Here is a 72089-nt window from a genome sequence, read left to right as displayed (position 1 = left end):
TACATTTAGAATAGATAAAAATTGTGCGATTAATTGCAATTAAATATTTTAATCAATTGTCAGCCCTAGTCCTTACCCTTGTTTTTTTAAGCATACCTATTCCCTTTAATTCATACTTGCTCTCTCTAATTTCAAACAAACTCTGAATACAGTTCGGAAGGAAATGGTTTAGTGCTTTGTACATTATCACTGCAGTTTTGAGATCAACTAAATCAAAAACTTTTAAAGCATGTAACTCAATAAATAGTGCGTTGGTTGGTTCAACCTGATCGATTGTGATGTCATCGAGTATAAAGTCTGGATCTGCTCCATGGACGATGAATGGGAGACCCACAGAATGTTTGACAACACTACAATAGAATAAAAGTCATTTGGGTATAAAAAAGCAAACAGTTGTGAAACAGAAAATGTTCCCATATAATCAGAAACATTCCCCTGGGTGCTCTTAGTCTCATCTAGAACATCTCTCCCCATTCATTGTCTATGGAGCAGCTCCACACTTTATACCCTATGACATCACAAGTTTGAGTTTTAACTGCATAAATAAATAAATTAATAAATATAATATATATATATATATAATAATATATAATAAATTGCATCATAAATGTCTTGAAATGATTTTCCAAAAGACCTGAATAGTTGCCTAGTGTAGTATCCCTCTGCTGTATTGTGTATCACTGTTTCCTCCTGCAGACCTCCTCTCATGTAGTTCTGCATAGGCACAGTCAGCCTGACACCCAGCAGCCTCTGGGAGTTGACAAATGGAAAAAGCCCCGAAGATGAATGAAGCACAATTACCCGAGGTAACAAATGTTCCTAATGATTTATGCCCGGCTCGGGTTGCTTTATTTTCGCCTGGGTACAACTCTCCAGGAGGACAGTGGTGGTGGTGCGAACCCCGGGGCTGCTCTGTGCTGATGCTCAGACAGCGAGCTGCAGACATTGACTAATGGGCTATGTGAGACCACCGCCATTGATATTTACCTCATTTCTCCTGGCCCGAGCACTGTCTCAACAACGTCAAGGCTAGCCATCATTCTTTGTTTCTTTTTCAAGCCTAGGTATGGGCGATGCCAGGGGGGCCCCCCTCGCTCACTCCTCCTGAAGGCCCACCCATCGGTGCCCCAGGGCAGAGGAGAGAGAGGGAGAAGGTGAGAGGGAGATGGTGAGAGGGCAGAAGGTCAGACTGAAAGCTTCAGGCATTGTGGAGAAACACACACTTCTCTGTGTTTTCACTTGTCTGCTTGATGAACTATCATACTCACTACATGGCTGAGGGAAAAAAAAGGACACATGGTCTTTTATTCTACAGTCTTAGGTGTGAGGGGAATAAATTGCAGTCACCCTCAAATATGGTTCAGCTGAGTTCTTTCAACACCTGAGATCTGGGTTGACTTCAGGGCATTACCAATGTTTGTTCCAGATCTAGTACCTCTTTTTTACTCTTATTACCCATGTGTATGTTACATTGTAGCATAACCTGAATAGAGCATGAATACCTGAAACAAGGTATGTTCATACAATTGTTCGTATGATAACTTCCGAAAAGTTATTCCTAATTATTCCTGCATTTTCCTACGAATGTCCAGCAATACGTGTCAATTTCCATTTGTTACATGCATGCATCTTTTCAAAATAAACTTCTGTCTTCACAGGAAACAACTTGGTTAGGTTTAGGCAAAAAAAACTACTTGGTTAGGTTTAGGAAAAGATCATGGTTTGGGTTAAAATAACTCCGGAAGTGGCGTAACTTAAGTACGTGACTAATAAATCAACGTTGACTTCTGGTTACGAACACCGGTCTCCTGGGCAAAAGTCTGGAGTTCTTTGACCCACCCATCCACCTCAACTTCCTCACTACTAACTTCTACTACTCACCTTTCAGTGTGGTGTTTGCATGTTCCCCCTGTGTTTGGGTGGGTTTCCTCTGATTCCTCCCACCACCAAAACATGTATCCCCCCCGGGCGCTGTGAATGGGGAGGTTGCGTCAGGAAGGGCATCCGGCATAAAACCTATTCCAAATCAAATATGGGGATCATAATAATCAGATATCAGATGATCTGTTGTGGTGACCCCTAACGGGAGCAGCCAGAAGACGAACAACAACATACAAATTTATGTCGTGGGATATATGCGAATAACATTGCATTACTTTTCGTAGGTATAGCTAAGAACAGTGTATGAGAACAGCCTGACTGGAATCAGTACCGTTCAGGATTGATTTTGTAGCAGTATCTGAATAAATCAGAAAAATGTTAAATGTAGAAGCTAAATTTAGATTCAGCAATTCAGCAATTCAGAATAAACTAGAATGGCACTCGGAGAGCGTAGACCTCCGCCCCCCTCTCCGTTCAGCTTGCGCCATCATCCACGTGTATTTTTGTTTGTGTTGAGATCAGCTGTACGTAGCGGAGCATCGTAAAACACCTATTCAAACTGGACAGAAACAAAATAAACTCACCTAAACCGTAGTCGTTTCTCTTTCCAACAATCACCAAGTGTGCTTTGGTCGAACTCAACTGTAATTTCACCAAATTCAATGTGAAGAAACGCCGAATCTACAGTTGTCCTCCCCTCCCCCCGCTCTCTCTCTGTCCCTCTCTCTGAAGGAAGGAGGCGGGGTCATGCGTCATCAATGCGTCATCAGCTACACTGCGCATTTGTTATACCCTGTGGTTTTAATGCTCAGGCTGATCGGAATTCTTAAAAATATTCCTGAATCCGGACCATGATCCGGATCGCCACCAACATTCATTGTGCCACACCCCACCCCTCTAAAAAATTTCATTCAAATCCATCGCAGACTTTTGGAGTAATCCTCCAAACGCCAAACAAACAAACCAACGCCGGTGAAAACATAACCTCCTTCCTAGGCCTCCGGCCTTGACGGAGGTAACTAGAAAATCTTGTTTATTACATATAAGGTAAGACTGGCGGCTTTATAGGCGAGCCTTTTTAAAAGGTCTCATCCACATACTGTAATTTTTTTGTTGGTTTTAGTTTGGTCTGTCTCTCATTGTTCTGTGTTTCATATTGTAATTATTCTTTGGTTTGTTCAATGTTTTATTTGTGTATGAAGCACTTTGTAACGGTGTGTTTTAAAAGGTGCTCTACAAATAAAGTTTTACTTACTTAATTACAGTTTCTGTTGTTGACATAGGCAATGTTTATTAGTTTATTTAAAGGATCCCCATTAGCTGATATCATGCAAATCAGCAATCTTCCAGGTCCACACCTGACATACAATACATAACACATTACATGATAAACATTAATTGCATTAATATACATAAAACACCATTCATGTACAATTCAGAGCCAGTCAGCACTGTACATACAATTAATAAATAAGTGAATTAAGTAAAATACCAATTAAAAATCCATATATAGGTAATGTTTAAAATAATTGTACAGTATACATGTACAGTATACATAGAAACACAATATGAAAAATTAGTTATACCTCAGACTATTCAGTCTGTCATCTGTGTGCCAATAAATGCTTCTGCATATTCTTTTTAAAGGATGACTTATTTTTTATTAGGTAGATATTGACAACGTTTTAATGTGATGTTACTGCCAAAAACTCACAATGTAACCTTTAATGTTACCACATGTTCTGATATTTATTCTAAACCAAGGTGCCAGGGGTTTTATGCATATCATCACCTTAAAAGTTTTCCTATAATAAAATTCTGAAATTATATTGTCTACAATCCAATTCAGCTCCCTGAAGATTTCCTCACTTTTTACTTTCGTGTGAGAATACTTGGACTCACGCAAATGAAGCATCTTCTTTCTCCGTCTATTTCACACACTCATACACAGTTTGTTGGCAATCAGGAAAAGGCAACTACTCTCCTCGGAGCCCTAAGGCCACGCGGAAGTTCTCAACAAACTTTTTATTTATGAGTTATTACCACTTTGATATCTTGGCACAATGCGTGTGAGTATTCTGAGATTTGAAACACTAGTTGTGCCAAGACTATAAATCTATTCTCTGATTACAAACCTCTGGCCCAGGTGGTCTCTCTCATACTCCCGACACTGAATTAACTACCACCATCATGAAAAATATGACCCAACAATCCCTATTTACAGTGGAACTCCCTTTCTCTCCCTCTCTCCCTCGCTGGATAACAAATGGTCCGACAGATGTATTCATCAAGATCAGATTAATTGCGAAATAAAGCATTTTTTTTGTTTCAAATAAGCTTTACACATTCGGAGAAGCTCTTCACAGGAGGTACTAATTTGTCTGTTCAATGAAATTAATCACCTAAATTGAAAAATGGCTCCACTGAGACTTAAGCGTCAACAGAGGCGTGGCAAAATGATGAAGCTGATTATTCAATTGAAACTGAAGCAGCTGTTATTATGATAAATCATGCAGGAAACCTAAAGAAGCCCAGTTCAGTGGTTCACTGTTAATGAATATTACCCAATTCTAACCCTTGTGTGATTTATGTATTGTTCGGGAATCATAAGAGACGCAACCTTTAAAATGTTGAATATATTTGAACATGGATTGGGTTTCTCACTGTATATTGCTTTGTGTTCTTTACTGTACAGTACTTCAGGTTAAAAGTGCTACATGTAGCATTTTAACATCAATCACACACATTCATTTGAGACATAAGTACTGTGAGCAAATTGGCGGACTGTAACGACCTACTCTTAATTTTACCGTGAGTGACATGCAGCGTCGGGTAAATGACTGTATGACTGATGTACGTCCACCAGAAGAAAGCGTGTCAGTGTCACGTGACATTTGTCATGTGTTGTGTAGTGACGGAAGTCTAACCTCAGAGCTAGTTATGTAGTGTATAAAATGAGAAATATGGCGTGTAATTAGTATCAAATCCCACACGTGCATAGAACAGAATCCGCGAGTGGAAAAGCATCCTTGCGAGGGAGCATTTCTGCTCGGCGTGCACAAATGCAGTCCCGCAAGCAGCTGCTCAGCTCGCTCGCTCGTCAAGTTGACTTTTGAGACTTTGGAGGCGGGGATGAAATAGACAGTGGCTGATGTGTCCGCTCTTTGATTGGTCACTTTCATCACCTATAGTCTCTGACGGCGAAGGCAGAACATGAATAATTCATGAACACGTGACACCATGTTTGTCCAATCATAGAGCACAGAACACGTGACCATCCACTCCTCCAAATATCACAATGTTGTATCTGCGAAGCAATTGAGTATTAGCATTAGATTATAGCATTTGAAAAGTAAAAGCCAATTGGCTGGCTCCAAAAGAGCGGGCACATCAGCCACTGTCTAGTCCATCCCCGCCTCCAAAGTCTCAAAAGTCAACTTGACGAGCGAGCGAGTTGAGCCGTTGCGAGCGCGTAGAGAGGGTCGAGCGAGCGCTCATCATAGCCCCGCGCTCGCGGGACTGCATTTGTGCACGCGGAGCAGAAATGCTCCCTTGCAAGGATGCTTTTCCGCTCACGGATACTGTTCTGTGTGCGGTTTTGATACTAATTAAACGCCATAGAGAAAAAACACTTATGGTGGGTGGGAGATGAATGGGACCAACAAAAACAGGACTTTCCAGCGTTCGAGACAGGTGTTTTGTTTTGCAAGTTACATGTCACATGTTTTTAGCGCAGTGGTAGTCAACCGACAGCTGTAGTCTTTGCGGTGTGTACATGTGCAAATTTTTGGCAAAGACACAAGCGACCTTTATCGCCACTAGTTCTCTGATGTCAGATTGGTGTGTCTGGGCCTCTAAATTTGATCTAACTTACATCAGTTTATTGGCCCACTTCAACATATTATCAGTCCTACAGCTAATAATCTTGGTATCATCTTTGACCGGAATATGACTTTTGACCATCATGTCACTAAACTTGTCCAGACCTGCTTTCTCCAGTTAAGAAACATTGCAAAAATCAGATGCATCTTGTCCTCCATGGATCATGAACTATTAATTCACACTTTCATATTCTCCCGTCTAGACTATTGCAATTCCCTCTACACCTGCCTCAGTCAATCTGCTTTAAATCGCCTAGAGGTGGTTCAAAATGCAGCGGCCAGGTTATTAACCAGAACTAGCCGTCGGTCTCACATCACCCCTTTTCTGGCATCCCTCCATTGGCTCCCTGTAAAATTCAGAATCAACTTTAAGATCTTGCTAATTACATTTAAGGCACTGCATGACCTCGTCCCCAGTTACATTTCTGATCTGTTAGTTCCATATACGACCTGTCGAACACTTCGATCCTCTAATCTCGGCCTTTTATCCAGCCCTCGCTCAAACTGCAAAACAAAAGGTGATCGGGCCTTTTCTCTCTTAGCCCTAACTCTCTGGAATCACCTCCCACCCCCCAATCTATTAGAGCTGCTGAATCTCTGGACTGTTTTAAGCAGCTTCTAAAAACCCATCTCTGTAGGCAGGCCTTTCTATAGGCCTCATCCACATGTGTGTTTGCTTGTTTTTGTTTGATCTGTTTCTCATTGTTTTCTGTGTCATATTGTAATTTTTCCTTGTTTTTTTCATTGTTTGATGTTTCTTCTTGTGTGTGAAGCACTTTGTAACTGTGTGTTTTAAAAGGTGCTATATAAATAAAGCTTTGCTTACTTACTTACTTACTTACTTTATTCAACCAGGAAGTCCCTTGAGATACATTACCTCTTTTACAAGAGAGGCCTGGCCAACACGGCAGGTAAAGTAATCAACACACACTGTAGTCACATTATATAAATGGATCGATATGATATGATATGATATGATGGGTCTACAGTACATCCATGTATCATTGCCCATGTAGTACCTATTAATCCATCCAAGTGCCACAAATCACTTTGAGATAACCTGGAGCAAAAAGTAGTCCCATATGCTCACATGCATGTACAGACACATGCAAACATATTTCTAAAATGTTATACAGATGCTTCATATAGAAATACACAGCACTTGCAGACATAGTCCCACTAACACACTCACACACACTGTGTCCCAGTGGTATGTTTCATTCACAGGGCCTGGGAGGTGCTGAATTATTAAGGGGACTGATGGGAGGACATGGAAATGCGGGTCGAGCCTCACCGGCCCTTTCATCTGTGGCCCTGTTCATCCTCACTCCCCCCCTGCCAGTCGTCTAGGGAGATGCCTGTCACAAATTCCCCGCCCCGCATGTCAGAGACACTCGTTTCCCCGTGCAGCCCCAGGACGGCCTTATAGACACGGCCCAATGGTACACTCACTTCGCAGGAGCTAACGTTGACATCTGCACCTCAGAGACAAAAGGTAAAACATGGGAGTGCACTGGTACACGCTGGGTAACGTGGCTCATTTCTCAGCATGCACCTAGTGTGGTGAGTTAAGGTTTCCCAAACAGGTTTGGAAACTTTTTTTCTGCTGTTATTAAAGATATCAGATTGCACAACAATCAACGGTGGCAGCTATAACAGGATGCATCATCTCAACTTTCCTTTTGTTGCTACACAGGTTTAAATCATTGTTTAAAGCTGTCATATCTATTCAAAGTGCTTGTTGGGATACTTATTTATGACAGACGTGTTTCCAGCAAATCCCCCTCTTCCTCTTTCCTCCTCTGCTCTCTCTCATCTCCTCTCTCAGCCTCCTCAGTTCCCCTCTCAGTCCTGTAATTTACTGGGGATCGAGCGGAGTGAAAGTTAGATGTGACCTCTCCAACCACATGAAAGTAGTATACTTCAAGTTTATATTATGAAGTATACTTCAGCAAGTTCAAGTACATATTTCCCAATATGAATGTACTAGTAGTATACTTGTAAATGTACTACTTTAATACTTCTTAGGACTAAATTGTCCCACTTTTTAGTTTATAAAAGTATACTTTAAGTATAAAAATAGTACAGTTTGAGTACACAACTATACACAAGTTTGATTTTGTACTGCAACTTTACTTTAACGATAGTTTACTGTTTTATACTTGTAGCCCACTTTTTAGTTTATAAAAGTATATTCACAGTAAACCACTAGTTTAATAATTTGTATACTGCAAGCAAGTATTGGCTACTTGTATATATTTGTAGCCCACTTTTAAGCAGAGATGGGGACTCGAGTCTGCGACTTGGACTCGAGTCACACACAGTGACTTGAGACTTGACTTGGACTTGCAAAAAATGACTTGTGAGCATCTCTGCTTTGTAGTTCATGAAAGTATAATTTGTAAACTTGAATTTATAGTACTTAGCTAATGGTTTATGTATTACATAAAGACACTTGCCCCTTTTGCTATTTGACTTGATGACTTGTGATGACATTAAAAAAATTAAACAGAATGTGTTGTTCTTGCATGCCTCCATGGTGAACGGATAATCCAAAAACTTAGAAAATTCTTGATGAATTATAGTAATTTCATATCAAAACATCCTTTTACAAACTCTCACACACTTTAATAGGCTACTCCATCACAAAGTAAGCACAAGTACAAGCCAAGTATACCTTTCTGTAGGCCTATAAGGCAAGAATACTTAATTATACTTTTCTTAAGTATATCTCGATCAAAAGATTAAGTACAAGTTGGCCTGTAAGCCAAATCTACTGCCAAATCGACTTTTCACTTTACTTAAGTATACTTTTGTTAAGTATATCTCTGATAAGTACATAAAAAGTAAACTGAAAGTTTACTCTCTTATCCTACGTTTTTAAGAAGTATACTCTTTTTGGTAAGGGCATGAAGCGCTTCAAGTGCATGCTATTTCTGTGGCTGATATCTGTAGGCAAATTTGTGTTTGCATCGACAATGCAAGGTTTCAAGCTGAGAAGCAGCTATTGTCTAGCTGCATAGATAAATATTGACCATGCAGCGCCTAGAGGAGTTTGCCGTTTGGCTTTGCAGGACACTGCACGTCATTGTTAAATGATTTCATGCGGTAGACATCAGGTAATCTCATGATGCAACTTTTAATATTTTGGTGACTTTTATAAATTTTTTATTCTTGGGTTTTTGTCACGTGGGCTGGAAATAATACCAGTGTTCTCTCGTTCCATTTTTTTGTGCACTACCAGGAACACTCCTTGCCGAAAAACATCTCTCGCCCTGAGGGAAACTGTCTCAGTTCCTGTGCAAATAAATAACCGCACATGCAGTCAAGACAAAACAGCAATTATCCAGGACAGAGAGAGAGAGAGAGAGAGAGAGAGAGAGAGAGAGAGAGAGAGAGAGAGAGAGAGAGAGAGAGAGAGAGAGAGAGAGAGCTAATGTAGTTCACACACCAATAGTTTCATGTTCACCACTGTTCTGTCTTTACATGTTCCCTGCCTCTGTTTTTGTGGCACAGTCGGTGGTTTGCCCCTGCCGATAAATGTGCACGGATTTGCGCTGTAAACTCCTCCGTGCAGTTTGCCGTGTTGTGCATAAATACTGTTTAACACTTTGATGATCAGAAGGTCTTTATGGACTGATCCCTCAGTGAGAGACTGTTATTATCCCAAAAGACAACAAGAGTTCATTTTGAGTTCTGTTGACACTAAAGTCTGAGCTGCAAACCATGTCTGTGCGGTTGTTTCAGGCTCTGTCCTATACTAAGTAGTTTGTGGAGTGCAAATGCGGGCATGTTTCTCTACAAATATGAGTCTGTGTATAAACTAAGTCTTAAGCCCGGCTGACAGCACAATTTGATTTTTGCAGATGCCTCACATGAAAGCCTCTCCACCCAGTTTTAAGTAATAGGAGATTACGGGTAATCTCCTGGTAATGGCAGGTTGGCATTCCAATACAACAGGAGTGTCTGAGGCGCTGTGGGAGATGTTGTTTCTGAACTAAAAGCCTCTTGATCCTTCCTCAACATATTAATTTGTTCATTGATCAGTGCAGAAAGGACCTTCACTAACTCAACAAGATCGGGGTGAAAAGGTTTGTGTTGTTTTGCGTCCTCTGTGTGTTTGTACATGTGAAGATGTATGGGTGTGCATGTTTGCACAGATGTGTCTAACAAGCATGCAAATACATACAGTATATACACACCTCCATGTACATGCCACTGAGGCTCATGGGTACTGTAGTTTTAATGGCAAATTGACATTCCAAACTGAGGGAAGATTGTATTTTCTTTGTTTAAGGCTATTGACATAGGGGATGTTCAGAGGTAGATAAATAATCGACAGTAGATGTCACATAGAAGTGGTGTGCATCATCTGAAAGCTGGGAACCTGAATATTAATTTGGGACACAGCTCAGCACTGTGTGTCAAGTTGTTGTAGTCATTAATAAGACGATATACATTTGTGATGGTCATTCCCATGCTCTATTATGGCTCATAAATTGTTGCAGCAATTTTTGGGTTGATACTATTTGTTACACAGATTTCGTGCTAAATTTAACAATTTTTACCACTCAAGAATTGATTAAATTGTTCACTAATCCCTCCAAAATACCACATTAAGACACCAAGACCTTGAGGAACACCATAGAAAAAGCCATGCTCTGATTTGGGATCCAGAACTTTTGATATTTGGAGATTTCTGCAGGAATTGCATTTTCGGCGATTGAATGGCGAGCACTTCTGTTCTGGAAACTACTCAGAAACCCCCTTATTGTCAATCTAGCTAGGGAAAGCCATACATCCTCTGAATGCTCTAGGTCTGCAGTTTTTGGCTGTAAAGTTTCATGAGGCTGTGATTATCCTAGAGGTCACCACAGGTCATTTTATACAGTGAGGTCAATTTTTAAAAAATGGTCTCATTACAATGAAATTGCTACTATGGGGACTAACGTCAAGGTCAAGGGGCCTTTCTAAAAATCGGCATGCCAGTTTCCTTGCCAAAATTGAGCGTAACTTCGTAGCGTTATTTAGCGTTCTTCCCGACAAGCTAGTATGACATTGTTGGTACCAATGGATTCCTTAGGCTTTCTCATATGATACCAGTAGTATAACTCTAGTTTGAAAACTCAGCACATTAATAGAACAGCAAACATCAACTAGCTATGTGAAGATATAGAGGAGTAATGTCTACCTGAGCAGAGAATGAAGTTGCTCTCTCTCTCTGTGTGTGTTGTAATTCGAGCTTCTCCTTGCTTTCTTAACATAGCCGGGCCATCCGTGAATGCTTTTAGCGCAAGTTTGTGCATGTGAGCGTGCCCCACTGGCTAGCTCACTGCCGACGCTCTACACTGCTGTCATACGGTGATCATACGACGGTTCAGCCCGGTCGCACGAAAAATTGCATGAATGACACAATAATTCGTAAGCCATTTAGCATGCAATAAGAACGCCGTTGTTGCTTTTGGCATGTCATTTGTACGACATGTAGTCTGTACTGACCACAATGTAAACACATCTATGTAAATAAGCTACACTCAGAGTAAGTGACGTAGAACAAAAAGTGAGAAAAAACGTTTATGGCAGGCGGGAGCGAAGGTGGATTGGCCTGGTTGAACTTTTGTAAGTAATGTTAGTGACGTTTGTGACGTGTTATGTTACGTTGTTTCCGTACGTATTGTACTTAGCTTACGTAAATATCTTAAGCCTAACCATGCCCTTTTTCCTAATGCTAACGGAATTGTTTTGTTGCCTAAACCCTAAAACTGCGGACGTTACATTAGTTTTGTAGCGTGGCGTACAAATGACACACGAAAAGCCTAAAATGCATCCTCATGACACGCGGAATGTCCTTGTAATGTCATGCTATTTATACGCCTTCCCATGAGATTGGGTTGGGTGGTTACAGCTACGGCATCGGCGTGGAAGCTTTGCGTCAACCCTCCGGTACCCCATCAGCTAAACACTGTTAGCTCTGTCAGCACTGTTGCTGTTGTTTGCGCTGCTAGCACCATTAGCATCGTTAGCTGCGAGCCACCGGCCCAGCCGTCACCATGTTGAGAGCTGTGCGGAGTCAATACATATACCCTGAATATCGAATTTAACACCTTTAAGCACAGAGGCTCTCCTGTCAGCAGCCATTCCTGTGAAACAACCAATTAGCATTTTTTCTCACCCTGCTATGTAATTTCCACTTCCTGCAACAGGTGGGGGACATGTTTTTAAAGTCCAATGTAGTGATTTGATTTAAATGGCATATTGCTGGAAAGACTGTAATAATAACCTCTCTCATCTGTTTTGGTAATTCAGAGGCATAGTGGCTTTTGATGATGTGGAAGGTAACTAGTAAAAATGTGTTGTGCATGAAGTAGGCAGTCTGTTTTCCACCTCATTTCCTCTCTGCCATCTCGGAGCCTGGTCTGTCGGCTATCTTTCACCGTAAAGCCTTCAGCGGCGACCTCGGAGGAAATAAATAAAACAGTAACAGTGTGATTAATCCTGCTGCGCCCTCTGAGAAACATTATTGAGCTGCTCTCTTCCGTGCCCGATAATGTTTTTCTGGAGGGAAATCTGAGCTTTCCTCTGGCGTCCTCTGTGGTCTCAGTGAGTGTTTGCGATGTGTGCTTTTATACTCGTGCCGGTGTGTAAGCTCTTGCCAGTCCGGGCAGATGTGAAGGATGGATTTGCTCGCTCCGCTGCCAGATCACAGTTGTCTTTTCAAGGCCTTTGACCCCGAGATAAATGGCCGCCTGCTGCAAATGTAGCTCTTTTTAATTTGATTACAGTGCAACGTTACTGCTTGCGCTCAGCAAATAAACCTGTATGAAGAAGATGGAGTGCATACCAACCCGAGTGACCTGTACACTACAAAAAATATGTAAAATCGCTGGTTGTTTATAGAAGGTTTTTGGAGGGATTATAGTTTTTCAGAAAGATGGACAATACAAAAGACAATTTTATTTGTTTCCAGATAAAATGAAACTTGATTCAGTAGTCAAGTGAAATAGTAGTCAAATATTATTACAAAAAATATATTTTTATTAAACGGTCCTGACAGTAGTGCATGAGACAGATAATCTGAAAGAAATCATGTGCCTCTGTGTCCTCCGGTGTCCCACAGTGCTCCTAATGGCATCTGCAAGATTTCCCAGAATGGAGGAAAACAAACAATCAGAGCCGAGCTGGAGCCTTGCCGTCTCTGAGCAGCTGTCAATCACTCGCAAACTCCGATCGAACGGTCAAACTAGGCAGCAATGATCAAATATGAATCAATATTCTGTTACTGTAATGCCTATTTCTCTTATAAAATGTTTTCAGAAACATCTTGTAGTGTACTGTTTAGCTGTAAAAGGAGAAAGTTTGTGACCATGTTGAGATCAGTTGAGGAAATACCAAGCACCGCCCTCCCGGAGCAAAGTTTATAATTTTACAGCCAAACAGTACACTACAAGATGTTTCTGAAAGTATGTTACACAAGAAGTATTACAGTAACATAATATTAATTAATATTTAATCAGCGCTGCCTAGTTGATCATTTGATTGGAGTTCCCGAGTGATTGACAGCTGCCGCCGTTGAATGAACAGCCAATAGGAACGCTCTCTCTCTGAAATGACCTGTGATTGGTAAAAGTCTCCTGTCACGGGCTAGATATTCTAAAGCTTGAAAACAGAGCCATGAGGAGGTGTAGTAGTTTAGTTTTCTCTCAGAAAAACTTGAATTACAATATGCTCTCTATATGCTGAAAGGTTATTTTGCGATTTTTGCACAATGATGCCAAAAATATTCTGCCTACTGCTGCTTTAAGTGGAGAAATTTAAAAAACAGTTGGACACTAAACACACTTGTGAAAATGGACATTTTTTGCAGTGGTTTATTTTATATTGCTCGCTCTGTTAGCATAGACCGACTCAAACGCTCCCAGATGAATGACCCCTGTGTGCGGGCTCTTCACAGGAAAACGATGATAAAGTTCTCACATTAAAACATCGGCAACGTGTTTGTTCTGCCTTAGCATTTCTTACGGGCCAGCCAAGAGCAGCAATGGAGGGGGTTTCCAATGCTATTCAGTAAATAGTTGGCAGTCTTCGCGTGATTCACCTGCAAGGTCATAAAGCAGCATGTCCAATCATTGTTGCTGATTGGCTGCCTGCCTGCTCTTCATTGTTGGAGCGCTCATACTGAGCAGTAGGCTGCAGTGATTTGCTGTTTGGAGAAGATTTAGACCTGTCACACACATGCACACTCCCACACATGCACACAGTGGTTTTAAGGCAGTGGGGGTTATAGGATTATGAAGAGGAGAAGTGAAAATTCCTGTTTGGGAGATCTGCTGAGGCTTAAATTTCCCCCGTCGCACATGTCACGGCGAAAAAAAAAAACTCCCAGGAGGAGGTGGAGATCGAAGCGTCAATCCCGCACTAGGCTCAGGGTAAACACAGAGCTATTCAATGACCCAAATAGTGCTCTCCGGGTTGCTTTTAGCCCAGCTTGTGTTTCTTGCTTGTGTCGCTCTGAATTGTAACGTTGCCACGCAACTATTTATCAGACGCTCGCAGTAACAACATAACAGAGTATTTTTCATGACATAAAAGCCGGTGGATCATATGCTGTCACGTCCATGGTTGACTTCAACTAAGCTGCAAAACCCCAACTTATTATCAATCAAATGCGTCTTTAAAGTCGATGGAGACCTAATGCTAATCTCAGTTTATAACAGAAGTCACGTACTATAGGATGAAAGCCGAAGCTAGCTAATAATAGCTAATAACAATAAAAGTCAAAATAGAACAAACTGTATATAATATAGAAATACGGAATCATAAAAACACAAGAGCAGCAAGGGATTTGAACCACAATAAATATAAAAACTGAATTGACAGGCACACAATAATTTATGTTTTTAATTCTCACTCATACCATTCTTGCATTTAGAATTGACACACTTAATAGATCCCACTTCTCAACATTTTGTTATTACTTATTTATACTGTGGTTATATGTTATATATTGCATGTCTTAATGCAAATGTGTACATATTTCTTATATTCTCATTTTTTATTTGTATTTTTATTATTTACTAATATTTCTCAACATATATTGTGTTATAATTAGGGCTGTCAATCAATTAAAATAGTCAATCGCGATTAATCACAAATGAATCACACTTTCTTTTTTCAAAATGTACATTAAAGGGAGATTTGTCAAGTATTTAATACTCTTATCAACATGTGAGTGGACAAATATGCTTGCTTTATGCAAATGTATGTATATATTTATTATTGAATATCAATTAACAACACAAAACAATGACAAATATTGTCCAGAAACCCTCACAGGTACTGCATTTAGCATACAAAATATGCTCAAATCATAACATGGCAAACTGCAGCCCAACAGGCAACAACAGCTGTCAGTGTGCTGACTTGACTATGACTTGCCCCAAACTGTATGTGATTATCATAAAGTGGGCATGTCTGTAAAGGGGAGACTCGTGGGTACCCATAGAACCCATTTTCATTCACATATCTGGAGGTCAAGGGACCCTTTTGAAAATGGCCATGAAAATTTAGCGTACGTTTGGAGCTCTATTTTGCTAATATGACATGGTTGGTACCAATGGATTCCTTAGATTTTCCAGTTACATATGATGCCAGTATCTTCACTCTAGCTTTAACCTAGCTACTAGGTTGTTAGCTAATCTAATTAGTGGCGTTTAAAAAAAAATTGTGTTAACATGTTACTTTAACAGCCCTAGTTATTATTTAGTAGCATTATGTACATAATTTACAAACTCTTTTATTTTATTTTCTAACATTTATTTATGTTTATATAAGAGCAACTGTGACGCCCTAATATCACCGTGGGGATCAATAAAGTATTTCTGATTCTGATTGTTGGTCTTCATATATGCGATATAGAACACGGGTGTACCAGAATGAACAGGCGGTACGTACATGCAGAGACAGAAACTGAGTGATTTCTGTCTACCTCCATCCTTCCATGTCGGTGAGATAAACCACTAAAACAGTGTCCCGCTTTTCCGAGAAAAGCTTCACGTTTTGTTTGGAGAGCGCAGCCGCTACAAGGGAACATGCATTACAAAGCAGGAGCACTTGAGTGACTAAGCTGGATGTCATCGTCTGAGAGAGAGAGAGAGAGAGAGACACTGCAGGGGCCTGTAACAACAGAGGGAACAACACTCAACTCACCACCGACTGTCAGCCGCACCGTCATCTGAAATGGCTGCGTGTGTCGACACCTCCAAGAATCACTGTTCCTACTTCAGTGTGTGTGTGCGTGTGTGTGTGTGTGTGTGAAATGAGCGTCGTCACCTGAGCGTACAGCAGTGGCAGCAGTGAGGGATCTGAAGGGTATAAATCACAATGTTTTGCAGAGGTGTGCGTGTGCTTGCATGCATGTATGTCATCATCTACGATTCTTTTATGTCTGTGTGTGTATAACAGATGTGTGTGTGTGTGTGTGAGTTGCATGAATGTGTTCTTACTCAACCATAAAGATTCTGCAGTGTCTTTAAGATGTGTAAGTGTGTTTGTACATGGTATGAATTTGTGTGTTGCATAAATTATTAGCAGTGTGCAATGGATGGTGCTTACAATGTAAAAATAATACTTTAACAACCTTGTTCCCTTTAAAGAGGTTGTTAAAATGATCTTATCCCGTACTATCTGGCAGTATCATGAATATACTGTGTATCAGCTTGTTCCACATCTTTACTGATGCTGTACAGTAGGCCTATGTTATTTACACTGAGTAACCCTAAACTCTGCTTTTCATGGTTCCATTCCATTAAATGCTGACATTATAGAAGCTTTTATAAATACTTCCCAAAATCTGCCGATCATATTTGGTCCCTTTAGAATTTTTTTGGATCTCCACTAGAATTCAGTAGTATAGTTATTTGGGGTTTGAACAAACTTTGGCTGCACAGCATGCACAGGAATTAGGGCTGTCAATCGAATCAATGAATACTCTTATCAACACAGGAGTGGGCAAATATGCTTATTTTATGCAAATGTATGTATATATTTACTATTGGAAATCGATTAACAACACAAAACAATGACAGATATAGAAACGGCATGTGATTATCATAAAGTGTATGTCTGTAAAGGGGAGACTCGTGGGTACCCATAGAACCTATTTTCATTCACATATCTTGAGGTCAGAGGTCAAGGGACCTCTTTGAAAATGGCCTTGCCAGTTTGTCCTCGCCAAAATTTAGTGTAAGTTTGGAGTGTTATTTAGCTTCTTTCTCGACAAGCAAGTATGACATGGTCGGTACCAATGGATTCCGTAGGTTTTTGAGCCCATTACAACCTAAAAATCACAAGAAAGAAAGAAATTAGTGGAGTTAAAACGAAATTTGCGTTACTATCGCATTATCTTTGACAGCTTTAGATTTTATAAAAATAATTCCCCAAAATCAGCCCACTATATTTGGTACCTTTAGAAACTTTGAAACCTCCACTAGAATTTAGTAGTTTAGTTGTTAGGGTTTTGAGCACATTTTGTAAAGAAACAGTTTGATATTTTGGGAAATTTGCTTATTCGCTTTCTTGCTGAAAATCCGATGAGAAGCTAAAGAACACTCATATTGGTGCATTAAATACGATGCTACCGCTAGGATATGGTTAGCCTAGCTTAGCATAAAGACTGGAAGCAGGGGAAACACCACATCACCTTTAATCCTGACTAATTAACTCTCGGAAACAAAGTGTGTATCTCCTAAAATGTTGAACTAGACCTTTAAGGGGACTGTAATGAGTTTCCCTCCTTGTTCCCGCATTCATTGTAGACATCAGTGTCTCACTCTTGCTTTCTCTGTGTCTCTCTTTCAGCTTTGTTTTAACCACAGGTTGCCTCTCCTGGTTCCTGCCAAGGGAACATTGCTGTCATCAAGAGAGAAGAGGACTCACTCCTGCTGCTCCTATTCCCACACTACAATCTGGCTCCAAAAACTCAGCACAACCATGCTTACAATAAAGACCAATTGAAGAAAAAAAAAAAGCACAAGTTGTGCATGAAAAAAATTAATTGATTTGCAGCTTTAGTAGCCTGAAAAAAATAGTTCTGCCATATTGTTGTTCTAGTAGTAACTGACTTCTAGCAGCAGATTCTGTCCAGCAATTTTCCAGACAAAAAGTGAAAATGACACCAACTGGCACTCCTGTTGACCTCTTCACATGAAAGAAAAATACACAGAACTTAATGTACTCCACACCCCATTTAACGCTACCGAAGCTTCCAAAAAATTCAACCACCCATTTGATTCTGCAGCTAGCGCTGGGCAGTGGAGGTGATGCTGAGATCAGTCTTTGGCGTGCTGTGCCCCTCTAGGTCGATCAGAGTTTAGCCAAGCAACGGGGGGGCAGAACAGCCCAGAATGTTCTGCACACCGGGAGTTTTCTCAGGTGAGTTGAGGGCATGGATGAACTCCGTCTTCAGCCAGTGGAGGTTCTGGAATTGGTGGGAGTGGTGATGGTGTTGGTGGGAATGAGGTCATGGCACAGGGACTCCAGCGTTCCCCCTCGGCTCTGCCGGGCCCTGAGGCTCCCTCACATCTGTGTGCTGTCTGACCCAGCGGCAGGCAGCTGCTCCCTTTCATTATACCCCCTAATGGATGGATCCGTTTCCCTCTGACCTCATCCTGCCTCCACAACAACATCCCTCCATCGCTCCGTTCCGATACCCCCTTCGTCTACGCACAGACCCCCTTTTTCTTCCACGTCTGAAGCGCTGAGCAGGCACAACTTGGCCTGCAGTGGAAACAAGGCTTTAGATTACAGCCCACAAATTACAGTGGACTTATATATACGGTGTATCAGTGATATACTTATATGCGAGTACAAGGGAGGAAGACAAGGTATTAGGTAAGAGGGGGTTAACCACTTTGTGTTTAAGAATTAAATAAATTAGTATTATAAAAATGACGATTAAATACTGTAACGTAGATTTGACATCAAATGTAAGATCCAAATGACGAGAAGAACCTAGATGAGCTTTTTTGTCCAAACACATTATTAGGCAAAGAATAGTGCAGCAAGCAAAAACAAATGCCTCTTCGATAACGAAATGTGTATAGAGGGAGATTCAATGAAAATAAACTAATTAACAGAATAACAAAATAAAGCATGCAGGTGTTATTGTTATGCAAGCACAAACTCTTGCACAAATAGCGCTAAGATCTGCTCTGAGGCATGTTACTAAGTGGAAAGATGTTCTTTAAAAATTTTAAACATCAATAAGTAGGTGTAGTATTATATGATATGATTTTATTGAGAACTAATATATTGTAAATGATTATTTATTATCTGGTATGATTATACCTGGTATTATTATTTAAAACTATTGTCTTTTATTACCTTTTTATTATTTTAAAATAACTACTGTCTCACACTCAACCTGTGGATTTAAGCACGTTCATGCATGAGTGTATGTATGATCCATGTTTTATGCGAGTATGTACATTGTGAATGTTGTGTGATGCAGTGGCCTATAGAGCCCAAGACAAATTTCCCTGTGGGACAATACAGTATATCTTATCTTATCTTAATATTCACTCCAGCTTGGTTTCAGAATGCTCAAAATCACCCTCAATCAGAAAAGCAAAAGACAGCAAAAGAGCCTGAAGAGCTAGTTAGACTGTTATCAGCTCATTAAATGTTATCAGAGGTTATAAGCCTCACTGATGTGGGTCAGAAGGGGCCTGCTACACCCGCTAGTAGGTTATATCATAGATTCACATGGGCGATCACCAAAAGAAGACGACAGCAACCTGTAACAGCCGTAGTAATTATGACAGAAGCGAAAGTGGAAACTCCAGATGAGGTGGAGGTTGGGAATGATGGATGGGACTCAAAACACAGTACTCTCACCCAGGAGGCTGCGGTTTGCATACCGTGTGAAACAACAACACGTAGTTGTCTTTGTGTTCACAAGTTTTACTTCAACAGCCAAAAACCAAACAGGTTTCTCCAAAACTAAACTAAGTGGTTTTGTTGTCAAAACCTAGAGAAGCTGTTTTGTATGTGTTCCGAACATAACATTTCATTCAGTTTGGAGCCACATCTATGAGGCTAATAATGACTGATATTGCACATCTATTGAGCTGATAACAGTCAAATCGGTTGCAAGACCTGAGAGTTTTTGGCTGAATATGATAAAATGAGGTCTGCATTAAGTCAAGGAAGGATCAGAATGCCCTTGGTGAGCAAATCCTCACCTCTCTTAAGCCCTAAAGAAAGGGCGTCATCACACTCTGATTGGCCAAGAGGGGAAATGCACCAAGCTGCCTTCAACTCTTAATTAAGAGCCAGTCCCCCACACCCGGCACAACAGGTGATCTGAGTAACCCTCCAATCTACTCAGGGGAGTTGTGTAATACAGCTAAAATGAATTTTGAACTTGAGCACATACAGATATTTGTTTTGCTTTATAATAAAAGTAAAACACGTGCAAAATTTGTGCACGCCTGCTATAATTAATATCGAACACTTGGAGAAAAACTGGCTTTCCATTAACTACAATGTAAACCCCTCCGCGTCAATATTAAACGCTCAGGAAAAGTGCCGTGGTGAGTTAGTTTAAAGCGTGAAAGAGACACACAAGGCGGGGGAGGGGAGGTGGACGGGTCCAACAAACACAAGGCTTTCATTTATGTGCCCTAAGACTATATTTAGTATGATAAGGAAAATGCCACATTTGATTCTGAAATTCTTGAAATTTGGCACAGACATACTTTGAGCAACTATCTAACAGGACAAGTTTGACATTTTTAAATCACATAAAAAAGCACACTTTTATTAATGGTCAAACTCAGGATTTTTGAAAAAAACAATAGGAAAAACACTTACATTGTGATTATTAAATGTTTTCCATATGAAATAGTCTTTTTACACTGAATATGTGTGCATATCATTGATATTCTACTTGTTATGAGTTCATAGATACCAAATATTTGATTGTGCTTCATCCATAGTATTTCCATAATTTTTCCTTGTTAAAAGCGAGTTTCACTGAAAGACATTTCGCCTTCATGACTTCATTCTTTTGAGATCTCTCCACAGGTATCCGTAGCTGTGAGTGTTTTCACCTAGATGTGCGTGTGTGCGATCATCAGCATTTATCTTGTGTCCAGACTATTGAAAGGGGAAAGAAAAGGCTGGAGAAGAAAAAAAAGAGCTCTTCAGAGCTCTCCACCTGTGTTTGCCGCTGAGTAAACAGGAGCTGTTGTCATGAGTGGAAGACAGCTTGCGGTTTGCTCTTTGGAATTGAATTTCAAGTTCTCGCGGCTCTTTTGATTTCGCCGCAGAAGGCGAAGCGAGCTATCAACACGCCCTCCCATCGCCGCGTCTCCCGAGGCGTGATGGATAGAATCAGTAATGCCTCGGTCTACCCCAGATATTTGTCTTTATCATTAGCACAGGCCCGCTGCGTTTGAAGCGTTGTCTGAGAGGCAGACTTGGACCATTTATAGGAGGGGAGGCTTTTTTTTGTTGGCAAGCTCATCTCTTCTCATCATGTCTCCTCTCAACTCATCTCATATACTCGCTGAGACGCAGACTGAGGAATTGCTCTTTTATCGCACTGCTTCTGTGTTTATTACCGAGCGGCTCCGATCCATCACTCCCATTGGTTAGCCGCAGCACAGCAGACCTGTCAATCAGCAAGTGGGGCTGGTTGGGCACGCCTGATGATCAATGGCTTGAAGCGTAGACCAAGAGAGAGGGAAAATGGGAGAACAAGGAAGATGAAGAGAGAAGCAGAGGATTGAAAGAAAGAGAGAAAGTGAATCGGAGTCCACGATAATCTCCTCTGCAGATGGAGGGAAGCAAAAAAAAGAGAAAAAGGGAGGTATTATGGGCCCTGTGATGATCCATGGGAGATCTTGAATGCATTTCAGTGATGCAATTCCTGGGATACTTGAGTGCGTGCGGAGGGTGGGGGTGCGGGGCGGACAGAAAAAGTCCAAAATAAAAGCACAGCAGCAAAACATTTGGTTGCCAGGCAACAGGGCTTCAAGCAACGGTAGTATTGAGTTATGAAGAATGGTGGTGCATGACTCGACTTCCCCGATCCGGTTTCAGGACGGTGTGAGGGCGGGGCGGCGGCGGGGGGGGGGACGGGGGGGGGGGGGGGGACGACGACAAAGACAGAGAAATGTCTCCACCTGTCCTGATTTGTCAGAGCCAGTGAACAATGACAGTGGCTGCTATGACTTTGTTTCTAGGGGCCCGACCCTGGCTTATCATCAGGGGCCCTCAGACTAGGCTAAGGTTTAGGGGTCTCTTGTTAGTTTTAGGGTCCATCCTAGTCATTTACACAGCATGTAATCTAAAGACGAGCTCATTATGTTGTGTTATCACATGTCTGTGAGGTGTTTCAGAGGCTGCCAGGCTTAAGACAGAAAGTTAGACTGAAAGTGGGGAAAGAGAAGACGTGTGTGAGGGTCAGTGGTGGAAGAAGTACTCTGATTACTTTATATCATATAAGAGTACCAATACCACTTTTTAAAATTGCATTGCACGTAAAAGTCACACATTCAAAATCCTGCTTAAAGGAGCTGTATGTTTTTACACGTATAAACATATTTTAATTGTTTTTTATTGCCAATGTGTGAACAGGTTATAACCTAACTTTATAAATGAGACCTTCTGCGACTTCCTGGGTTTCCTCTATCAGCCTGTAGACTGATTTTAATGTGAAGAACCCGGTCCTGTTTTTCTGGGAAAATCCAATGGATGAGATGTCATGCACGCTCGGGAGTTAGGTTTAGGAAAAGATTGACTTGGTTAGGTTTAGGCAACAACAACAAAATTAGGTTTAGGCAAAAATTCAACTTGGTTAGGTTTAGGCAATAAAACTACTTAGGTTTAGGAAAAAATCAACTTGGTTAGGTTTAGGCAATAAAACTACTTACGTTTAGGAAAAGATTGACTTGGTTAGGTTTAAACAACAAAACTACTTGTTTAGGTTTAGTCAATAAAACTACTTGGGTTTAGGAAAAGATTGACTTGGTTAGGTTTAAACAACAAAACTACTTGTTTAGGTTTAGTCAATAAAACTACTTGGGTTTAGGAAAAGATTGACTTGATTAGGTATAGGCAACAAAACTACATAGTCAGGTTTAGCAAAAGATGATTTGGGTTAAAATAACTCCAGAAGTGGCGTAACTTAAGTACGGAAGTTATCAGCGTAGTAAACCAGCGCTGACCTCTGGTTTCACACGGGTACAAACACCGGTCTGGGCAAAAGTACAGTGTTTTTGACCCTTTTAACCCTATTCTGTTGTTTAGGTATGATAATGAGATTGTTAATACTGATGCATCAATGTGCAAGCAGCATTTTACTGTTGTAGCTGGTGGAGGTGGAAATAGTTTTAACTACTTTACTACTACACTTAGGTATTTTAGTCCAGTGGTTCCCAACCTGACAGTCGGGCCCCTCCAAAGGATCACGTGATAAATCGGAGGGGTCGCGCAAAGATTAATGCGCCAGAAAAGAGAAAAAAAGAATTTCTGCTACACAAATTCATGTTCATTTTTTTTACTTTTCTCTAAATTTAGCATTTTTTGTGACACATTTGATAATTGTACCTCTTACGGCCTCAAACGGTTACATGAAACTATCTAAGTTTTTAGGGGAAGTGTCTCTTTGGTGGATCTGCTATTTTCAGTCCTCATTACTCTTATATTTCACTCTCCTTCATTCATTTCTCCCGCTACTGTCGTCCTACTCAGTATGTGTGTATGTGGCCCGCAGAGCTGCATCTGTCCGTCAGTCAATTTGTCAAACCCGCCGGCTCCCTAACACACAGGCAGACAGCAGACAAGGCCAAAGTTAATCCTTATGGTTTTGACAGTTCATCCCCTCCAACCCCTGTGTCACTGCGAGCTTCATCTTCCAACTCCCATCCACCCCGGTTCCCCTCACTTACACTTCATTTGATATTAAAAGATTTGATTTTACATCATAGAAGCTTGTTCCATTGTGTATTCCATCATATCAAACACTCCCCTAAACCAAGTCTGAGCTACGGTATCAGATACCGAGTGCTAACCCTCCACACGCCTTCACTGTGGCTGCTGCGGTTCAAGCCGAAGGCCATCTGGTTTAAACCAGGTAACACTTGAGGCTGGGAGCGGCCAGAGGACCCCTCGGATGTACAGCTGAAAACCTCTTCCCCAGATAGCCGTCCAAATAAGAGGTTGAGCCCTCGAAACACAGTGTATGCTCTTATGCTGATTACAGTGAGCATGCATACCAGATGGGAAGTACACATGTTGTACTGTACAGTGCAGCGAGTCTGCATGGTATTTTCCCTCTTTCTAAGCAGTGGAATTTAGCTGTAACATGTGCTTTTTCCTTCCGCTATGCCTCTAAATGCCAGTGTCTTGTACTGAGAAAGAACCAAATGTTTGCTGCTTGTTGGTATGTTGCTCAGCAGTGCTGAATAATTATAATAATGAGGTTTGAACTACACCTGTGTTTGCTGGGTGTTTGCTTAAACTTGTATGTTTACTTATGTATTTGGTGAACAAAGTGTAGGCCTGTATGTTTGTGTGTGCCTTTGGGTATTTGTTAATGTACTGTATGTGCAGTCTACGTGTACCTGTGTTTGGATTGTTTGTCCTTAAGGCTAGATTTTTTAAAGCCTGAAAACAGAGCCATGAGGAGGTGCAGAAGTCTAGTTATCTCTCAGAACACTTGAATTACAATATGCTGAAAGGCTATTATGGAATTTTATCCCAAAAACATACTGCCTACTGCCACTTTAAAGAGAGATATTCATATTTTGTATTGTACTGCAAACATTATTATATCAATTTATTTACATACCACTTATATTGTACGTATTTTCCTACATTAATACAAAAAGGAAACATGTTCATAAATACTTTGATTACACAACCAAAGAACAATTGCAACTAGGGCTGTCAAAGTTAACGCGAAAATAACGTGTTAACGCAAATTTGTTTTAACGCCACTAATTTCTTTAACTTATTAATGCAACTTGCTATGTTTTTAGGTTGTAGCGGGCTCAGTTTTACAGCTAGAGTGAAGATCCTGGCATCTTAAACTAAAAAAACCTGAGGAATCCATTGGTACCAACCATGTCATATGGCTTATCGCGAAGGAGGCTAAATAACTTTCCAAACTTGGTCGAGGAAAAACTGGCATAGCCCCTTGACCTCTGATCTCAAGATATGTGAATGAAAATGGGTTCTATGGGTACCCATAAGTATGATAATCACATGCAGTTTGGTGCAAGTCATTGTCAAGTCAGCACACTGACACACTGACAGCTGTTGTTGCCTCTTGGAGTGCAGTTTGCCATGTTATGATTCGATCATATTTTTTATGCTAAATGCAGTACCTGTGAGGGTTTCTGGACAATATTTCTCATTTTTTTGTGTTGTTAATTGATTTCCAATAATAAATATATACATACATTTGCATAAAGCAGCATATTTGTCCACTCCCATGTTTATAAGAGTATTAAATACTTGATAAATCTCCCTTTACGGTACATTTTGAACAGATAAGAAATGTATGATTAATTTGCGATTAATCACGATTAACTATGGACAATCATGCATTTAATCACGATTTAATATTTTAATCAATTTTCAGCCCTAATTGCAAGTAATGATTACTTTTCATTATCCATTAGATTATATTGTTCAGTAATGTTTTATTTTATGAGTCTGTAATTTCCTCGTAATTCCATTCTAGTTTCCTAGAGAGAACTATGTAATTAGGTACTAAGCAAAGGTAAGATAGAGACAAAGGTCTTAGATGCATATTTGAGTTTAGCTATTTGTGAAGTTGTTGATTGTCAGAGGACTTTCCTGAGAGGAATAGTTTTCATGCTTAGAGGTGCTGGTAGGCATTCCAGTCTTATTGCTGAGCTAAGCTAACCAGCAATTCATTGAAAATTCCCTGTCCCCCAAGGTGATCTTCAAAATGTGTTTTGGATCTTTGGTCAGACAAAACAAATATATCTAATAATACAAAATGGTGAGGAGGAGCACATTTTCGCAGATAAGTTAGATCCAGTGAATGTTTGGTATTTATGTTTGATAATTAATTAGCTAAAGGATTAATTTATAATCAAAATTGGTGTCAGTTAATAAAGTTTTTGATTAATTGATTGTTTAAGCACTATTTCACTCTATGATATGGACTTAGTGGAGCAAAATGCATCAGATGCATTGTATTATTATATTAGCGGTTAACCGCAGTGAATGGCAAGCATCCAGTTTCTGGTAAAAGTCAAATATTGTCTTAATGTAACGAAGCACTGGAGTGTTTGTGCATAATGCAGAGCAAATATTAATTCTTTTCCAACCCCCTCAGGTGACGAATCATTACAACAAGGATTCCTACTGTTAGTCAGTAAAAATGCTGCTATTTGAAGTTGAATTTTACTAGCTGCCATACTGACAGTTAGAATAGTAGCAACATAATTATACCGACACTTGGCACAAGAGCAACAGAACAGGACCTCAAAATATATGCAAAAGAGCACTGTGGAAGATGTAGTAGACAGTTGAATTTACATTTCCCATGCAAATATACCTCTGGAAAGTGGTCCCCAGTGGTAGTATTGCATACAGGATATCATAATATAAGGGACTGTACGAAAATTATTAGGGATAGAGAGGGGCAGGGTATTGCACATTTTGCTCAAGTGAGGGTTGTATAAATATAGAGAGCAGGGAGGGTCTTTTATTTATTTATTTACCTCAGATTCAAGGGGTCCTATTATGCTTCTGTGCTTTTTCCCTTTCCTTTAGTGTGTTATATAGTTTTTTTGTGCATCATTTAAAATGTCTGCCAAGTTAAAAAGCCCAAAGTCCAGGCCAAAGGGAGTTACTTCTCCCCCCCCACAGAAACACTGCTCCTGAACTGCCTGAAACTGCCTTTTCTTCTGTAACGTGATGATGTCACCAAGTAATACATTTGCATAATACACTCTAAGAAAAGTCTGTAAAAATACAGGCAAATGTACCGTGTTAATATGAAGGCATTTTCTGTATACATTTTTCACTGGTATTTTACCCGTATTTTTAAATGATGCATTGCATTGTGGGAACAAAAACCTCTGCTACTAGTGTGAAAAGTGTAAAAGGCAGAGGGGCAGAGGCCATCACACGTCAACTTTTGCTGGAGTTTGGGATTTGGAGTAACCTTCACTTCTGTGGTAAAAAGGTCAACTATTAATGGCTGACTAAAATGATTTATGTTAACTGACTTCACGTTAGCTCAGTATTGTTACAGTTGGAAAGAGTTGTTCAGCTTTTGTATACGATACGTTAGGTTAACCCGTGTTTACTGTTACCGTTAGCTGATACACCGGGAATATTTGCTGACTCGTTCGGGGACTCTAGCACCAGTTTGGTATTGTAATTTAAGCTTACCAATGCTTATATTTTAGACTTAAATGGATGTCAGATGGAATTAGCCTCAGTTTTAGCTCCAGGCGGCCCGTTAAGACCAGTAGGTAACGTACTGCTAGCGTACCGCAATGCTAGTGTCTGTTTTCCCTCCAAAATGGAGAGGTTTGGCCTGCTAGTTGGCTAACTGGATAACGTCTGTTAACGAGTTAACAGGGTACCGAAATGTTCTTTACGTTTTACCATTAACGTTACTGAGACGTTAGTGGACGGCAGACACAGTTCGCCTATCAGTGCTAGCTCCCGTTTTAGCCTCAGCTACAAATGTTTTTATCCCTCCAAGCTCTTGGCCTGCTAGTTAGCTAACCAGCTAATGGCATACCTGCGTAGGCGCTAGTTCGACACGCCCTCAAACAAATTTAGTTAGAGCGGAGCTGGAGTGGAGTCCAAAGAGTTTGGTTTGGTTTACCAATCACAACAGAGGGCCAGCTGACCAATCAGAACAGACTGGGCTTTTCAGGAGGGGATGGTGGGGTGGGGGGCAGGAGCTCATTCAAAGCGTTCCAGAGGGTGAAAAGAGGTGCTGCAGCACAGCCGATATGAGAACAGTAAAGCGTTTTTTGAACATTAAAGGATGTCATGATTGTGCGTCTCAATGGTGCACATTTTCTATTACAATAGTATAATTAAATTGATACAATCTTAAATTCTTCATGATTTATTATTTTGTTCTTTTGGAGGGTCAATGATTTTTTAGAAAGTGAAAGCGCCCCCTTACCCACCCAGTCATTTTTTACAGTCCGTAAAAATATTGTCTCTATTTCATGTCCCTTTTCTGTGTCTTTTGAATGTCACATTCAATCACAGCGTGCACTCAGGCAGCATGGCGTACAGGAAACTGTTTCATAGCAGAAATGAGGTTTCGGAGACAACTCACAGTTCCTTCCTTCTTGGAGTTTGTGGGTGCCTGGATGATGTCAGTGTTATGCGGCAGACTTAACACTGGCTGTGCTGACAGCATGGGGCCGTGTCTGATAAGACAAGCCTGCTGCTCACCCGGGCGGCCCTGTGCAGCTCCCCTGACACCTGCTGCAGCTCTTACTCTGGGCTGGTGTCAAACGCCTTACATAGATATTATCTGGCCAACACTTCCTGCTATAAATGCAGACATGTTGCCTGTGGCATGGACCCACCTGAGCTGTGCTTATGAGTGTACTTATTGAAGACGGATTTATAGTCTGATTTATAATATATCATAAAATATGGAGTTTATAATTCATTCACTATATTATTAATATATTTGTCCCTACATAACAATAGCAATGTCATGAGTAACTCCCTGAATCTCATCATTTGTTCTTATCTACCTCACAGAAGCTTCACATTTCAGAGTTCCCTTCTCAAGTTCTCGCTATCAGTGCTTCATCTTGAAAGACTACCTGTCAAAAGCCTCGATTTCATCCATGGCTGACTTTGTCAGCTCGCAGCAAGAAGACAGATTAATCTACTGTTTATTTAGCTTGCCAGGACAATCTGTCTCGAGCTCAGCAGAGAGTGATATTGGATCCTCTCGGCCGTACACATACCAGTAATGTCACACTGAAACTTACTTGTCAGGTGCCTTTGTGTCCTGTTCCATTCATTCTGAGTGACTAGAGTGACTGGTAGGAGAAGCTTCAACACCTTGTTTAGCAACATTACAAGCAGCCAAGCGGGTCAAGGGTCAAAGGCACAGGATACTGACAAATTGAAGAAACGCCGGTGAGAATATTAATTCAAGAGAATAAAAAAGTACTTAACACTTTGACGGCCTGCTGGCGTATGAGCCTAAGGAATCCTTTGGTACCAACCATGTCTATGAAGAAATACTGGCATGGCAATATTCAAAGGGGTCCCTTGACCTCTGACCTCAAGATATGTGAATGAAAATGGGTTCTATGGGTACCCACGAGTCTCCCCTTTACAGACATGCCCACTTTATCATAATCACATGCAGTTTTTTTACCCAGATAGGTGCCTTTATCTTAGACACAGGAGAGAGATGACAGGATATAAGGAGAGCGAGAGAGAGAGAGAGATGGGGAATGACATGCAGTTCACGGTCAGCTCTCTACACCTACAAGCTACCAGACCTCCCCACCCAGGAGCACTGCAAACTTGTTGGCTGTAATTCAATAATACACAAGTGCAGACTACTGTAGAAATATCTCCTAGCACTAGATAGCTGCCAGCAGGGTCTATAAATACACACAGATACTTTTCTTCATTGGTAGCTTGAATTTGAGCCAGCGTTTGTGCACATCATAACTAGGTTAACCAGGTTATAGACACACGCTCTGTTTACGAGACCTATGATTAAGGTTTTTTCTCTGATGTTAAAAGGATTACAGTGGCACGGAAACATCTTGCTCCGTCCGGTTTGTCGGTTCTGTGTCAAAGGGCTTTGCGTACAGTTTGATGTCAACAAACGGCATGGTGGCAAACTGCAACGTTTGCACACGTGACCACGATGATTATTTGTTTCCTCTCTTAGATTAACCCACTGTTGCTCACTGGAGGATGTGGCAAGTGACTTGTTTCTCCAACACAATGCAGATTCAACTCAGCTGTAAACAGTGAGTAACCAGAAAGAGACCTCAACCAAAGCATGGTCAGTACCTGGCCTATACTCCGTGCATGTAAATGTTGCCAGCAGAATGTGCTGAGCTTCTCTCTTAAAGGAAAACTGCTGTTTTCAAGAAGCTGGCCTTCGGCTGCCAACATTAACAAAGAGCGACGCCATGTTCCCTCGCAGCAGCCCTCCTCACTCCAGTGCACAGCAGGGTTGTCAGAGAGCAGGAGGCTCAGGGTGCTGTCACTTTGAATGACTCCATGAATAGGCCCAAGCCTTTTAGAGCACACTGCTTGGCTGTAAGCTGTTTTGACATGGGCCCTAATACCTCTCTTGCACTTGGCCAAAAGGGTTTGGGGTTCAGAACCCTGTTCACGAGGAGGAAAGCTGCAGCGTTTGGCAGCTCGCAGCCTGCAGAGACAACAGCGGTGCTTTTCTGCCTGGCTGAGAGGGGATGACTGTGGCATGTGGCTCACACAGGGGCTGGATGGATGTCAGTCACTGCTGCTCATCTCCCATCTCCCCCCTCTGACCATCTGTTTGTCTGTCTGTCACTCTGTCTGTCTGTCTGGTTCCCTGGTGGGCTGTAGAGAATAAGGTGACAAATAAGCATTACATTCATTCATCTGGTGTATCTTTTACTTTATGATTACTGAAATTGATATAAATACATAGACGCGCCTTATCCCCCGGCGGCGTATTCTCATACAACAGTTCGTATGATATTTTAGGAAAAAGTTATTCTCTCTTTTTCCTTTAGTTTTCCTACGAATGTCCAGCAACATGTGTCAATTCCCGCTTGTTACACGCGTACAGTCTTTTCAAAATAAACTTCCGTCTTCACAGGAAACAACTTCCTTAGGTTTAGGCAACAAGACTACTTAGTTAGGTTTAGGAAAAGATTGTATTGGTTAGTATTAGGCAATACAACTACTTAGTTAGATTTAGGCAACAAAACGACTTAGTTAGGTTTCGGAAAAGATCGTATTGTTTAGGATTAGGCAACCAAACTACTTAGTTAGGTTTAGGCAACATAACCATTTATTTAGGTATAGGAAAAGATCGTCTTGGTTAGGATTAGGCAACAAAACTACTTAGTTAAGGTAAAGCAACAAAACTGCTTAGTTAGGCTTTGGAAAAGATCGGGGTGTGGCTTAAAATAACTCCGGAAGTGGTGTTACTTAAGTACGGAAGTTACGTGACAAATAAATTAAAGCTGACTTCTGGTTTCACACGGCACACGAATGCCGATCTCCTGGGCGAAAGTCTGTTTTTTCTTGACCCACCCATCCACCCCGACCTCCTCTCTACATGGCGTTCGTCGCTATTCATATTTCCTGGTTCATGATTACGTGAATTACACATAATTTGATTTCATGAGATATATACAAATCGCAGTGCGTTACTTTTCGTAGGTATAGCTACGAACAGTGTATGAGACCAGCCTGCCCCTGAACACACACCTACTGTATTCTGAACTCTTGTCTAAAGCAGTGTGTATGAAGCATGTAAAGTACAACTGAACAGAGGGATCCTGTTACAGCCCTTCAAACCTCGTTGATTTTAAGGCTCATTTAATGGTGAGCTCCTCTAAAAGCAGGAGCTTTAACTTGGCCAATCATAATATTATCTATTGGTTCTGGAACGTCATATTGTGCTTTTGAACTGTCAAAACTTTTCCTCTACCTGCAAGCATAAAAGGTGTATGTGGGCATAAATATGGCCAGGCTGATGGAAAATCAACATCATTTTTAAAAAATATAGAAAATGGGTCAATGACAGAGCCATTATGAGTTGATCCCCTTTGGGTCCTTGGTGACGGAAAATGCATGCACTCGTGGTAATATGCCATGATAAAGTTTGGATAAACACATCCCCCAAATAGCATGTGCTGAATATAAAAGTTGAAAAGTCATAAAACAGCGCGGCAGGTTGAGGCAGCAGATAGCCCTGGAGGTAAAGAGGCTGATGTAGTGGAGGATAAAACCCAGCCTACATATACATTTATTGTGCCCATATTTTTTATTGGCGGAATAGTTTAGTCTGACATGCTTTTTTTATGATTTCAATTCAGAGAACACTGAATCAACATGACAATAATATCAAAGTGTTTTTTTCCCATATTTTGGAATATGTCAATGGTCATCATCGCATGCATTTTGTTTTTATTTTAAATCATTTTCAAACAAAATTTTCATTCGTTATAGACTTTTTGCAAATATTCTGCCACGATTTGTCATTTATGTAAATTGTGTCATTTAAAGCTGTAAAATTTGGCTCACCTCAGGGTGGTCTCATACACTGTTCATAGCTATACGTATGTAAGTAATGCACTGTAATTTGTGTATATCCCACAAAAAAATCAATGTGTGTATTTCATATAATCATGAAATATAAGAGCGGCGAACGCCATGTAGAGAGGAGGTCGGGGTGAGTGGATGAGTGGGTCAAAAAATATATTAAATATTTTCTACTGCAATGACCCGCTGATAATAGTAGATACAATCTGCAGATACCATTACCATTAAATTTTTCCTAGCAAGACACTAAAGCCCAGTTTAAGGATTTGAAATCTTTGGAGAAATGCTATGGAGCTTTGTGCATGTGTTGAGAATGGATGTGAAGTGAGTCAAACTGTAAAGTCTTATTTGAATATACAAATAATCTTAAATAAATAAGGGCGCATGGCTAAACCCTCAGCAGTGATAAAGTGGACTAAGCTCACTGGAAGCTATAAGCTAACACAAACACATGGCGAGAGATAAGGCTGGTTTGATCCAGTGTGTGCGCTGCAGACCAAAGGCCCTGTGATGCTGTCTCTGTGTTGATAAAAGCCAGGACCACAATAAGGCCGCTGCAATCAGCTACCACAGTGAGTTATTCTCTCTGTCAAACGTGTTTCTGAAGACTTGCTTGTTTGTTTATCGGTGGCTTGTCTCTTTGGAAACCTGAGATCTGATCCTACGCTTACAGTAAACCCAGGGACAAAGTGGGAAAAGTTTCCTCTGTTTGATTCTTTGTCTCAATATCACAGGTGAAGATCAAGAGAGGAAATATACTCTCATTATACATGTTATGTAACAGGACTTCCCAATAAGAGACTGTACTGACTGTATATTCTTTGTGTATGTGGTTTGCTTATATGTACATGTGGAAGATGTTTTATATCTATGTGATTTTGCAACACAGTCTCACGGCAATTTAATCTATTTGATTGGTGACGCTCAGCACGACTTTCAACAACGTATTTGTATGCGTCTTCCTACGAACATCCAGCAACACGTGATGCACGTGTCAATTTCTGCCCCAGTCTTTTCAAAATAAAACTACTTAGTTAGGTTTAGGAAAAGATCACGGTTTGGGTTTAAATAACACCAGAAGTGCCGTAACTTAAAGTGGCAGTAGGCAGTATATTTTTGGCATCATTGGGCAAAAATTCCATAATAACCTTTCAGCATATTGTAATTCAAGTGTTCTGAGAGATAACTAGACTTCTGCAGCTCGTCATGGCTCTGTTTTCAGACTTTCAAAAATATAGAATGTCATGTGACCGGAACTTGGCGTTCTTTCACCAGATTTCACAATGGCGACGGCGTCAAAAACTTTCTCATTTTACAGCTAAATCGTGCACTACAAGATGATTCTGAAAACATTTGAGGAGAGAAATAGGCATTAACGTAATTAACTAGTGCTGCCTAGTTCGACCGTTTGGTCAGAGAACGAGATTGGCAGCCGGCTCTCATAGATGGCAGCTGGACAGCAGACCTCAGATCAGCTCTTACTGCTTGTTTTCCTCCGGTATGTGAAATCTTGCAGATGCCGTTAGGAGCACTGGAGGACACAGAGGCACACAATTTTTTTCAGGTTACCTGTTTCATGTACTACTGTCAGGATACAGCGACCATTTTATAAAAATAACTTTTTTTAATCATATTTGCTCCGATCTCGTCTACTTCAGCTTTAACTACGGAAGTTACGTGACAAATATATAATACATTTTCACTTGTGGTTTAACACAGGACACGAACACCGGTCTCCTGGGTGATAGTCTTGTGTTTTTTTAACCCACGAATCCACCCCGACCTTTTCTTTGCAAGGCGTTTGCTGCTCTCTATACTTCCTGGTTTACAATAACGTGGATTACATACGAAATCGATTTTGTGCCGACCATCACAATTTTTTTCTTAAATTTGTGTCTATGTACACGAATCAATACATTCAATTTCACGACTATTTCACAAACTGCTGTGCGACTGGGCTGTCATATATGTTACGTAACAGGGTATCCTTTCATGCATTTTCATTCTGAACTTCCCAATGAGAGACTGCACTGACTGTATATTGTTTATGTATGAGGTTTGCTTATATGTACATACGGGAGATGTTTTATGTTTATGTGATTTTGTCTGCACTGAGATAGAATTCCTAAACTTTTTTTTTTTCCAATGCACATGCCCAGATTGTCTTAAAGGGGTTTTAAACAGTCTGATTTTCATATTCTTTGTATCTAAACTGGACGCAAACTAAGCTATGCTGACTCACCGCTTCAAACTCAAACACACAAATGATCAGCCAAACATTTTCTCTGCCTTTCCAAGAAAGCAGAAAATAACAGCTCTCCTTTCAGGAGATCAGAAGGCTCAGCTATGCATTACTGCCATCTAATGGTCAGGGAGCTATAAAACATTGACTTTGCACACTTCCACCGCAGTGTATATGGAAGTGTGTCAGTTGTTACATAACCTATAGCCCTGCAAAATAATTTGATTATATTTTTTTACATGAGGCATATGTCCATATTTGTTTTATTTACTACAAAATCTTTGCTGTTTAAAATAAATGAGGAGCAAAATCCCAAGCCCACTGCTCCTACACAGTGCAACAGAGGTGGTCTCTTTCTGAGGACATTCTCTTTCACGTGCATGTGTGTGTTCCTCGTCCTTTTCTGCTAAGACACCTGCCCAATCTTTGTTGAGCAACAATTAAAATCATGAACTGATTCAACCTTATCTGATCGCGCCACCCCACCTCTTTTGTACCTGTGGCTTAAAGCGCTCAAGTGCTTTTGTGGCTTAATTACATGTATCAAACATCAAATAATGGCCACAGCTGGCTCGTGGCTGTGTGTGCAGTGCAATAACTCATAAACACCGCATTATCACAAAAGCAAAAGCACAATGGGAATGGCAAGGAGTATCGCTTTTCACAAGCACTGGTCAAACAGAGCTCCGAATGTAAGGAAATACTGACTGAGTGGCGGTGGGGGAGATAAACACACACTTAAAAGCGGCACGTTGATACACTGTATCCGCCGTCAGAACAATTCACCTGCCGCCGTCTCTCAGCACCGCCATTCACAGCCCCGTCGTCCCTTTTCTGCCGGCGCAAATTGACATGTCATCACTTGACTATATTGATCAAACCTCAGGTGCAAAGTGGAGGCCCCCCCAACTGGACACCTCACTCTTTTTTTTCCTTTCTACCATTTTAAAGCCTCCCCGTTTCTTCAATGATGTGACGCCTCTTTGGAGTTCGGCGTGGGTAAACACGAGGCTGAAAGCTGCTTTAGAAAACACTACAAAACTTGCTTTAACTGTAGCTAGCTGGCTTTCAGTGCCGTACAAACACAGAGCTATAATGTGATCCTGGCTAACCCCGGTGCCCACGGTGGTCACACTAGTGTTGTCTGCTGACAGCTCCTGTTAAGACTCTATTGTGTGGACATAGCCGTGGAAGACAAGAGGGGAGGTAGTTAAAAGCACAAAGGGGGGACATGGGTACACACTCCTTTCTTCCTCTCTCTCTCATCACAGCTGCCTTTTCTTGTGGCTGCTGCCCTGTCCATCTTCCTCTATATGAATGGGGATCCCCAGGCCTAACCCCTCAGCTCCTGAGGACGAAGGGGTGGTGGGGAGTCTGGAGAGAGGACGGAGGGGTGGGGGTCGGGGGGGGCACCAAACTCCTGGACCGCCAAAGACAGGTGCAGGCCAAGATATGAGAGGCTCATAATGGTGCTGACAGATAAGTTGCTCTCAGAGACTCTGGATGGAGCTCAGTGGCTTCCTTTAGTCGCTCCCGTCCCACTCTTCCTCTTCTGGTCGTTTGTCTCCGAGCAAAACGTGTTGTTGTGCCTTATCGCTTTGCACACGTTCAAAGCCAAGGAAAGAAAAATAACCATGTAGCTTTTTTTCTTCCTGGTGATTCACCTAGAGATGCACCGATATCGATACCGGATCGGATATCGGGCCGATACTGACTCACATAGCTGGATCAGGTTTTATTTTAATAATAAATAACAATTCACTAAATTTATATCTATGTATTTACTTTACAAAGTTAAGAAAGAAATGTTTAAGCCTGATGTTGCCTATCACATGAAAGAATGATCTCAGTCACTTCCGCACAGTGAGGCATATACAGCTTATTAGTTAAACACTGGCATCGGATCGGTACTCGGTATCGCTATCGATATCGGGACAGAAAAAGTCTGATCAGTGCATCCCCTCATTAGGACTTACAAATATACATTATTAAAATAAAAAAAAGTTATGCCAAAAAAAACCCACTTTTCTTCAGAAAAGTGAGTTAGTGCTGATAACTTACTTTGTGTCCAGGTAGACACACATTCACCCAGGGCTCGATGCAAAGACACATCCATGCAAATTCAAAATGTTTCAACTTAAGTGAAACATTTACATGTATCCTTGAACTGAATGAACACACACAATCTGTGCATCTGTTGCTAGCTAGCTTACAGCTAATGTCATGTCATATATAGTGAGAAAGTTCTGCTAACTTGTGGAATTCACTCCATGTGTACTCTTTATAAGACTCCTCTATGCAATACATAATCATGATCAATTATATCAATTATATATCTAACTCTAACTGATGAGTTGACTTAATGTCCAGCTGATCATTCACATAAGTCTTCAAATTGAGTTGTTTAGAATCATTTTTTACCTTATTATCATATACATGATGGAGGCTTGTTGTGTCTCTTTTTGTACTTAAAACGATATAAACCATGTTGAAGTATCAACTTTAACTAGTCCCCGTACTCTTTCTCTACATATCAGTTAAATGGTCGGTGCCAAGCGATACTGGTCTTGGTGGGACCACATAGTTATGAACCATAAAGCACCAAGCAGCAGGGATGGGGGATACCAAACTTTTTAAATTTGATTCCGATACTTTTTGTTACAATTTTACTGATACTGATACTGATCATTTCTTAAATTAAATGTGATTTTTCAAAATCATGGTTATTTTTTAGAAAAAAAGAAAAGTAAAGATCATTACACTCAAAAGCAAAACACATGTCACATACCGGCCATTAATAAGACATTTATAACAAAAGCAAATATAAATGCAATTAAATAATTATACTATCATAAAATAATAAGCCTTCTTATGTTGTTTTTAAATGTTTGAAGAGGTTACTTGTGTTGCCGTGCACTACGTTCTGATGTCACATGGTTTCCACAGGCATGTGACACGGGCCAGCTAAATATGTGAAAATGGCTTTTTTGGCACAAACATTATACAAAAGTAGTGAAAACTTTTGGAAGTGATGCAGCCACCCACGTTTGTATTTATATGACTTTATTATTAGTTGGGCAGTGGTGGCTTAAAAGTTAGATGAGCGAGCTCGGGACCGGAGGGACGCCGGTTCAATCCCCCCGACCGGCAGGATAAAAATGGGTGTGGAAAGTGAAAACATGCCCCTCCCTCATTAGCACCTCTGAGGTGCCCTCGAGCAAGGCACTTAACCCCAATTGCACCAGTGGAGCTGCTCAGTGGCCAGCAGATCAGACTGTGGTTGGACTGGGCAGCTTCCAGGTGTGAATGTGTAACTGTGTGAATGTTAGAGAGAAGAGCATTGCTCTCAGAGTAGCTCCCCTGAAAAAATAAAGGTAAAAAAATTATAGATATTTTTTTAAAGTAATCAATACCAAATGAGTAGTTTGCGAGTATCGAAGTATCGATACCACAGTATCGAATTACCAATTAGAACTTAAAGGTACATAGACACAAATGTAAATTTAAACTGCTGACAGTGTAAAGTTATAAGTCGGTCCAACTGGGAGTAAGAAAACAGAAGTGGGAATTCTAAGTTTGACACTTTACAAATTTACAAATTTGTTGCCGTAGAATTTCCCAACTTTTAATTTTTTTTTTACAGTGCATGGGAGCCGTTTGTATCATGAAGGGTACAACCTTTGTACTTTGTACCAAATTCTGTTCACCAAAATGCTTCACGTCCTGTTTTGGGAGACTTAATCAGGCTTTCCATATTAAAAAATGCTAAAGGTCACTGAGGTCACAGAGACAAAGGCCTTTATGAGGGAGGGGGGGTGGAAGCCCTGTGTGCCAGGGATGACAGATGCCGAGACGTGATTGGCCTGTTCCTGCACGGATGGGATTCGCTGTCAACAGGTCCCAATTAGTCCAATCAGAGTGGAAGGAAATGGCACAGAAAGGATACTTTGTTAGTGCCACTGTTTGTGAAGCTGCAGGCAAAAACAAAACACAATCGCTGGTTCTTTTCTTCCCACCACGCTGGGCCGCGCCGCATTCTATGGGGGCAAATTAACGTTGGATTTTAGACTTGTTGCGGCGTCGCTTTGTTGACACATGCTGCAGCGTGGGGACTACATTGCCTTTAATGTTGCCGTTGATGTAAATATTGCCTTCTGCTTTGCTATTGTGTTTCTGAATAGTATTCAATGACCAGAGCTGCTTCCTGACACAAATGTGTCATCGAGAGCCTTTCAGATTGTGCACGAACACAGCAACACTCTCTCCACCCGGCTGCAGTTTATAGGAAAAGTTATTCATCGGAGAAAGAACGGAGTCAGGGCAGCTGAGAAGAAGTACGCACCGCAGAAAACGGAAGCTGAGTCATATTTGGAAAATAAAACCATGGACTGAAGTTGTGAGAGTTTTTTTAAGCACTGCGGGAAGTCATGTGGAAAATGGTATGAATATAGATAAAGTGTTGATCGTTTGTCTTTGTTGGATTAAAATAAAACGTTCTGATCTTTTGAACAATAATAATGTGATCATTTAAGCTGGGATCAGCTGTATTTTTAGGAGCTGGAAAGAATACAGAGATTTGTATCACCATGCTGAATGCTATGCAGATAACAGAATATGTATTCATATAATTAAATACACTCAAAAACAAGACATCTAATATCACATTCATTTACCCATCCCGGGACCTTGACCTAACTAACTAATCAGCCAGGGTTTAGTGAGTGATGGGACATTGACCCTTGACCTGAGGAAGTCATTTAGATGGAGAGGCACTGAAGGTCTGATTCATGGTCAGAATATCAGTGGAGGCTTGATACCAGGGACGGCAGAGGTGAGGACAGACAGGTAATTGGGGAGGTGGAGCGGGGATGTCTTCTTTCTCTGGACATGCCACTCCCTCGTGTCTTGGGCTGTCTCAGGATCAGTGTATAATAGTGCAATTTAACTCCTGTGCATCCCTTTAAAAATGTTTCTCTAATATCCTTAGAGGACAAAAATGTCCTCGTCAAAGAACTGTGATTATTAACAACATTGTTTTTAATGCATTTTTATTTTCTTTGTAATGTCTGCTGTAAAAATACTATATATTAATATTTGGGCTGTCAGTCGTTTCAAATATTTAATTGCAATTAATCGCATGATTGTCCATAGTTAATCGTGATTAATCACAAATGAATCACATATTTTTTATCTGTTCAAAATGTACCTTAAACGGAGATTTGTCAAGTATTTAATACTCTTATCAACATGGGAGTGGGCAAATGTGCTTTCTTTATACAAATGTATATATTTATTATTGGACAGCTGTCAGTGTGTCAGTGTGCTGACTTGACTATGACTTGCCCCAAACTGCATGTGATTATCATAAAGTGGGCATGTCTGTAAAGGGGAGACTCGTGGGTACCCATAGAACCCATTTTCAGGTCAAGGGACCCCTTTGAAAATGGCCATGCCAGGTTTTCCTCACCAAAATGTTGCGCATGTTTGGAGCATTATTTAGCCTCCTTTACAACAAGCTAGTATGACAAGGTTGGTACCAATGGATTCCTTAGGTTTCGTAGTTTCATATTTTTACTCTAGCTTTAAACTGAGCCCGCTACAACCTAAAAATCACGAGTTGCTTTAATGCGTTAAAGAAATTAGTGGCGTTAAAACAAATTTGGGTTAACCTGTTATTATTGTGTTAATTTTGACAGCCCTAATTAATATTATTTCCACTGTAACAGAGTTAAACTTTTTAACCAACAGCAGTCCTGATCATAACTACCAAATATGAAAAATAAATTATAAAAAAAAAGACAATAAATTAATAATTTTCTATACTAAATGCTAGGGGGATTTTTTTTTACAGTCTGGGATATGTCAATGATTAGCTACAATAATGACTTTGGTGCATTGCATCAAACACTGCAGTGCTCTATAATACAGCAGCATGTATTTGCCCCACAGGGCAAACATGAGAAAATGGCTCAGTCTGGTGGAACATAGTAAAAACTACCATTTTGAAGCCCGGGCTCTAGATTGAAAGCCTGATAAAATAAAAGGCATGATGTTATGCTGTAATGGCCGAGGGATCGGAAATTGCGGTTTTAATGGGTTTCAATGGGGACATTTTTGTCTGAGGAGTGTCTGTATTTTGGCTGCACAGTTTATTATAGACTTTTAGGAGCTGAGGTTGCACTTCCCAAATTTTAAAAAATAACTAAATAAAAAATATAAACTCATACCTTTGCCAAAATGTATGCCATGTATTAAACACTGCCTGCAGCTTTAGATTAATTCTGATGACATTATGCTGAGCTTTGCTAAAAAAAAACTCTGAAATGCCACAATGACTCATTCTAAAAAAAACAGATTAAGTAGACAATTTGGCCAATGTGACATTTAAGAAAAATAATACATTTTCACATCTCTTGAAGTGATCTCATGGCGTTTCACACAAAAAAGAAATGTGTTCTTCTCTGAAGACCTCTCCACCAGGTTTTGGTTTGCAATTCTTGGTGTAGAGACACAGAGATCGGTGTGGATATGGTTTAGAGATCCTGTATTATTTTGTGCGGCACATTATTTTGGGGCTGTCTGGGCCCTTTAAAAACGCTCCCACTAATATTATTACAGACATCCTATTGGAGCGTATTGTTGTGAATGGCCAGAGGAGCAGACAGATGCCAGCCTCCCATGGCCCGATCCTGGATTCCTCAGATATGTTTTTTCCACTCTACAAGTGTACCATGACACATACTGATGTTTTTCCATAATGTTATGCAGTTTAGTTTGGTTAGAGTCAAAAAAAAAATGGATTGCTTGTACAACACAACAGTGATCCAACCTACTGCCTGATCATGAACGCTTTTCTCTTTGCTCAGCGTTTGGTTGGCCATTCCTGGAAAATATCCTCGGAAAATGATATTTTATGTTTCCTGCAGATAGCATGAATAACAATATTCTCTATGGCAGGAAACAGAGGACTACTGTATGGAAAATGGTGACACCATACTGCTCGCACTGACAATGATCTCCAAAAACACCACAGGAGATCTCGCTCTTAGCACCAAGTACGAATCAGGCTCCCTTCATTACAGCGGTACATGTTTGTTAAAGCTGCAGTAGGCAGAATATTTTTGGCATCATTGGGTAAAAAATTATGTTCTGAGAGAAAACTAGACTTCTGCAGCTCGTCATGGCTCTGTTTTCAGACTTTAAAAAATATAGCCAATGACAGAAGACTTTGGCCAATCACAGGTCATTTCAGAGAGAGAGCGTTCCTATTGGCTGTTTATTCAATGGAGGCAGCTGTCAATCACTCCGGCTGGTAGGCGGTGCTTAGTATTTTCTCAACTGATCTCAACATGGCTGCCGGGTCACAAATGTTCTCATTTTACAGCTAAACAGTACACTAAAAATGTTTCTGAAAACATTTAATGTGAGAAATAGACAATACAGTAACAGAATATTGATTCATATTTGATCAGTGCCGCCTAATTTGACCGTTTGATTGGAGTTTGCAAGATTGGTTGTTTTCCTCCGGTCTGTGAAATCTTGCAGATGCCATTAGGAGCACTGGAAGACATGTTTTTTTCAGATTACCTGTCTCATGTACTATGGTCAGGATATAGTGACCGTTTAATAAAAATGACTTTTTTAAATCATATTTGCTCCAATCTCGCCTACTGCTGCTTTAAATCTCAGTTTAACACGTGTACCTGCACGCAGATTTTGTGGATTAACAACTAGCCAATCATGGCCCAGTATGCAATTTACACAAGTGTGATGTGAAAACTTGAAACTTCCAGTGAAGTAGGAGACATCTTGAGTCTAGCAGTTAAACTTTTGAAATGAACAATATTTGCATATTCATAATTAAGGATTTTTCCCGCGAGGGAGAAGGAGTAGATGTAATTTTAAGAACTCTTAACTAAGTTATTGAACTTTTTTGTGGAAAAACCACTTCAGACACAAATTATTAATCATAGCAGAGTTTTTTTAAAAACATGCCTGGAGGGGATCTTTAACAATATCAGTAATATATCACATTTTCCATAAAAGGCCCGGTGCCATTACAGCATGGAACTGATCACGGAATGTTTGTGCTTAAAAGAATCCCTCAGTGACTCTTTTGTTAAATACTCAGTTGTTTTATAAACACTCCGCACCATCAGATTGTCAGGTACATTTCCCCTCTGCATAAAACAGGATTTCTGAAAGAAACCTTTTGTAAATTATTTCACAGAACACAACCTTGTGGGATTTGTCACTCATGGAGGGCAGCTATGTTCTTGAGAAACACCAGTGATCAGACAAACATCTGATTGCTTAATTCAGACATCATGTACTTTACCCTCCCGAACATCACAGAGGAACAAAAGAATGAAAAACTGAAATGCAAAAACAACTTTTCTCTTTTGATGGACCACTTTGCAAAACAGACTGAAAGAAAAAAAGTAGACATTGTTATGAAGTGTCAGTAACTGGTTTCAGTCCTCGTGCTATCTCACTGTAAGGGGATACACAGAGCTTGGAGGTTATTTTAGGGTTCACAGTCACATCTGAGGACCTCAAGGATCTCTGGTTTTTCTTTGGTATACGTCTGAAGGTCGACACTGAAGAATCTCTTTAAGATCAAAGCCTGGAGATCAAACACGCTGCATCCATAGGAAGAAGGAACGCAGTCACATGGATCTCAATCACTGTCTGTCCAAGAAACCAGCAGGCCCAGAGAAGCAGCCCCACAGGTACTGCTGTCTACCCTGCGAGGACTGTGGTACTGGGCCGCAAGGTGGCCCCATGTGGCCCCGCCCCTGTGCTTTCTGTTCCCATGGCTGTTAATCAGCAGCCCTGTGGGGGCCAATCAGGCACCACTGAGGCCCCTGTCATTCCCCCAACCCAGTCTCCAGAAAAACTGTTGGAATTGTATGTTTCTGCAAACCACGATACACACTATGCCACATGGTTAACATCATTAAATGATTGGTTAGGTTTAGTCAACACAATTACTTGGTTAAGGTTAGAAAAAAGATCATCATTTGTGTTGAAATACTATTACTACTAAACGTAACATAATAACGTAACATAACAACGTAACATAACAACATAATAATGTAACAACGCAACGTAACAATGCAACGTAACAGTGTAACATAACAACTTAACCTAAGAATGTAAAGTAACAACGCAACATAACTACATAATATAACGACATAACGTAGCAACATAAAGTAACAACGTAACAACATAATGTAACAACGTAACGTAACGTAACAACGTAATGTAACAACGTAACGTAACAACGTAACGTTACAACGTGACGTAACAATGTAACGTAACAATGTAACACAGTAACGTAGTACTGTAACAACGTAAAATAACTAGCATAAATAAATGAAAACTGCCCTTAGCAGACTTTCTTATGTTACATTACGTAACATGCGTAACAACCTTAAAGTCAACGTTAACTTCGGGTTTCACACAGGACACGATCAGCAGTCTCCTGGGTGAAATTCCTGTTTGTTTGATCCATCAACCACCCCTCCCTGCCTAGTGGACCTTCTCACTTGTAATAGGCTACTCGCTTTTATACCACGTAAATTTCATACCACATAACTTTCAATAATGGTTGCTCGAAATACTACATCACTTGCTCCGACCGAATAACAAAAAAGCGGCGAAAAACATTGATATTCAACGTATCCGTGGTTTGCAGAAACATACAATGCTAAAAAAAATGTCCTGGTGAATGGACTGCATCCCCAAACTCTGAATCTCCAGCAGGTCCTGGGTAGGCCCAGAGCTGGCGTGTCCAAAGATACTGCCAGAGGATAAAAAGGACTGTGGGATAGGACTATTAATTATCAATGGCCTTCATCTCAAGGCACCAAGGGTCAGCTCCATAAAGATTTTCGTCTCCCGTTTTCCAAAACATTAAGCCCAAGGCATCTTTTGTTATGGGCCGAACACACAGTCTTACACAACCAGGCAGAAATGTTTAAGGGCCCTCTGAGATTTCCCCTTAAGGCAGTAGTCTGAGAAAGCAGAGGACTATATATCATTTTATATGGAGCGTAAGAGTGACTAGTCTATCATTTGGGTTGGTAAAAAAAACAACAACTTGTGACCAGTAGTCAAGGATGCTTCATTCTGGTGGTTTAAAGGGATGTATCGTACAACATTAGATTTGATAAAAGATTGGATAAAAATCCAAGACTGTCCTCACCAGAAAACACACACCACTGGCTGCTTGTTTAGACAACCTATGATTATGTTGTCCTGACAAGTGACCAGTTGTGGTCATGCAAATAACCTCTCAGATTCAAGGGCGGAAGTAGCATGGCGTCGTTAAAGTGTCGCAAAACCCCACAAAGCCAGGCTTTGCTGTGTATAAGACTTGAAAGCGGTTTGCATCCTGTCTCCTATCAACAGTCAGCATTGGTTAGTTTTAAACATGACCACTATGCTTTCTCAACGATCAGTACCACTCCCATATCTGTGGGTTAAGCACAGTGCAATTAGCTTAGCATAAAGACTGGAAACAAGGGGAAACAGCTAGCATAGCTCTGTCCCACATTTTTAAGCTCACTATGTAACATGTTATACTTTCTTTGAGTCTTGTCTGTACTCTTGTCATGGTCACGTTTCAAGAAATTGCGCTTTTGTGTGTGTGTGTGTGTGTGTATGTGTGTTTAGTAAATCTGTTTAGATTTACTTTGGGAAAGCTTCCTGAGAATCTTCTTTCTTTTGACCAACATTCTGCTTCACAGTCATGCAGTCTTAATGCCGGATACACGCTATACAAGAATCAAGCCTGATTCCCCCCCTCCCGATGATCGTCAGCAAAGCTCTGATCTGTTGATGGTTCTAAAGATTATCTTCCCAGATGTTCCTGTGGTGTGAGGTATGTTAAGAGTGTTTTTTTACATCCCCCGATCGGCCCGGAAGTCCATCCTGGCCGCACTGATTTCAGATCGTAAATATTAAACATGTTCAATATTTACAATCGGATATGGTGTTGTGTGTGGGGAACCCCGAGGACAGCCGATGACGCAGTCACTTGGGAAAGAACGACAGCCAACTGAGAACCAAGCTGACTGAAGCCATGGATGTATTAAGAGAACTGGATACAGCGTTGGAGGCGGGGCCCCGTTCATTCCTATGAAAGTTGCTCAGTGGCCAAAATGGCTCCACCTCTGAGTGGAAAAGTACCCGGATCTTCCGGCGATCTTCCGCATCCGTTGGGCCCATGGAGCAGGCGCAGTAGCATCCGCTCGGTCACATGACTCTGTCACAGGGTCACAGCCGTCACGCTGTCATCACAGCTTGCTAACTCTCAGCCCCTCGCTCCAGTGGAACGAAGGACAGCAACGGAAGGGCAACAACCGCCGTCATGGCGACCGCGGCTAATGCATGAGCTAATGTAAAATGCGAAGCATAAAGTAGTAGTAAGATGGAGCTCAGAAATGGAGGACCAACTTGTTCATTTGTGGCAACAACACAAATGTTTATTTAACATGTGTCCATGACTTCATCCACTGTTTTGGCCAAATCATTGCTCACCACACACTGTAGGAACAACATTTTTTATTGTGTGGGGTCTCTCACATTTTCAACATCTGTTAAGATTTGAAAAATCTTTTAGTGTGGGCCAGCCTTTAGGGGATCTCAGATGCTCTAGTGAAGCAGTGAAGGTTTAAGGGCCCTGGCTGCCTAAGAGTATCTTGATAGTTGACCTGAGCATGATTTGACTTTGCTAACTTCAAGCCATAGTCTCGCTGCTCTTACCTCTGGGCTCCCTCCACCTCTGGAGGCATTTTTACAGGCAAAGGAAGTGAACATATCTCTATCCTGAAGCTACATTCCTCCTGTTAGTCTGACTGACTGATCTGCTGCAAAGAGACCTTTGATGCTCCAAGATGATGCACCAGCTAGCTTCCTCCGTTTGAACAGTCGGGAGAGGACCGAACACAACCGCCACCTGCCACTCAAACATAATTTAGTGGAAGAGCCTATCTGGCCTGAAGCAGGGGGTAGCTCCCAGCGCTCAGCATACCTGTCCAGCACTGATTGAAATAAAGTGGATGTCTGAGGGCTGAACGGCCCTGACAGAGCTATGAAACAGCAGGGAGGTGCAGTCACATATACACAGCCCGTGTTTGTGCAAGTGTGTCTGAGAGAGTTTGATGTGGGCTGTTAAGCGTCCACTGCAGTGAGAGACGCGCCTTCCGAAGTCTTAATAAGTCCCAGCGTGCAGCTAAACCAGCAACTCCTCTGTTATTCTTCCAGCAGTGTTTCAGTCCGCACCGACAGGGCTTCCCTTCACCAGCCACCCGGGCACAGCATACACAACAGACTCAGATACACACGGATACCATGGATGCTTATGGGATGGCAGTCATTGATGGAGAATAAAATATGGTTTATGGTATGGTTTGTAATGTTGTATTAAAGTAAAACGTAACCTCTCTGCACACAGATAACCTTTCAAACCTGTTGTTATGTCTCTTCTATATTTCTGGTTAAAGGTCCCATGGGTGCTCTAGTATGTAATTTATGGTCAAACAAAAACCGTTGAGACAAGGACTTATGGCCTGTGAATTGTTTGTGTTAGCTGCCCCATAAAAGGCATCACCATGTCAGCTTCAGCAGCGCGGGGAATAAAAAAAATTAAGACGGCTAAGTGTGTATACGAGTGTGTGTGTGTTGTACTCGGAGAATAAGCTGCAGTCCATATGGGTAGCTCACCTCTGGTCACATTTACGACCTGCCCTCTGGCCCGAGACAAACCTGGAAGATGGTGAGCTGTCAGAAATAAGAAACAGAAAGAGACAAATTGCCAAAGAAAATAATAATCAATGGCATTTAGAGTAATTTAACACAGGGCTGATTCAAGGTATAGGCCATATAGGCGGTTGCCTAGAATGCCACCTTCTGGGGGTGCGCTGGTCACCCTCTAAAAAAAAAATACATAAATAAATTTCTTACAAAATGCCAGTCTTACAAAACTTAATTTCTGCATTGAGGTAACAAATGAAAAAATAAAGCAAGATATATATAAATAAAATAAATAAAATTTACATTTTTATTTTATGATTTTATAAAATAAAATATTTAATCGCAATTAATTGCATGAATGTCAATAGTTAATCACGATTAATCGCAATTTTTTTTCTCAAATTGGTCAAATAGTTATATATAAATAGTTCAAAATGTACCTTAAAGGGAGATTTGTCAAGTATTTAATACTCTTATCAACATGCGAGTTGGCAAATATGCTGCTTTATGCAAATATATGAATATATTTATTATTGGAAATCAATTACCAACATAAAACAATGACAGATATTGTCCAGAAACCCTCACAGGTACTGCATTTAGCATAAGAAAATTATTATGCTCAAATCAAAACATGGCAAACTGCAGCCCAACAGACAACAACAGCTGTCAGTGTGTCAGTGTGCTGACTTGACTATGACTTGCCCCAAACTGCATGTGATTATCATAGACTCGTGTTTACCCAGAGAACCCATTTTCATTCACATATCTTGAGGTCAGAGGTCAAGGGACCCCTTTGAAAATGGCCATAACAGTTTTTCCTCGCCAAAAGTTAGCTTAATGTTGGAGCGTTATTTAGCCTCCTTCCCTACAAGCTGGTATGACATGGTTGGTACCAATGGATTCCTGAGGTTTTCAGTGAGCCGCGGAATATAAAATCCCGCTGTGGAGGATATGCTCAACTCAGTCCGCAGTGCCCTGAAGGCCCCCGCTGCTGCACTGTATGTTTTTTATTCAAAGTTTATTAATATTGAACGTGTCCAAATTGCACCAAATTCAACACGGCACTCTCTTTGGTCCCCAGCAATACACCCGCCAAGTGTGAAGTTAATCAGTTGAGATATGTGAAGGACATCCTTGGAAAAATGCTAATGAGTAGACCTTGACTTAGCATTGGTTTGTCAAATTATTATTTCAAAGGTCAAGAATCACCTTTCATTCAGTTTATTGATGACGATAAAGACAGAAATTCAAACTACAGTCTGCAAATGTTCCTAGTTTTACAGCATATACTAGCATGTCCTCTAAATGTCTAACAAAGTCTATTAATGTGTCCTGTAGTTTGATAGGCAGAACATGGAGCCAACAATGACGGCAGCCATGCTGAGGGCTCATTTCCCACAGTGGCCACCCACACTAAATATAATTTATATGCAGTCAGAGCTCTGGACAGGAGCACTCATCAAATGGTATTATGGATGTTATGAGCAAGACACCTTCTCCTGTGTCATTATTAACACGATTAACATGCTTAATTATCTTTGTTATTCTCATGAATGCTCTAATGGAAATGATGTTCCCAACCACCAAAGTCCAATGTGCAAATTTACCGCAAAATGTGTAATGGCTGCTAACTCGGAGGTAATTCAACACCTCCCGTGAAATATGGACGATGACTTACCGCCATGTGAGACGACAGCGTGTTTTAGCTTGTTTCCCAGGCTGTTTTTAGATGTGTTATGATTGCGGGCATCCGTCATAATGCCAAGGTCGTGGCTTCTAGATGGCTTTTCCACTATTAGACCTCATTATAGCTCATTAGGGCCTCAGCTGCTTGTCTCTTCACCCCTCATAACACGCTCACGCACACATTCATACACATATAACCTCTGCTCCGGATGGACAGATGGACAGTCGCACATGCACACGCATACAAACACAAATACAGCAGCAGCCCTCCCGTCAAACACACCCCCTTACCGTGCCAAATGGCAAATAGCGGTGTCTGAGTGTTCCTAGAAACTGGTGTTTGGTAAACGGAGAAGGCTGGGAGTCAAGGAGCGGAGTGGGCGAGTGCAGCAGGTGGTTCGGTTTCAGGTCCCACTGGGTGCATTCCCTCACTCCAAAACCACAGGCCAAGGTAGCACGGCTGTCTGGAAAACAAGTTCATCAACGGCTCCTGACACACTGCTCCTGGGCTGGGAGCAAGGGGTGAGGGTGGGGGTGAGCCACGGAGGCTGCCAGAGACCCGTCACGGCCCAGTCAGGCTTTTTCTGTCCCGCCTCTCTGAGTAGCAGAGTCCTCCATCAGAGCTGACGCTTCTCTGCATGGGGCTCTGGCTTCTGCCATTAAAAACACTAACTGAACTTCATCTGCTTCCAAGACATTTAATTAAAGAGGGATGGAGGTTTCTGGGAATATAATGTTGCCTCAGTTTTACTTATTAGTCTATGAACTCTCATAATGAGAACCAAAGAAACAGCTGATTAAACTATCAGAATTGTGTGTAGAAACAGTTAGGCTTGGGCAATATTAAGGGATAACTCTGGTTTATTACAACGTTTGTCTTATTTTTGTAGTTTTGGCCGTCATTCCTATCAGTAATATCAATATTCACCAAATGTATTGATCTTGCATTTGCAGTGGAGATCTGAGAAATACATTTTTGGACTGTACAAAGTGAATAGCATGGCTAAGATTAGATTAAGAGACCAGAGATAATAGGAATACATAATGGTCATGCAAGGAAGAAATGCGTGATGTGAAAATAAGTCAAATCTACTGAGCCCCCTAGACCCCCTATGAGAATTTTTTTATTATCTCGTTCCCTCGAGTTAGGTATCTCGTTCCCTCGAGTTACTTCATAGTGCACTTCTTCCAATCATTCCTGACAGTCCACGCATTGCTGATGTACGGAGCCCTCCTAGATGATGTACTTCGGTACAGCACATATTGACTGATTCAAACTTCCTGGATCAATAACTCATCACAGAAACGTTGTTAAAACACAAACGACAGCTCTTTCTCACCATAGTAAGGTAGACAACGAGCTACAACCTCAATTTAATTAACACATAACATTGGTCTCTATGCGCAGCCGGCTGTGAGACGAGTGGTCAGGGGCCGTCTACAAAGTGCAACGCCGAAAACAGAAAAATATTCAATAACTTCAGTAATGTACAGTGTAGTACCATCAAAATGACTTCACACATCAATGGCCTCTTCCTGATTATACTTATTAAACTAATTAAGACATTTTGATGACACTACACTTTAAAAAGTGAAGTTATTGAATATTTTTCCCATTAAAAATTCACCATAATTATGCAAAAGCATATTTTTTGAGTATTGTAGTACAACTATTAGGAGATCATTGATGTGTGAAGTAATTTTGGTGATACCACGCTGTATAATACTGAAGTTATTAGTTTTTCTCTTTTCGGCGTTGCACTTTGTAGACGGCCCCTGATGGCTCGTCTCACAGCCGGCTGCACATAGAGACCAATGTAATGTGTCCTCTCGAAGGACGACTCGTTGTGATTGAAATGAGGTTGTAGCTCGTTGTCTACCTTACTACGGTTAGAAAGAGTGTTTGTATTTCAACAACGTTTCTGTTATGAGGTATTGATCCAGGAAGTTTGAATCTGTCAATATCTTTCCAACCGTACTGAAGTACATCATCTAGGGGGGCTCCGTACATCAGCAATGCGTAGACTGTCAGGAATGATTGGAAGAAGTGCACTATGAAGTAACTCGTTCCCTCGAGTTAATAACTCGAGGGAACGAGATACCTAACTCGAGGGAACGAGATACCTAATTCGAGGGAACGAGTTAATAACTTGAGGGCATGACTTAATACAACTTTTCTCCTAGGGTTCTAGGGGGGCTCATTGCAAATCTAGGTGCTGGGTGACAGAAATATATAAAATACGGTTTTCTACTTGGCCATAACTATGCGGTAAATATCAGGACTACTTAATGAGCACAAACAGTTTCTATTATTTGTATTATTTATCACAGCCTTTGTCTGAACAATTCTTCTGAAAATGCATCCCCTGTACAATCATATTCTATAAATCAAAAGAGCAGATTCAGAAATCTTTAGAATAATGTTTCATTAATTATATTTGTTCACAACTAGAAAAAGCTATAATGAACAGTTTACTAATTATTTTACAAAAAGGACGTGAACATTGTATTGATACATTACGGCGCCCTCGTTTTCACCCTTCCTCTCCCGCCGTGCCGTGCTTCAGCTCGTCCAGATGCTCCCCACATACTTTTTATGATGAGCAATGAGCAAAAACGCCAAGTCACGGTACGCCAAAGAGTAAAATGAAGAAGTGCCAGTACTGCGGCACCCAGCACTGTGCATTGACCATAGAAATAGAATGAGTTAGCCCGCTGCGGTCACAGTTCGGTACACATAAAAATGGCCGCTCTGACCATCCTGCTATGTTGATTTGAACGGAAATGTCCGTTCTACTCTCATTCTATTTCTATGGTTTCACCTCTTGCTCCGGGCTGACACCAGTACTGACCTACACACATGACAGCTAAATGCTGTTTGCCACTACAAGGTAGGGGCAGGGGGTGCAGGGTCTTTGGCAGGGAGGAAGGGGTTGGCTGGTTTGACAGGTTCACGGGTCAGTGGTGTGGATGTCCTCCCCTGCTGGCAGCCATGTGCCGGGGTGTATCGGCCAGGAACGGGACGCTGAGAGGACGGGGAGGACGCAGCAGGAGGGTGACTTTTAGTGGAGGAAAGGCTGTTACAGTCAGTTAAACTGCAAGATGATGACAGCGGGAGATGAAGCAACAGTAGCAACAGTGGCTGTCTTCAGGAAAAAGGAGTCGAAGAATGATTCGACTCTGCATTTTTTAAACATTTAAGCACTGAGGCAATCATTAAAGAATTAAAGAATACAATAGTTTTAAGTGTGAATGAAGAGGTCAGTGAACTTTTTTATAAGATGTCACATTTTCTTCACATTAAAATGACTAATTACATACATCTATATGTAGAGTAGAGTAGTAGTACAAGATGTTTTTTTATGGTCATAGCCTTCTTGCTGTGAGCATGACTAGTTTGATCAGTTGGGTAGACTAAAGGAGATCAAGAGCGAATGTAAAGCGAGAAAAAAAGCGAAAGGGAAAGCTTAAGATGTAGCAGACAAGACCTATTTAAATCCCACAGTGAACATATGGGATACAAATTGCCTACATTGCGAACATATTGACAGGCTGCCTTCGCCGGCTGCTTCTGTGACACCTGTGGTGGTTTTACAGACGCCAGCTAGCTCATTCTATATCGCCACATGCTGCTTCAACGTTTACATCTAATCGAGATGAGTGACATCTCATGGTGGGGAGCACGCAGTCAGTTCACCTCGCTTCAGGAAGCCAAAACATGACTCATTATGTTGAAAAAAAAAAAAAGATAGTAAATCAAGTCCCACTCGTACTAATTCAACTCAACTGATTCTGCACACAATGAGGCAATTTCTCATTGTATTAGTCTATGATTAACCCTGAGATCGATCCTGACCGACTTTACTGTCTTTCAGAGGCTGTAGCAGGTTCAGTTTTAGAGCTAGAGTGAAGGTACAGATATCATAACAACCAGCTAACTTGTTAGGAAGGAGGCTACATAACGCTCCAAAGTTAGGCAAAATTTTGGTGAGGAAAAACTGGCATGGCCATTTTCAAGATATGTGAATGAAAAGATTATGTATTTGAATATTTCTGCATACTGGGGTCCCTAAACAGCCTTGGAATTAAATAAATTGGGTATCACTGTGCTGAGACTCTTGTGGATCCAAAGATCCAACTGTATTCATGTGTGATGATGTTAGTCCCCATAGGAGACATTTCATTGTAGTGAGACCAGTATTTGAAACTTGACCTCACTGTATAAAATGACCTGTGGTGACCTCTAGGATAATCACAGCCTCATGGAACTTTACAACCACAAACTAGAGACCTAGAGCATTCAGAGGATGGATGACTTTCCTAGCTAGATTTACAATAGAGGGGCGTCTGAGTAGTTTCCAGAACAGAAGTGCTCGCCATCCAATTGCCAAAAAATGCAATTCTTGCAGAAATTTCCAAATGTCAAAATTGTTTGATACCAAATCACAGCATGACTTTTTCTATGGTGTTCCTCAAGGTCTTGGTGTCTTAACATGGCATTTTGGAAGGATTATTGATCATTTTTATTAATTCTCGAGTGGTGAAAATTGTTAAATTTAGCACCAAATCTGTGTAACAAATGGTATCAACCAAAAAATTGCTGCAGCAACTTATGAGACATAAGTGAGCATGGGAATGACCATCACAGACTTATATCACCATGTTCTACACCCTTTTATAATTTATTTTAATCAATTTATTAATTCATTCTTATTCATGACTAGAACAACTTGACACAGTGCTGAGCAGCATCTCAAATTAATCTTTAGGTCCCCAGCTTTCAGATGATGTACACCACTTCTATGTGACTTCTATTGTTGACCTGCTATCTCCCTCTAAAGTACTGTCCTAAAACAGACAAAAACTGGTCTCAGAGGTGTGTTTTCTGAACATGCTATTGACAGGTACAACTATTGTTTCCCATTTCCTAAAGGAATGTGTTTCATGCTGAAGAACATGTGCTTGGAAACCAAACCTGTAGGTTCAGGTTCAACCGCAGTAATCTCATCCTCTCTGCTTTTGTGATTTGCACTGGGTGGCAAGTGGCAAGAGGTTTGTTGTGCAAGAAAGCTGGGGGATATTACTCTCTCTGTGTGTGTGCGGCGTGCTTACATAGTTGTATAGATTGATATCACCTACATACAGCCCGAGTATTGTACATCTCTGTTCCATCTCCCCCACCCGTCACTGTGGAGTATCAGATATGGGGCCAGGACTATTTATGAGGCTACAATGGTGCTGTCAGGGTGGCTGAGATTAATGAAGCCTGTTTCTGTTGCTGGGAGGCTTTGATGGCTCGCCTCTACTGCTGCACATGTTCAGCCTCAGCCTGATGCTGTTGACCCCGGGCTGCACAAGGCTGTCCTACACACCGCCTGGCTGTAACTCAACTAAAGTTGCTAACATTTTTATACGTCTCTATTTGCAAGATCCTTTTTGTTTAGAATTTTGTGGATTTTTTTGCACAAACTGTGTGTCTCTGTATTGCATTGTGCTCAGTACTTTGATGTCTTTTTGGGGGGATTTTCTGTGGACAAAGTTTGAGTCATTGTTAATGCTTTTTTTCTGCTAGGCCATGGTGGCAATCGCTGCCCCTATAACTAATTTAATGTTTTCTATGTGTGTTAATGAGTTAAAGAAATTAGTGGCGTGAAAACGAATCTGGGTTAACGTGTTACTATCGCCTTAACTTTGACAGCCCCTAGTTTCATCACTTCAGTCTCTGATTCGCTGTCCTGATTAGAAAGTGACCAGTTACATGATAGGTAGTACAGTAACCTATCATAAATCATAGGGTGCTTGTGCCCAGGGGTCGACCACACAATGCCAGACATGCCGTGAACTCTTCCCCCCTCTCTGTGAACTTACCCCCAGGTGGCCATATCAGATGTTGCTGGTCCCATAGGGACACACAATGGTCCATATTAGCTGTCACTGTCAGCATGTCAGCTCATCAGATGAAGGATGGCAACTTTAGAAAACCAAGGATCACCTGCAAGTTCGCACAATAGCCCGGCCTTGTACTTCACACTCTGGGGAGGAGGGAGCTCTTAATACACTCACACTGGTATTGATGTAATCCTCTGAAGGCTGCCAATCCACTTCACTCACCAGGCCTTACAGACTCATACCGACCTCATGATTACTTTTATGGCTCTGCTGGTCCGAAATCGTGTCCATATCTTGGCAGCGCCCCAGGAAATAGCTGTGTTACATTTCAGCTGCAGCCAGGTGGGCTGCCTTTCCACTATCCTGCTAAATATATTACATGTCAATGACTTCACTTATGTTGTTTCCAGATCAGTGAAAAATCAACGCGATACAAATATGCTATGAGGGGATGTGCTTTTATAATCAGCCTGATGGTTTTTTTTAATGGGTTTTTAGATGCCTGAAGTAAGGTCTGTGGTTAACACAAGCTGAAGACATTTTAACGTTTTGTTCTACGATATAAAATACGTGAGTAAATATTCCACTTGTGAATTCTGAAGCTTTTACGTGTCTTCAAAAAGGCAGTTGCTAACGAGTAGCTAAATGAGACTATTAAACGTCATCACTCCGGCTTGTCCGCCTTTACACCCTTGTTGTGTATAATCGCACTGTGTTGTAGTTCGTTTATAGCCTAACTATAGCTTTTTACTTCTGGTGATTGCATTCACGCTTTAAAAATCATAAAAGTGGTGTTCATTTGTGGAGATTATCTTGCTGAACAAAACATGTAAGTACCATAAATGTTTGTTTGCCAAAATCCAATGGATAAATCCCATTGGCTTTTTGTTGAGGGACTTCCTGGTTGGCCTACATCCCTGCAGCACTCTATTATGTTTACTGGGCCCGCTCATGGTAATCAAATGCCCACCCATGGATTTATGTCTGCCGCCGGGTGTGCTAAGGTTCATATTAGACGCCACGGGGCTGCCTACTTTAGGTCTATCAACGAGCCAAGTTTGGTTTCCCTGGTCCGTCAAGAGAGACTAGAGAGGTACCCCGTGCGTCGGCCTCCAAGGCTCAGGGGCAAGCGGCGGCATTTGACGAGTTGGGAGTGACAATGTGTTGTCTGGATTGTTTCTTTTTTTGCGAAACCCCGACCTCAAAGTTCAAACTGTGCCTATGATTTTGCTGCTGCCTGTTCTTCCAGATGACGCACATCCAAGCTCAGACAGTCAAGTCAAAGTTCCTTCTAGACTTCTTTTTCAATGGCTTAACATTTTTTTTTTGAATTTCTGTCATTTTTTTGTTTAACTCTGGGCAGTAGTGAAAGGTTCAGTAGAGGGATCAGTGGGCTTCCATAAATGCTTCATCTCTGTGCTAACTAATCCTTGCTATTGCTAATATTTGACCGGGGGGGTATTTGTTGGGACAAGGCTCTGAACAGGTTGTTGAGTGTATAGCGTCAGCAAGTGGCATGTTTGGTGACAAGAAAAGATAGTGCGCCGACATCTCCCAGTCACGCTAGGTGTCGGTGATATTTCTTATCTTGTGAAAGTCAGTGTTGAAAGATTCTTGTACACCTGCAGCCACGCAGCGCAAAGTGACACTTTGAAACTTTATTTTTCACCACTTGTCCTATAATGTTCTCGGAAACCTCATCCCCCCTCTGTTGTGTTACGGCTAAAGTTAGCTGCAGATGCATTTTCCAGATCTATAACAGAAGTGATATGCCATCTCACTGTGTGTGTGTGCGCTCATTCAACCCATGTGTTAAGTGCAAGTGTGTGTGTGTGTGTGTGTGCGCGTGTGTGTGTGTGTGTGTGTGCGCGCAGCAGCTTAGCGGGTGTGAGATGGCTATCTGGGGCCATACATCAGGCCCGGTGTAGCAGTGGGTCCGTGTAATTATCAGGTCTCAATGGGACGCTGTGTTATTTTTGCCCAGGGTGAGATGCTTATCTGGCCCTGTCAGCAGCCACCTGGATGGATGAGCCTCGCTCCTCTGAGCACCGGGCTCACCTTCCCTCTGCGCCAAAGACAAACTGGCCAACTTCTCTCATGCAGTTCCACAGCAGCCTCTTGCTAACTCACAAGACAAATGAGCTCCACCGAGAGAGTGAGACAGCCACGGCTGTGAGTAACTGATAAGTGCATTTAGACCGATTTACCAATAAGACTTTTCATTCAAATTCACACATCGGCTAATCAACATAATCCATCCCTGATTAGACTGCGGCAGCATTTGTTTTGAATATGTATTTATTGTAATCGATGAATATCTGAATTCATTACAGTGCATTACTCTAGCAGGACTCGCTGCCCTTGTGAGTTCCTCCAGAACACAACACAGCCACAACAGTCACAGTGTTGACATGTTTTACTCACACAACACTTCTAACAAAAATACCAGCCCAGTCGCTGAGCAGTTTGTGAAATAGTCACAAAATGTAATGTATTGATTCGTGTGCATAGAGACAAATTCACAAAATCAATTTGTGTATAATCCACGTAATTGTGAACTGGGAAGTATAGAGAGCGGCGAACACCATGTAGGGAGTGAGTCGAGGTGGGTGGGTCAAAAAACACAAGACTTTCGCTCAGGAGATCGGCGTTTGTGTCCCGTGTGAAACCACAAGTCAAAGTTGATTTATTTGTCACGTAACTTCCGTACTTAAGTTACGGCATTTCCACAATCTTTCCCAGAACTATCTAAGTAGTTTTGCTGCAAAGCCTAACGAAGTCGATCTATTCCTTAACCTAAGTAGTTTTATTTTCAAAAGACTCGAGCAGAAATTGGCACGTGCAACACGTGTTGCTGGACATTTGTAGGGAAAACGCACGAAAAATACAGCACGTATTTGAAAGTCGTGCTGAGCATCAAGAACAAAAGGGAAATTTGTGTCTATGTACATTAATCTAACAGATTAAAGTTTGTGACTATTTCACAAACTGCCGTGAGACTATGTTGTAAATAACTGTTAAACTGTGTGCCTCTGCTAGCCTGGCTTCCCTGGTGCACGTTCCAGTCGCTCACAGCTTTCAATACAGTTCAGCAAGCAATATCTTACAGGCCGGCGTGGCCGTCTGTCTGTGGTGGTGTGTAACAGTCATCAGAGCTCCAGCACGCTGCTGCATTTAAAGGAGAATGTAATTAGTCAACAAGCACCAGCTGTGCCAATCAACTCACCTGCAGCTGAATGCCAACCACGCTCACTTCCATTACATCAATTACAGGGATTGTGAGCATGTCCCACATCAATAAATATGTTTAATAAATTAGAATGTAGATAGAGTATCACATCTGTATGAGTATTGCATGGAAACATACATATAACAGAATTAATTAAAGAAAACTCATTGCATAATGGTGACTATAGTGATGCAGATATAGTGACCACGTTAAAAAGGACAAACTTCTGTGAAGCTGTATGCTAGACAAGCTAGTATGACATGGTTGGTACTGATGGATATTCACTCTTATTAACAAGTGTTTTCTTTAGTGTATAATCACCTGAAAATACTAATTGTTGTGTTTTCGTTACCTTAGAATGAACCATTGATATCTACATAGGGGTCCTCTTCACAGAGCCGGCCGCCATGTTTCTACAGTAGCCCAGCATGGACAAACCAAACACTGGCTCTAGATAGGGACATTCACGTTATCACGTTTTCCCGTCGGCCTTCGTAGTTCTCCTATATGCTTGGCACACGGGAGAAGTTTCAGTTGGTTGCAATCTGCAACCTCACGGCTAGATGATCCCACACACTGCACCTTTAATCTCTATTCTAAATTTAATGGCAATCCATTTGATAATTGTTGGATGGTTGTTGTTGGACCGATCAAGCAACAGACATTACCATCCCTAAAGCTTCGCCGCTATTCTGGCAACTACAAAGCATTTACTAAAGATTTTGAAACTTGAAAATGTCTGTTATGCCCGTGGGTGTACGACACGGAGACGTCTTAGAGCAGTTATAATGGTAAATGGCAATACACTGACTACAATTTCAACTATGGTTATCTGACTGCAGCTGTAGGTGTTCTACGGCACAATGATCATTTAAGTGTCTATTGTCGTGTCATATTCTATCACGGCGTGCCATTATACTGTATTGTATTGTTTTCTTTCTGTCTGGGCTTTAATGGATTTCCTTTTCACTGGAGCCTGAAGAAGCATAAATCCGCTCTCATCAGCCTCAAACTACAGTTGTGCTGGTGTGGGTGATCACTTCTGTTTATGAGCCTTTACACAGCGATAGCACTGAAGTGTGTTCTGCTGCCGGCCCATAATCATTTTTCATTGCTGAGTGTCTTTTGTTGTGCTTCATGCAAACACTGGGGGTAATTTAGGAAGTGTTCCGAAATGAATCTGCCTCTAAGCTCTAAGTCTTTTACGCGATCACACAAAGAGAGGAACACAAAGAACACACACACAAATACACAGTAACACAAATAGAAAATAGGCGCACTGTATCTGTATGCAGTGAGCTGTGGCCCACTGTGCCTGCGGGCCGTTTCCTATTATTTTTTATCCTGCGGTTTAGCGGCGAACATGAATTTATTTGGTCCAGTGATCAAAAGATTAAAAGCGCCAAGCCCGGTGTGTGTTTGGGACTCAGTGTGAGTGCGAGCGCGATTTACGGGCAGGAAAAGCTTAAGAAAACTGCAGGACGTTTTAACAAAAAAAAAAAAAAAACATTGTGTGATAGCCTGCTGGTGGCACAAGGGTTTGATATGTCTCTCAGCACCAACACAGTAGCCTTTTTATGACTGGCCATATCCTCGACAAAAGCTCTTTCCTGCACACTTCTCCCAAGCTGCGTGCCAGCCGATGCTGGAAAGGTTACTTTCATTATGCAGTACACAGAAGGATCTGAAATAAACTATTCCAACCCGCCTCCCAACACAGATGTTTTGCTGACACTGTTTAATTTTGGAGTTCAAAGGAGAGGCGATAAAAAAAATGCCTCTATTGGATTTCTGTTTGTGGAGAAATGTCCTTTATTGCTTCAAAGACAAATGAAAAAGCTTTCTGGTGATTCAGAAACAACTCTTTTTAGTTGTTCTGTGGCTCGTATGAACCAGCATTTATTAACACCAAAATGTGCTTTTATTCAAAATGACTTTTTACTTTGACTAGACAACACTTTGTGCTGCTTCTACATCATCTTTCTTTATTACAGTCGGGGTTGGAACCTGCTTAAAATTCTAACTGCGTGTTCAGACAGAACACAAAGCCAATTTTAGAGGCGGCACCATTACATACAAAGTCAATGGAGAGACGTGATAAGATGTGAATTGACGCAAGTTGACAACAGCTAAATTGCAGCTGGTTCATTGGCAGTTTGGGGAAAGTAAACAGAAATGGTTCAGCGTTCAAATTTATGCATATAACACGAGGCTTGTCTGAGCACACAGTACCATGAGCCAAAGTTATACTTTCCACAGGTCCACTAGGAGCCGTGTGACGTACATTTTGGCAGCGGAGGGTGTACGCATTGGCTCTCTGCGGACATCCGCATACTGCCAATTTGTTGGGTCGTGTCTAGAAGGTAACCCACAAATTGCAAAAACTTGCAAAAACTTTCTCGAGATCTGCTGCCCTTTCCCAACCATAACCACCTTGACCATTCAAAGTCAATGCCTAACCGTAACTATTCGAGGCCGATGACCTTAACCATCTCGCGAGAGTTCCGCAACTTGTGGGTTACCTTCTAGAAACATCCAATTTGTTGTGCTACAAGTGGTAGCGTAGTGACCACGTCTTCCAAGTGGACAGTATAAACACAACTACTACGCATCCGTGGGGTCCGTAGTACTCATCTGTTTGGGAATATAACCGAGGCTTAAGAGTCTACAACCACATTAGAGGCTCTGTGAGGCTATACAGCAGTGCTTTGAGCTAAATGCTAGCATCAGCATGCTAACGTACTAACAATGACAAAAGCTAACGTGCTGATGTTTATCAGGTATAATGCTTACCATGTTCACCCTATGGTTTAGCATGTTAACACATGCATGTTAACACATGCTTACGCATGATTTTAGGGGCGGCTATGGCTCAGAGGTAGAACCGGTCGTCCACCAACCGGAAGGTCGGCGGCTCCGGTCACATGTCGAAGTGTCCTTGAGCAAGACACTTAACCCCAAATTGCTCCCGAAGGCTGTGCCATCGGTGTGTGAATGATTGTTTAGATTAAATCCTGATGGGTAGGTTGGCACCTTGTATGGCAGCCTCTGCCATCAGTGTATGAATGTGTGTGTGAATGGGTGAATACTGACATGTAGTGTAAAGCGCTTCGAGTGGTTGAAGACTAAAAAAGCGCTATATAAAGGCGAGTCCATTGACCATTTACCATTTACCATTTGCACTAAACACAAAATACAGCGTAAGGAGAATGTCATTTGTTTCGTTTGCTTGTATTTTGTCATAAACCAAAGTGCTGGACAAATTAAAATTTGCTTGATGTAGTAGTTATAATTCATTGTGAGGGGGACATAAAATGTCCTAATACACCAAATTTCAGGTCAGTCCATCCAATTGTTGAGACATTTGTTGACTTGTTGGGATATTTCACTAAAAAGCAAAAAATATCAACCTCATGGTGGCGCTAGAGGTAAAGTCAGGGGATCACAAATAAGGTTTTTCCATACACAAGTGCTGACTTGGCTCGACTCGGCGCATCAGCCCAGCAAGGCAGTAAATTGCATCTCCATTACAACAGGGCTACCCGCTTGAAGATGTGTGTTACCACGGCTATGACTAGTGGTAAGGAGCAGCTGTAAAACACATTTCATTTCCTATTCTACATAATAAACACCCCCGTTACTTTTTAATGGTGCTTCTCTTCCTCTCTGCAGTACAAGTTGTTTTTATTGAAGAATAGCCACTAACAAAGCTCCGCTAATTCGGTGATAAAAACATTTAATATCCTATACATTTTTCACAATTAAAGTCCCCCATTATTTTGTTATTTAAAAGCTTTTATTATGAAGCAAAATCAGGAAAACCATGGGTTGGCCGCAACACGCTTGGAGGCAGGCAGGCAGGCGTGCTTTGGCCTAAGAAGGTCCATCTCGTATGCGGTTCGGCACAACTCGGTTCGTTAAAACCGGTAATGGAAACGCAAATCAGCGCAGCATGGTCTGACTCTGCGCGGCCAAAAGTGCCAATGGAAAAGTCCAAAAAGTCAGTAGGATTCATCCTCTGGGGACCGTGAATGTCTGAATATAATTTCATGACAATCCATCTAATATTTCGAGATATGTCAGTCTGGAACAAAGTGGTGGAACGGCCGACATCCCGAAAGCCGCTAGCGTGGCTAAAAAGTCACCACGTTCACTTTCAGCCACCGCAAATACTCACCTGCCACCTGCTGATTGAAATGGATGTAATCACATAACAGCGCGACTTATTATTAGACAACATTGTCGCTTCATGTTCAAAGGCTGGAATCAAAGGCACTTGTCTTTGAGGATTGCTTTACATAAGCCAGTGCTGCGAAATGCAGTTTGTTTGTGATGTGCAGCAATGCAGCTCATACTTTGAGATAGCATCAGCACTTTGCTTAATCTTCTACTATGATGCAGTGTCAGAAATTAATCCTTCTCCTTCTTTGCTTCAGACGACGCGAACATCTCATCGTGAGACCCATAACAGATGTAGTACAGCAACAATAAGAATGTGCTTAGTGTGAATGGCATCAGATCTGTCTTTCAATTCATTTTGCTTTATTTGAATGACAGGAGACACCTGCTACTGATGTAGCATCGTTTAAAGTGACCTAAAAGCCCAGATAAGTCCAATATCCAAAGAAAAACAGTTAATTAAAAGGTTTTCTTAACCTAATTAGTCCCATATTTATGGTTTGTACATGTGTGCAAACACTGCAAAATGTGTTATCCCTCTTCTTTGTTGTGTAACTGAGACACACTGACACTCATTATTGTTGAATTTCTCAGCTTTTAACCACTCCATTAGGCCCAGATAACCTCTGCCTGGTGGACCCTAGCATCTTAAAACCCTGTGACCCCGCCCTTGACCTTTGACCCGACCCCCTCCTCCGACCCCCTCGGTCCAAGAAGAGACTGCTGAGAAGAAGCGGGTGCTCTCCCAGCGCCTCGGAGGAAGCTAGAGTTACTGGAGCATGTGGATTCATTAACAAATATCTGTCTGTTTGCTGCAGTAATGAGTAAGACAGCAATTTAAAGTTGAGTGAACAGCCGCCTGGAATCCGAAGTAGCAGGACAGGCTGCCGGTGTCAATCAAAAGTGGAGGTTCACCAACAGGGCATCTCCAGTCTACCTGCTTCCATCACCACTGATATACATACTTATATAGTCATGGCTGGGTGAGGGTGTTCCACATAAACCATAGACCTTCACAGATGAATGAGAGGTCAGGGAAGAGAGAGGAGTGACACGTAAGGCTCTTACACCCCCTTCTGGCCAGGGAGGGTAACCTCAGGATTTTTTTTATTTATTAAACATCAGTATTACCTAGTTAAAGCTGTCTGAAAATACCATTTAAACTCTGATGAAAGATAAAGCATGTAGGTCATTCCCTTTTTGCTTTGCAGGCTTTTTCATGTCAGGCCACACGCACCCTGCAGAGCAGTTTAGATCCAGTTACCTTTAGTACCCAGCAGTTTATACAGTGACCTGTTGTGATGCATGACTACATGGTGTCCGGATGCATAATTAAACTCGGATTGTGCTGCACTACGCTGCATTGCACTGCGTTCCGTCATCACACTGGGATCATTTAGAGCAGTGGTTCCCAACTTTTGACCATTTTTTATTTCTTCAAATGAGTGTTTTACTTGTTTAAATACTTTTGAGTGGGCTGAAAACATAAAATTATCCACTAATTAAAACCCCCCAAAAACAAACAGTAGAGCTGAAGAATGAAAGAAAATAAAACTTGTGTAGCCGAAGTGTTCTGCTTTTGAATATGGAAGCCCATTACTGCCACTTGAAAAAAAATCAGCAACCTAAGCTTTTTCTTATTAGCTTTATTAACTGTTTTTTTTCTCAGAATTATGTCCTTTAATAATTATTGGGACGGTCAATCGATTAACATATTTAATCGCGATTAATATATTTAATCGCGATTAATCGCATGATTGTCCATAGTTAATCACAATTAATCACACATTTTTTTATCTGTTCAAAATGAACCTTAAAGGGAGATTTGTCAAGTATTTCATACTCTTATCCAACATGGGAGTGGGCAAATATGCTGCTTTATGCAAATGTATGTATATATTTATTATTGGAAATCAATGAACAACACAAAACAATGCCAAATATTTTCCAGAAACCCTCATAAAAAATATGCTCAAATCATAACATGGCAAACTGCAGCCCAACAGGCAACAACAGCTGTCAGTGTGTCAGTGTGCTGAGTCGACTATGACTTGCCCCAGACTGCATGTGATTAGCATAGAACCTATTTTCATTCACATATCTTGAGGTGAAGGGACCCCTTTGAAAATGGCCATGCCAATTTTTCCGCGCCAAAATTTAGCATAAGTTTGAAGCATTATTTAGGCAACAAGCTAGTATGACACGGATGGTATCAACGAAGGTTTTCTAGTTTCATATAATGCCAGTATCTTCAATCTAGCTTTAAAACCCAGCCGGCTACAACCTAAAAATTGCAAGTTGCCTTAAAGAAATCAGCGGCGTAAACACAACGTGTAATCACGTTAACTTTGACAGCCCTAATAATTATGCAATCATATTTCATAATTATGAGATGATAAGTCCTAAGAGTTTAATTAGAGATTTTCATGTAAAGTGTGTTTAAAAGTGGATCTCTCTTCTGAATTAAAAGATGGGGACCCAAGGACGAGCAGTGTCGAATTTTGTGAGACGTTCAATATTAATAGCTTTGAATAAACAAGCACACAGCGCTCTGTGCAGCAGTGGGAGACGGGCTCCAGGGCTCTGCAGACTGAGACTAGCACGTTGTCTACAGCAGGCAGGATCGGGTGCAAGCCCCCGAAAAACGCTGCAAGCAGCAATACCGGGAGCCAAGCTATCGTTCCCAGCAGCTCATTGACTGCCGTTCACTTTATAATCAAACTCTTCTTCACTTCCCTGGAGTCAACACGATCGAAATCAGGGGATAGCCTACTGAAAGCAGAATCGAACCAGACTGTATTTCCCCAGTGTCAGACTGTCATAACGTTGCTGCCAGCAAAATACTGTACCTCCGCTTAATGTCTGTTCAAGGTGGAGCTTTCATCTCTAATATGGTGCTGGATAGTTTAATGAATAATAATGCATCATATCTTAATCGTTATATTTTGTGAGAAAAATCTGAATCTGCAACGTAACCAGTCAGGTCTCTGTCAGGTAAATGTAGTAGAGCATGCAGTTGAGTGGCAAGCTGCAAACAGCAACACCACAGGCCGAGCATTCAGCCCGTTGTGAACAGGCATGTTTTGAACAAGCACTGCACTGGTTCATTTTAAAAGACAGAATCTGTCATTGCTGCATTATTATTGTTGAAATGGAACAAAACGTACAAATAGCAGTGCGTGTTAGATTTATTCCATTTAATGTATGACAATGACATATTGTATCTGTAAACCAAAAACAATGTTGTTTTGCCCCATTTTAACTTGTCCAACTGGGGAAAATTGTTCTAATAAAACTCAATAAATAAAGTAAATCAGTAAATAAAAGCCACGTTTCCACCGCAGGAACTTTCCCCCGGAGCTATGAACCTTTTGAGGAACTCAAAATTTCCACCACGGGGATCAGGGTACCCCCAAAAGGCCCTGGTTGTAAGTTTCGGGGGGTGGAGTTTGCAGGGATGACTGGTACCGCTTCGTTCATAAAGAAGGAAGTACTCTAGTATCGATTTAGGACCGGATTTTAGGACGAGGAGAGAACATCTTTCTTTGTTTGATAACATTAAAGTAAAGTTAGGCTTTGCTGTAGGCTTCCCGACTCATTTTTAAAAAGACAGAGGAGACAAAAAAGAGAGCGATTGCACGAACAAGAGGGCGATCGCAGTGCGGCGGTGCTGTGAATGAGAGAAAATTAAGATATTTTCCGGTTCACAATTACGTGGATTACATATTAATTGATTTTGTGCTGACCATTACGAAAAAAAATTTAAATTTGTGTCTCTTTACACAAATTAATACATTACAATTTGGTTAACTGCTTTCACGAACTGCTGTGCGACTGGGCTGGACCACCAGCAGCCCTCGTCCCATGTCATGTTGCTTTTTCATACGTCAGCAGAATAATTTCCCTGATCTCGGCAGGTGAACGCAGACAACAGTGGGCTGAAGGAACCTTTTAGTTCCTTGAAAAGTAGTTCCAGGAAATAAAAGTACCGGGAACTTTGTAGACACCCGGCTAAATCAGTATTCCAGTTTGTGTTCATGTTGCATTTACAACTGAACTAAGTAGCTCTAATAACCTTCATCTCCGTATGTTTGAATCAAGCTTCTGCCATACAGAACTCTGCACACACATTTTTTCCAAAGCAAATTCATTAAAAATGATTAGTCACAAGTGTGACCCTGAATTATGTTGCCGAACAGCTGTATTACATGTAGTCGTGTTACAATATTGTTGTTCCGCAGTGAAGTGAAGCCTGTTCAGTCTGTCAGCCGAGCTCAGGATGGGAAGCCGCGGCGTTTCATCTCGGCACTGACAGACGGAGGAGCAGACAGATGGACGGACTGATGGAGGGGCTGATGGAGCGCGGTAGCCAATGAACCGTCGAGCCAGACCGGCCCCGCTTTACAAATCCGCCGATGCGTGCTGGTGCTGATCTGGACTCCTGCTAGCTTGTGTCTGATTCCGTGCGCACGTAGATTTACGTCGAAGCACACAGTCTGTGCATTTGAAAATATGCATGCACATGAATCAATGTGTGGGTGCATATTTTTGCCCGATTGCATTTATGTTTACTTTTGTCTAAATATTTGCATTAGAGCCTTTGCATGCACACACATCTCTCTATCTGTGTGGCTGCTGGCCTGCTTGTGTGTGAATGTTCAGATGTGCTGGTGTGCTATCTGATCAAAGCCCCGTTGAGCCCGGGGGGAGCCGAGCATCCCCACACAGCCTTGGAGCTGCAGCAGAGGCCTTTGCAGAATGAGTGTAAACAGCTAAGGGCAACAAGTGTTTCGATCAGGCACACAGATAGCAGCTGTGAACAAGGACGCTGACGCTTAGCTTCCTATCAGATAAACTGGACATGTGGTGCTAGCCCGGGAGGGTAATGCAACACGAAGCCCCAACTTTCTGGATTTATGGTTTATTCATTAGAGCAGCTCGGCTTAGACAGAAATTAGTGTTAGCGTTCCCATAATCTGATGTAATATTAAGCGATTAGTTTTGAGGCACATTTAGTGTGAAATGAGTTTTGCGCAGTCTGTGGAAAGAACTTAACCTCAGTTAAACCTGTTTTAGTTATGCATGTGTTCATTTTTAAGTTATCTTTTGTTTCAAAGTTTTGACAGTTTTCTTATGCACAAGGCACAGTAGAGTCTTTAAAAAATGCATGCAAATACTTCAAAAAAAGAACATGTGGATTGTCTCTTTGAAGTTGGTGTTGCTGTGCTCTTACACTGTTTCATCCTATTGACACACTTTTCTAAGTTGTATATGCCAGAGCAGAGCTGCCAGATATACAGACAATAACACACACGCTCATGGGGGGATTTCGATTCTTAGCTGCCTGTCTTGCATGTTTTCGGATTGTGGAAGAAATGAGTGCAAAGACAGGGAGAACAAACACACTCTATACAGGACCGGGAATCAGGTTCAGGTTGTTTTTGCAGTGAAGTTGGATTTATAGTCGACACAAGATGTTAATTAACTGCAGTTTTTGATGAATAGTTCAGCGATGGCTTTCACCCGATGACAGCAACATTGCACCAGATGGATGCATCACACGTGATCAGGCCTTAAAGCTGAAGTAGACGAGATTGGAGCAAATATAATTAAAAAATGTTATTTTTATAAAACGGTCACTATATCGTGACAGTAGTACATGAAACAGGTAACCTGAAAAAAAATCATGTGCCTCTGTGTCCTCCTGTGCTCCTAACAGCATCTGCAAGATTTCACAGACCAGAGGAATACAAGCAGTAAGAGCTGATCTGAGGTCTGCTGTCCAGCTGTTGTCTATGAGAGCCGGCTGTCAATCACTCGCGAACTCCGACCAAACGGTCAAACTAGGCAGTGCTGATCAAATATTAATCAATATTATGTTACGTTAATGCCTATTTCTCTCCTCCAATGTTTTCAGAATCATCTTGTAGTGCACGGTTTAGCTATAACACATGACCGGAGCACAGCCAATAGGAGCGCTCTCTCAAAGAAATGACCTGGTATTGGTCAAAGTCTCCCGTCACGGGCTAGATTTTCTAAAGCCAGAATACAGAGCCATGAGGAGGAGCAGAAGTCTAGTTTTCTCTCAGAACACTTGAATTACAATATGCTGAAAGGTTGTTATCGAATTTTCGCCCAATGATGCCAAAAATATACTGCCTACTGCCACTTTAAGGTGCTTTAATAATATATTTCCTGCAGTAATTCTTATTTTACTTTTAGAGCGATAGTATTGTACCTGTATAACTGTTTTCAATACATCCAGGTAACATCCATTTTGCTTTGCAATTGTCTTGCTGCTGAATAGGAGAGAGGAGGAGAAGACTAATACATCTGTCATTAACTTTCTTAATGTTCTCTTCACTTTCAACAATCTCTATCAGCATTGGAAATCAATGACCAATCCCAGTTACTGCAGTCGCTACATTTCCATAGTTGCCGTAGTGAACAAAGGCTTTGCCAGTGAAGCTCAGTGTTAAAAGTACTGATGATGGGACATTGCTTTAATTTGATTTTAATAATTTTTCTAAAGTCTATCATTTATTGCAGCATTACAAATGAGATAATGGTTTCTTTTGGGGACACTGGAGCTACGCTGTATCCCCTTCATGCAAAACTATAAATCAAGCTGAACCACAGAGCCACTCAATGCTCATTTATTTTCATAAATTGAGAATATTTGGACTCCCTTGACTTAATTGCTGATGGTGCCACTATAGAGTGCTCCAGGGATGACTTATTTTGTCGGCCATCCAGGAAGTTAGCATCGCCCTGTAAAAAGCTAACATTAGGCTATAAACAAACTACAACACGGTCACATGAGCGCAGGTATAAACAACGGGGTGACGTTTTGTAGTCTCATTTAGCCACTTGTTAGCAACTGCCTTTTTTTTAAACACATAAAGGCCTCAAAATTAAGGACAGACCTTATTTCAGGCATCAAATTAAAAACACATTAAAAAAAAAACATTAACTTCCAGACGAGGGAACTGGAAGTGCTAAAATGCTAACTCTTTTCCGGGTTTTAGGACTAATTCCTGTAGAACTCTATAGTCATCCTATACTGAAATATCCATATTTTGAAAATTTATATTTGTTCACCTTGAATTATGTTGTCTACCTGCTTCGAATGTTATCAGCTCATTAAATGGCCGTTATCATTTCGTTGTCATTGGGAGCATAGATTTGAGGTGGTATGGCCCTACTCTACCTCCTAATTGACTCAGTAGGCAGTTATCATATATTGATAAGCTGGATCACCGCAGGGAGGTTCAAAATTGTGAGGCGGCGACCTCTAGTGGCCGTAGTAATTATAATGGGAGCCAAGCAGGAAGTCAGGTGACGAAGTATAAAGCGCAACCGCGTCAAACAAATGAAGGACTTTCACCCAGGAGGCCGCTGTTCGTGTCCTACAGTGAAACCAAAAGTGAAACGCCTTGACTTATTTTAAGTTATGTACGTAACATACGTAGCGTACTTAAGTACGCTTAAGTGCTTACTTTTAAGTAAGTACGCTACGTATGTTACGTACATAACTTATGTAAGTTACCTAACTTACGTAACATACGTAGCGTACTTAACATAAATGATATACGCGACGTACTTAAACTTATATACGTTACCCACCTCACGTAACATACGTAGCGTACTTAACTTACATGATGTACATAATGTACTTAAACTTATGAACGTTACGTAACTTACATCATATATGTAGCGTACTTAACTTGCATGATGTATGTAATGTACTTAACTTATGTACGTTAGCTAATTTACGTAACATACGTAGCGTACTTAACTTACATGATGTACGTAACGTACTTAACTTATATTCCTTACTTAACTTACGTAACATACGTAGCGTACTTAACTTACATGATGTGCGTAATGTACTTAACTTATGTACGTTAGCTAATTTACGTAACATACGCAGCGTATTTAACTTACATGATATACATAACGTACTTAAACTTATGAACGTTACGTAACTTACGTAACATATGTAGCGTACTTAACTTGCATGATGTATGTAATGTACTTAACTTATGTACATTAGCTAATTTACGTAACATACGTAGCGTACTTAACTTACATGATGTACGTAACGTACTTAACTTATATACGTTACCTAACTTACGTAACAGGTAGTATACATAACTGATGTATGTTACTTAAGTTACGTATCAAACGTTCTTATTTTAACCCAAACCATGATCTTTTCCTAAACCTAACAAAGTAGTTTTGTTTCAATTCACAACATTAACCACATTTTTAAAACTGCGACTGTTTCCCAATGTGTGGGTTTGGTGCAGTTGGCCCCATTAGAAGCATTATAATGGTCATGATAACACTGGCCATTTAATGGACTAATAACATTAAAAACGGCTGTGTTGTCCTTGTATTGTAATATTTTAGTTTTACAACGATCATCATGTTGAAATGGGTGCTGCGAGGTCAACATCACTCGTTAAAGCTTCAGGGCCAGTCATATCTTTTAAAACAATTATCACATGGCAGGTCAGAACAGTTCCTAGAGGCACATAAAATAGATCATCTAATAATGCTTTATGGAAAGCTTGTTGGGTCGCCGGTGTTGCAGTGCCGTTAGGTCAGAGATGAATGGTTAATGTCACAATAGGATACACACTCTGCATCAATCCTGCCCTGTGAGTCACTGGCCGCGGCCCGGTCAAACTAAACCAAATATTTCATCTAGAATGTAAAACACGCTCACAGCCATAAACACGCTTCAAAACGTGGCGGGCCGTGGCCTGAAAAATGATTTTAACCATAACTGTAAGCGTTCTCTCCATCTCTCTCTCGCGCCAAGTGAGCGTTTATTTATGTAGATTGGACAGAGTGGCGTATAATTATTCCGGCGCTGCCAATGTCTTCTTTTATTTATTCTTCATTTCCTTTCCTCTGCAGGGCCGAATACTGTCTTGGGATCGATGAGGGAAAAAAACAAGAAGCACACATCTATCTTTAGACACACACTGGCCACTTGTGCATGTATCTGATTACAGGTTTTAATTATTTGAAAGTTCCTTTTCAGTGAAAAGTCCTGAGGGGTGACTTTAATAGCGTTGGGTGTGTATTCCAACTATTAATTACAGCTCTCGGATCTAAATGTGGTCCCATTGGAATTTAATGAAGAATTAAACAGAGTGTGCGTGTGCAGGTTTGTGCATGGTTTTTTTGATGCAGAACGTTGATCCATGTCGTGTTTTAAATGTACACGTTTGTGGGTCAACAGCACTATGGCAGGCTGTTTTAACATTTAATCGAACCACACTCCTCTCTGTAATTACATTTTAGATATCCATAATAGCATTTCTCCTATAGACAAAACTGTATTCTCACTAATCAGAATGGCAATTACAGATATCCACAATGCCATTCTTACTAGTAGAAATTGTATTTCAAGATATCTAAATACTGTATTCCTCCTATTCAAAATTCAAATTAAGATATCTTTAAATTCTCCTATTAAATGCCGTTTTAACATTTAATAGCTAGACTGTATCTTTTATTCGGATCTCCATTAGCTGTGGCTGAAGCCCAGCTATCCTTACTGGAGTCCACTCGAAGCACTGTGAACTCTTAGGCTACATAATCACATTACAATCCTTACCAACAATGACCACAACAACAAAGGCGACAGCAACAAAACACAATATTCAAGACACAACCCGACACACAACTCAGGACCTATAGGGTCAAGTTAATACTATTCTACTACAACTTGAACTATACTAGTTTAATACTACTCTACTTCACAGAGTATAGAGGTAAATATGATTCATTAGCGGTTGAACCATAGCATCTTATATGTCAAAATACAAAAACGGAGCAAGCAACAACTTATTTTACCATAAATATTAACAGCACTTTGTATTTATCCAACATTAAACCTTTTATGATTTGATGTTAGCGACATATCAGCATACACAGAGAGCTGTTCAGCAAGGAGACTGGATATATATTACAGATATCCATAATTCAATTC

The sequence above is a fragment of the Sebastes fasciatus genome, chromosome 6 (assembly GCF_043250625.1).
Source record: "Sebastes fasciatus isolate fSebFas1 chromosome 6, fSebFas1.pri, whole genome shotgun sequence".
Lineage (NCBI taxonomy): Eukaryota > Metazoa > Chordata > Actinopteri > Perciformes > Sebastidae > Sebastes > Sebastes fasciatus.
The sequence above is the reverse complement of the archived record's forward strand: the minus strand, read 5'-3'. Positions refer to the sequence as shown.